The sequence below is a fragment of the Nothoprocta perdicaria genome, unplaced genomic scaffold, assembly GCF_003342845.1.
Source record: "Nothoprocta perdicaria isolate Ctin4 unplaced genomic scaffold, notPer1 scaffold_45, whole genome shotgun sequence".
Taxonomy (NCBI): Eukaryota; Metazoa; Chordata; class Aves; order Tinamiformes; family Tinamidae; genus Nothoprocta; species Nothoprocta perdicaria.
Genome location: NW_020455699.1, coordinates 3,837,163 through 3,889,397, shown reverse-complemented (window position 1 = coordinate 3,889,397; position 52,235 = coordinate 3,837,163). Strand labels below are relative to the sequence as shown.

General features: G+C 37.4%; 1 protein-coding gene across 1 annotated transcript; it reads right to left on the bottom strand.

Moving 5' to 3' along the window:
* Positions 1-12,037: 12,037 nt before the first annotated feature.
* SPTLC1 (serine palmitoyltransferase long chain base subunit 1) lies at positions 12,038-41,553 on the bottom strand. The gene is made up of 15 exons (XM_026046589.1): positions 41,488-41,553; positions 39,223-39,330; positions 31,666-31,760; positions 29,341-29,434; positions 28,826-28,898; positions 25,032-25,164; positions 23,189-23,318; positions 21,725-21,814; positions 20,868-20,975; positions 19,363-19,458; positions 19,001-19,097; positions 18,178-18,232; positions 14,268-14,385; positions 13,608-13,681; positions 12,038-13,157 (listed from the first exon to the last, which is right to left on the bottom strand). The coding sequence occupies exons 1-15, from the start codon at positions 41,551-41,553 to the stop codon at positions 13,064-13,066; spliced, it is 1,431 nt and encodes a 476-aa protein (XP_025902374.1). The 3' UTR covers positions 12,038-13,063.
* Between the last annotated feature and the right edge of the window lie 10,682 nt (positions 41,554-52,235).

Sequence of the window (52,235 nt, the reverse complement as noted above, 5' to 3'; positions counted from 1 at the left end):
AAAAAAAAAAAAAAAAAAAAAAAAAAGGAAGTATTGCTATGAATTCTGGGTCAGAGCCTATTAAAAAAGCCCTTACATGTTTAGTACTGATAATAATGCAAACAGGACTATGTTTTTTAAAGCCTCTAATAAAGCCAGCCTTCCAGTCTCCTATAGTAAACTCCATGCAGTTCATTTTATTCAGTTAGTGGTATCAGAGGTCAAGATGATTTCCAGGACTACTTGAAACCATAGCATTTTCAACTTTCATTAGCATTAGTGGGAATTACATGCACGCATCAGTGACAGAATAAACTCTAGAAGAATTCATCTTCACATCAAAAAGGAGTTTTAAAGACAGATTTCTATCAGTGTATTGTACAATGACTATGCAAGGATTTTGATTTGATCCACACTCAACAGGGGTGTCTGTTATTCAAACCATGTGGTATCTGCTTGGTATCTAGGGTCTAATACTGCTGCTGTCAGCATTTGCTTTAAAACCTGATGCAATATATTATAAAGAAGATTTGAACAATAACAACTAAAATTTGCTGRGAAGACTTGAAACAAAGGGTTGAATGAAGTTGAAAACTTATGGAAACAATAAAATCTGAAATGGTATAAAAAGAAACTTAGTATCCACATGGGAACTATTCTACAACCTTCTTGGCAAATTTTAATCAGACATGTCTAAAAAAGTAATATAACTAAATTCTATGTAAGCAAAAACATGCATACCTTCCAACAAAGGGATTAGACATTACAGCTAAATATTTTCAGGACTACCATATATAGGAATACTTGGTGAAATCTCACAGCAGTGAATTAAAAAAAATACACAGCACATTAAGAGAACAATTCCAAAACACCGCTGTTTATCAGGTCATCTTTACTATCCCTTTTCCACCAGGATGACTGTATTTACATTAACATTAATGATGTAGTTCTATCAGTTTTATTCCATCTAGCTTTACTTTATCTTGCTAAGTTTTAGTAAAGACTTTTCTGTCTGTAATATGCACAGTGATAACCTTCAAAATAGATTTATCTAAAAAATATTAATACTAATTATGTTCCTTAGTTTTGGTATTTATGTATATCTGTCAGAAGTTGTGATGAATTTCAGATAAAAGCTGTTTTCCAAAGCATTAAAATAAAGCATAATTGTAAATTATGCAGCACAGAGTCTGTAAATAAAAAATAAAGGTTTTTCTTACAACAAATACTTTATATTATGTAACTTCTCGTCTTAACTGTTTTAAGTCCAAGAGAAACAAGAATGCATTTAACCTAAGTTAAGGTAGTTGTGTTAACCATTTTTTTTAGCATGGAAGAAAATAAACTTATGGGGATGTTGACTGAAATTTCACAGAAATTCTGATAGGATTAGAAATAAAATGTGCATCTCAGATCCAAAGATAAAAACTCTTTACCATTTTGAAATTGAGATTGTGCATCTGAAGATTAGCCTTCACCTTTAAGAAAGTATTTTCTTCTCTATTTAGGAAGTAAAGTCTTCAATGAAGAATTCCAGTGCAGAATTACCCTCAGCATTGGAGAGCTTGAGAATCTGATGAAAGAATGGGAAAAGCCACACAAAATTTTGCACTTTACAGTTTCAGTTTGTGCTTTCAGTAGAGATTTCTGCCCTTAGTACTCCTAGGAAGAGTATCCCAACAGAGAATAACGGAATCACTAACAAACATCAAGGTAAACTGAGTTTATATTGGGTAAAATTCTGTGCTTGGCTCTCAAGACAGGGAAGAGGTGCAAAAAAACCTTGCATCTTTCCCTCCTTTAAGACTCAGGCCGAGTTTGAATAGTACTGTGAAGATTTATTATCTGCAGCAGCCTCCTGGATGGCAGTGCTGAGCAAACAAAAAAGCCTATTAACTAGAACATTTACCAGACACAGAAAGATCTTTAGACTGATAGAGAAGCATGAAAGTACATCTTACTCTATTCTGCTTCAGTACAGATTACAGGACCTGCTAAAATCCTTTACAAGATTTTTATTTATTTATTTTTAAACAAGAATACTGATCCTTAATACTGCTATTAATTCATAAAGAAATGTATCAATAAACTGTTCCATTTAACAGTGGAATGTTGAATTCTGCCACAGAAACATTTTTCATCAAGATGAATGAGCACTAAAATATCTAAATTTGTCTGTGAAAATTAATACGAAGTTGAGACCAAGTCGACAATTTAAAAGATGYAGACATATTTTTCTCCTGCTACAAGCTATGTCAATATCACTTTTCACAAAAAAGATTCTATCACAATCATGAAAATCAAACACTCATTTCTGAAGGAACATGTTAAGAAGGGAAGAGGGAACAGTTTCCAGCAACAGTTTGCTCATTTATTCTGGTAGCAGAAAAAAAAATCTTAATCATTTTTGTCACATTATATATCCTGCTCATTCGTATGCTTTTACTTATTTCCTCTTCCTTCTGGCTACTACATAGCTACTTTCAATTGCCCAATCTGTAGTAAAATCCAATAGATGAATCAAAACAGAAAACTGAAATATTCTCAATTTTCTCAAAAACAGATTCCAGAGAAACTTTTCAACCCCACTCTTTCCTTTCTACTTCTCTAGATCCTATATTTATGAAAAAGATGATTAAAAAGTAACAACATTATAAATAGTAAACTAAAAATAGTAAAATAAATTAATAGTAAACTAAACTATGTTTTATTCAATGCCTGTTTYTTGGTTTGAAAATCCCAGGCAAAAAAGAACACATAAGGCTGGGAGATTTTGAGAAATATTTCCTCACACTATCTAAGCCCCTTATGCACCATAATGGTAATTTATTTTGGTGTCAAACAGATAAACAGCAGGTTAATRAATAAATGTGTGGATGGCTGAATACCATATATGATACTCTTATGTATGGATCTTATTGCTTACTGAGCACAGAACCATCAGCTACTGCACCAAAAGGCATAGGTCATCTTTATCTCTAACAGTTACTTTTTGGTCTTTTTGACTACCGATCAACGTRCTACTATATGGTCTTGCAGTCCTCCAAACTCTTCTTGACTTTAAGTCAACACTTGCAAAAGCAGCCCCAAATCCAAGGATAGAGTCACAGAATCACAGAATCACAGAATATTCAAGGTTGGAAGGGACCTCTACAGATCATCTAGTCCAACCTTCCTGCTCAAGCAGGCACACCTAGAGCATGTGGCACAGGGCGGCATCCAGACAGGTTTTGAAGACCTCCAGAGWAGGAGACTCCACAGCCTCCCTGGGCAGCCTGTTCCACTGCTCTGTCATCCTAACAGTAAAGAAGTTCCTCCTCACCTGCAGACGGAACTTCTTGTGCTTCAGCTTGTGGCCATTACCCCTCGTCCTATCACTGGCCACCAGTGAGAACAGCCTGTCCCCTTCCTCCCTGCATTCTCCCTTCCTGAACTTATACACATTAATCAGATCCCCTCTCAGCCTTCTCTTCTCCAGAGAAAACAGRCCCAGCTCACTCAGCCTCTCTTCATACGAGAGATGTTCCATTCCCTTAATCATCCTGGTTGCCCTTCTCCATAACAAGTCTCCATAACAAGTCATTACTATTCTGAAACATACGCAGTCAAACACTACAAATTAAGCAAAATTATGTCAGAGAATGTTCTTAAAGTTCTTATACCTCAATGATCCATTTTGCACCACCTTTCCATTCTTTGCTTTGAAGGATCTATGCCATCATTTTTATCYTTTATATATTAGATATTTTAAAAAGCATTAAAGGTGATGCATTATATCAGAACCCTCAGTATTCTCGTATCATTTCTGATAACCACAATAAATCATCTAGACTATATGTCACATGCACAGGACAAAATTTGGGATCCAGCTTCAAAGTCTATAAGTCACTTTAGAATCATTTTGATGAGCCTGCAAAATGAACTACAATAGGAGTGATTCAGAGGGATTCAGAAGTTACTTGCAGTGGACCAGTTGAATCTTCAGTGTTACAAACCCCACTCTCCATCACTAGAACCAAACACAAAACACCAAGTATAAATGTAGAAGATTATTAACCATACATCATTTATCAATGTAACTCGCAATGTCTTAATTCCCGTTACTATTACAGATCAGGATATTCAGAAGCTGGGGGGGGTAAAAGAAGCATGGTACAAGTTTTTCTTTTGTATTTTTTGTGGGGCTTTTGTTGCTTGTGTTGAGGAATTGTCACAAGCATTGGAAAAAAAGTACAATTGAAGCTGCAATTTGAGTATAAATAATGACTCAGACAACTGTTTTTTATTTTMATTTTTGTTTTCACTGACTGAGAATGTAAATTAAACTTTAGTGCTATTGTGCTTTGTTCTCTCTCTGTGTGAAAATGTGTTCTGCATTAAAGTGCATGGATAAACTAGAACAGTCCCAAATATCACCCTTCAGCTTTTGTATAACACAAGAGCCAAGAAAAGATAGAGAATGTGCTTTTATGACCAACAGATGGTGTAAYTGGTATCATAGATGTTTTTATGTTAGGGGGTCGTAGGTTCAGCCTCCATCTGGAGCCTTCTCAGATCTGTTGTATAGCTAAATGATTAAAGAAGCTATATTGGGTCAAAAAAATAACCACCTGCCTGAGGGTAAAAGTATTGCTTTCTTGATCTGTTACACTACAGTTGCCTTCCATATTACATTTCTTAAGCAATGCTAAAAACAATACCAACAGCATTCAACAAAATATTCAACATCAGTTATTTCTTCATATCCTTCAAGATTTTTAATAACTTTTGACACATCTAAAAATTAAAACTAGTTTTGCCTCCATCTACTGAAATACTATTTCCAACCTAAGACCAAAAAATCACAGTAACAGGCCTAAATCCAGGGAAAAAGGATACAAGGATGCTAGAGGGATCTCTGAAAGCAGAGATGCAGGGCAGATGAATAGGTTATGTTGGTTCACAAGTCCCCATCAGAACTAGGTGAATTTGTAGGCTGATAGCAAAAAAAATCAACACTATTACTAAAGACAATTAGTTTTAGCTACAGTTTTGAATTAGAATCAGAATATCAACAAAATGCTTTCATAGAATCATAGAATCCTTAAGGTCGGAAGGGACCTTCATCCTACATTATTTATCATAGTAAATCATATAATCATTAGGATTACGTAGGGTATACTTGACTAAGAGGGTGTACACATAGATCAGTAATCTCTATACCACACAAGATCACTTGCTTATTTTTAAAGGTTTTAGGAGTAGTAAATTAAGTACTCTTAAGTCATGGTAATGACTGTTAAATCATGAATATAATAAGAAACAAAATTCTCACTGCTATGGCACATACACTTATTTATATCCTTATCCAAGATACCAAAGTTGCCAGAGAAAACCTAAGTAGAAACTCTCTCTATTACTAGTGATGCCAGGAAGCTTACCTGGACAACACTGGAAATTATTAAAATGTTTTTCTCTAATAAACACATAAACCAAAAATTATAGCTTTTTGAAGTCCTACTGAAATATACTGTTACTCTTTATAAAAGCTGGAGAAATGCTATATCAAATAGAAACAGTGGTCCAGGATCTGAACTTTAAAGATGATACCTGTAGGAATGAGTATTTTGGTGATGTGGTTGWTGAATGAAACATAAACAGTTTTCTTTTTTAAAAAAGTTAAAAAAGAACACATACAGTCAGGAATGACAGAACGGATGGCGTAGGAAGAGACCTCTGGAGAGACCTAGTCCAACCTCCTCGCACAAGCAGCGTCGCATTGCACATGTTGCACAGGGTCACATCCAAGCAGTAACTCCAGAGACAGAAAATCCAGAGCCTCCCTGGSCAGCCTGTTCCAGGGCTCTGTCACCCTCATAGTAAAGAACTTCTTCCTCACATAGAGATGGGACTTCCTCTGTTTCAGTTTGTGGCCGTTGCCTCTTCTTCTGTCACTGGCCTCCACTGAAAAGTATGGTCCCATAAACTATAATACTATTTTTCACAACATAAAAACTTCTCTGACAAATTCTCTGAAAACTTACACATCTGCAACTGGTTACCAAAGAAGTTTTAGCTGCTGGTAACATTTATCTGTTGTTTTTTGCTGATCCCTAAATAAAATACATAGATGTTGTAAATCAAGTTCTCAGCGAGCAGTGCTTATTAATAGTAGGTGCACCTCTGCAATGCTAAACATGTTCCTGTCGAAGTGACATCATGCCTTACATGCTTACTCATCTAAGAAAGACAAGAGATGTAACGACCAAAGCGCAATCTTTCTCTCACATAAGAAAATAAGCATTTCTATTTATTTTTTAGTTAGCATKAGCAATGATTTCTTTTAATACAAGCATAATTGGTCTATTTTAAAACTTTTTCTTTTTAAACACCAATACAACATGATGGATAACAAGCATCACACCAATGTASTATTTCAGCTAAAGCATCTCAAGTGGATGCATAAAAATGAGTAATATTAGAAGACCACGCCTGTAAGAATTGCAAGTATATTGCTTCTGGAGCAGGAAACATCACAGTTACTAAGAGCCAAAGAAAGAAGCTATTGACTTGTTAATTTAAGAGTTCTCTGTTACACCAGGTGGCTGTGTATTATTACTACTGCTCAAGAACATCCCTGAGTTATATGCAGTTCTTGGGTAAGTGGTATATTGGAAATATTTAACAGAAACACATGGGCAGAAAAGCTGCAGGTAGCACGGAAGTCATACATTCTGAGACCATTCTGAAAGGCAGCATGACACTCCCAAGCTGCCTCAGTAAGGTGGCTTGCTCTTGCAGGACATTCAAAGACTACTTCATAATGTCAAGGCAGAAGTGATATCCAGCAGATAGGGCCTACACCCACAACTTCTGAGAAAAAACAGAAAATCCAGCCTCTTCCACTTTTAGATTCTTTGGATACATGGCAGTGATCCACATGAAATTTTCCTTCGCTCTAGAACTTGTTGTACTACTGTTATCTGTAAATCAGATGTTCCAACCTTTTCCTCATCATCGATGCCTGGTACAAGCAATATTGTGATGTTTGTAAAGAGTCACTAATCAACGGCTTTTTGGACAGAGTACTAATGAATACAGACAGAGCAGGCAGGCAGACATGTAGCATCACACTCTGTCTCCTCAAATGCATCAATACTGCCTTAAGAGAGAATAAACAGACATACAGAGGTAAATGTGGGAGAGACTGTGACAGTCCCTTCAGTCATTGAACAAGAAATTCAAATGCTAAACAGATAAGGTATTTACRCAAGTTTCTTGCTGTCCATCATTGACATCAAGACAGTTTCACTCAGTACAAATACGCTAAACGTTTACAAAGATAAAACAAAAATTTTACAGCTATTAATTACACAACACAGTAACTTTACTAGCTTATTATTAATTCAATAGAAATATATKTATGTGATCTAGTAAATGCTATTTGGGGTGTAAAAAAAAATAGGCAGAGCAACAGCTCGGCCTTAAAAGGGAAAAAAGGGAAATAATCCAATGTCATTTAGTGTAACAGAGATCAGACTGCTGTACTGAGTAGTCTCCAGAATTCCAACTGCCTTCCAACTATTTATGTATCAGAAACAGCAGTTACATTACACTGAACCAGTGTTCTGGCCAGTATCATGTATACAAACACATAAAAAGAAAATAGTCTTCAGTGATTGCATTCCAAGAGGCAAAAAAATATGGGTTCCACCTAGATTCTATTATATGCTTTCTGAAGAAATTAGTTCACGTATCTTAAGCTTCCTGTCTTCCTATATTTTAAGTTCGTGCAGCTACACAWGTTCTTAGCAAATGAACAATTCACAGAATCACAGAATGGCTGACTCCCCTGCCCCAGCAGGGACAYCCAGAGCATGGGGCAGAGGGCGGCATCCAGGCGGGTTTGGGAGATCTCCAGAGAAGGAGACTCCACARCCTTCCTGGGTAGCCTGTGCCARGGCTCTGTCACCCTCACAGGGAAGAAGTTCCTCCTCACACGCAGATGGAACTGCCTTTGTTGCAACTTAYATCCATTACTCCTTGTCCTGTCACTGGCCACCACTGAGAAGAGCTTGGCCCCTTCCTCCCTACATTGATCAGATCCCCTCTCAACCTTCTCTTCTCCAGAGAAAATAGGCCCAGTTCACTCAGTCTCTCCCCATATGAGAGATGTTCCAGTCCCTTATCCATCTTTTTCGCTCCACATCCCACTTGTCCTCGGGAGCCCAGAACTGCCCCCAATACTCCAGGTGCAGCCTCCCCAGAGCTGAGCAGAGGGGCAGGATCCCCTCCCTCCACCTGCTGCCAACATCCTCCTGATGCAGCCAGGATCCCATTGGCCTTCYTGGCCACGAGGGCACTGCTGCCTCATGGGTAACTTGGTGTCAACCAGGACTCCCAGGTGCCTCTCCGTGGAGCTGCTCTCCAGCAGGTCAGCCCCTAATCTGTCCTGGCGCCTGGGGTTATTCCTGCCCAGGTGCAGGACCCTGTCCTTGTCCTTGTTGAACCTCATGAGGGTCCTCTCTGCCCAACTCTCCAGCCTGTCCAGGTGCCTCTGGATGGCAGCACAGCCCTCCGGAGTGTCAGCCACTCCACCCAGCTTGGTGTCATCTGCAAACTTGCTCAGGGTGCCCTCTGTGTCCAGGTCATTGATGAACAGGCACTGAACCCTGGGGCACACCACTGGCCACAGGCCTCCAACTGGACTCGGCCCCTTTTATCACCACCCTSTGAGCTCTGCCACTCAGCCAGTTCTCGAGCCACGTCCCTGTCTTATCTGTCCAGTCCACACTTTCGGAGCTTTCCTATTAGGATATTAAGGGAGGCTGTGTCGAAAGCCTTGATTCACTTGATAAACATCTTTACAATTCTACTTTTATTCTACTTATACTCTGACAACAGCCCTTCCTGGGTTTTGTCAGCAATGAAAAAACTGTTGAAAAACGCAGCTCAGTTATCTCAAACATATCCAAAGTCAGGTGCTAACACCTTTAATAGAAGGAATAAGTATTATCTACTTATTTACTTAGTTAAAAWTGCATTATTTTCTTCTGTAATGGTCATTTAAGCCTGGGGGTACATTTCATCTGAAATAAGGCCTTCCTGAAACACCAGAAATTCCATACTAAGTCTCAACAAAGGTACATCTGGCCCAGTGTTAGGTTTCCAACAGCAGTCTCCTGTAAGTACCTGCTACTTAACTACTGGTCATGTATAGAGCAATTCTTCCCTGAGAGATGCTTCCAGCTTCTGTCAGCCTGCAGCTTGGCTGATGTATTAGCGTACATGTCTTTTACTATGTCTATTTTGGAACAATCTAGCACTTGCAGGAAACTAATGTCTGAACAGTCCATCAACAGCAAGACAAAGTCTGTTACTTTATTAACAAGCAAACTGCCAAACAACATAAAAACACGACAAGAAATAGACACTCTCCAGACACTTCCTTTTATTGAGACGCTGAAACAGCTTAATGCACAAACGCTTTGTGTTAGTTCTAAATATTTCCTCTGTTTAAGCAGCATTTACAGCTCATGTACAGTTCTCAAGTCATCTTTAGATGCAAGATACTTTTGCAGTAGCAGCTTCATAGATCAGTGAATGCCAACACTCCACAAGCCTGTTTAAAATAATGAAGTCCATATGGAGTGACAGAAAGGAGACAGTACACCATTCTGTGCAGTGACTGGGATCGTATTTCAAAAGTGAAAAAATCAAAGTTATTCAGCCTTACCTCCACTTCATTTTTAATACTTTCCTTATGTATTTCACCTCCTACTCAAAAATAATGATTTTTATAATGAACAGAAAAGGCATCTGTACGTTTTCCTATAAAAACAATAAACCTACATAAGTAACAATCAATTACTTTTGAATGTTCAAGGAAAACATGTCCTCTATTAAAATATATACACACACACACATATATAACACAGACATATTTCTTAATGTAAAAATATCTTCCAAGTATAAATTATTTCCAGTCTATCCAACTCCTTATGTATTGCAAACAAATATGTTCATTGGAACAATTTAAACAGATAGCTATTTCACAATTAGAGTGTATTGCTTCTAAAGTACTAAATGATAATCTTTRATTTWAAAAAAAAWGTATTTTTGATCACTTTTTATCATCTGATGCTTTCACCTAGCAACTATTTTGATCCCAATTGTCAGGAGGAGCAAAATATACAGATTAGCTGAATTCAAATCAAGAATCTGTACTTTCAACTAGAAAGCTCAGGGTAAGGCCCTTATGGGTTTGATCCACTTCATTGTAAGGATGCATAGTTTTCCATTTATTTACCAAGAACCAAGCTTGCTGCTCACATCCGATGAAATGTGTGAAGAATTCTGTTTTCCTTCAAACACAACYGCAAAGGAACTAAAATAGGCTTATTCATGTTTTTATCAGCCCAGAGCACTGAGAATTTAAGCATGCTAATGGGCTTCCAATCTGACTTTCTAATGTCAAAGTTTAACCAKAATCACCTGCTGTCTCTCTAACCCTAGCCAACCTTTCCTCCCCACAGCCTTCATTCCCCTTTATCTACTTGCCTTGTCAAACTGAGACATTTCTCAGAAGAGTCAAAATGAAGAGGGCCAGACATGCTTAAACTGACATGGGGTATCTCTCTCCACCAGCTACATAACCCAAGCTTCTTAAYTTCCACCAGAGACTGAATATATAGTTCATCAGTAAAACACATACYACAAAAATATTTCAATTGCCATTAACAAGGCATTACATTTCACTGTGATTTATGTGGTGATTCTAAGCACTAGAAACAATAGCAGAGAGCAAAAGCAGTTTTAGCAATGTTTTAATGCTGGTATGAGTTTGCTAAATAATTTGGAGGATAATGTCTCTTAATGACATACTAAAAAGTTTTGTCTTTTCAGAAAAATAGTCATGGATTTGAAACTCCCACAAGTTCTACTGCTTCCTGCCAATTTAGGTGTCATCACTTCATTTAGAAAAAGCAAAATACAAAATCACACACATATCTAAAGTCTACTTCTAGCTCTCAATAATGGCATCAAAAAATTCTGCCCATTTACAGATAACTTGAAATACAATGTGAGCAGTGAATAYAGCTTTGCAATCTAATATTTCAATGTTAGTGATTTGCTAACCTTCATAGGCTTACCCCTAACATCAAAATAATTTACTATGCTGTGTTAGAATCCAAGTTGAATCCAAATGAATCTTCATTTAACTGTTCCGGACTCACRCCTTTGACAACACAATTCTGTATTACCAAAACACAAGTGTTTCACAAACTCAAAGCTGAGCAGTAAGTTTCACATGCAGCTATATCAGTTTGGGAGTCTTGAGCAAACTGATGACTCTGTACTTCTGTTTCAACCTGTAAAATGGAACTCAGCTTTCTGTCTCTTGCTTTTGCTCTTAAATTGTTGGTTTCTTAGAGACCCTGAAAGCTAAAGGCCTATAAAGGCCTTAACTGTAAGCTAAGGGAGTTAGAGACTCATAAATGCCAAAGTAACAGCAATACTCACTCCCATTAGGGTAAAAGTTTCTTTACACTGTACAGTTATTTCTGAGTCACTATTTCCAATAACAACAGGAACAAGCACAAAACTTCAGCTGGTTTACCTGAATGCACATAAGTAAGAAGCTTGGAAAAACAGTACAAATTATGAATTGAAGGAAACAGAAAGGACCATAGGTATCTGATGCAGAACACCAAACAAAATCTAACTAGATTTCATTGCAATATTCAATCATACGATACATGAAGATTTGAATTAAACATGTTAAACATTTTATTTAAACAAAATTCTTTCTCAAAAATAGTAGTCCTTATAGCAGCAACCAAAAAGGCACATAATTATAAAACAACCCAGAATACAGAAGATCAGGCAGAATATATATATATATACATAGATTCTTTTTAAACAGGCATCTTTTTTTAAAAAATCCTGAAATACATAGTTATAGTTTCTATTTTATAAAAAAAGTTACAGTTTAATGTCATCCTCTCTTATCAGGTTTCTATGATTGGTTTAATGTTTCTGTCCAKCTGTGCTTATTGAAAATCCTTACAGTATAACCTGCAAATAATTATTTTCCAATGATGTGAAGATTTAGGTATACATAYATCGTAAGTATTTGTACCACTTAAAATCTTAATATCTATCTGTGAGGGTTCYCTTCTACAGTAAAGCTGTTTAGAGATACAACTTAGCACATATTTCAGTGCTTCAACGTTGTCTGAATAAGCTTATATGCACAATGACTCTATCAGAACTTTGGTTCATTCTTCATACTGTTTATGTCTCCTCTACAAGACTGGTACAAAGGCCCCCTGATTGAATATACTATACTGAAATTGCACAATGTTCACAATTTAGAGGTTTAAGTTTAGGTATTTAAGTTAATAGCAAGGAAAACCTCACCCACAATATGTCAAACATGCATATATTTACATATGAAATGAAGTAAGCAAATAGTGTTTAATATGATTTTATCATTTCAGCAATTAATTATCTGGTCAAGGAGTCTGAAAAACTGGCTTCCAGAAATGCCTAACAAATAAATATTTAAGTTGCTGTGATTCAATAACAACAAAGAAATATAGCTGAAGTAAATCTCTTAATGTGTCATTATTTTCTTTTTGACAGTATTAGGAACAAGCTATTTTCATCTTGGGAAAAAAAAGAAGAAATTTATATTACGCTCCTACATCCTGACACTACACAAATAAAATAATGAATTTTAAATATTTCTGGGCAAAGATGAATGTTTACACATATTACTGAAAACATTCAAGGGTGTGAGGAAACAAAACTTAAGGCTTTTTTTAAAGATTAAATTTATGAAAATTTGTGTGAGATGTTTATATTTCATTTTAAGGAATGCTATTAAATGGTAAGAGTTTAAAGCTGAAATATACTCCGTCATTTACCAGTTCTTAAATTCATCATTCTTCCCCTCACTGCATTTGTACCATTTTGGAAAAATCTTGTTATTCAGYAAGGCTTCAGTGTCATCGGTGGTCAAACTTGAAGTGGAAGCCAAGACACCATAAAGTGTAAAACACGTATCTGGTAATTTGAGGAAGGTGTCCGAAATAGCAGTCTAATTCAGCAAGGACTGTGCAGCTTCCTTAATAAGTGATGCAGCTTTGTCCAGTTCTTGTTCTGTTTGTTCAACTGTTATCACTACTCGAATACTAGAAAAAGAAAGCCAGAACAGTCAGTTACACCTTTTTTTGAACTAATATCAACACACATGAAAACTGTTACCTCCAAGGAAAGGATTATGAATTTAAGTTCAATAAGAAACAAGAAAYATGGCTAAATAGAAAAGGTTGAATGGCTTCTTTTCCAAACACACAAGTAACAATTTTATCTGGCCTCTTCCTTATCTGCAGATKTGCAGCTCTCAGAAATACGTCTGATAAACAGGCAAGGCCAGTATCAAACTGAATTCTAAGATGTGATACAGTTATTTCAGCATATTGGCACAGTATAACAGTCACTGGGAATATTCTGAGAAAGCAGTGCTAACACACTAACATATCCACCTAACACACTATTCAGTCTAGGCTACTTAGCAGAATCTCTACATTGTATGAAAATAAACACATCCAATAAAAAGGAAAAATAAATTGACTACTAACCTTGGTGGAGGAAGACACTTTTCTTCTTTCTCCAGATAGCGTGCCTGAGTTAATGCAATACCATTATTCATACACTGCAGAGAAAGAAAACATAGCAGTCATCATGCTGATGGAGTCATATATCCTTGTGCACATATCTGTGCACATATTCCTGACACCAAAACCATTGGTGTCAGGAAAACAATTAACTCTTTTATTAAATCATATTTATGCATATTTCAAAGGAGAATAACCACATTCTTTCTCTAGTGTAGTCATGTTTGCCTGTCACCTAAAATATACATCATCCTCATCAACCTCCAGCTCCTTCACATGAAAGAGAACCATGTGCGTTCCAASGATGGAAAAAAGTGCTGAGTACAAAACATACCAAGATTCTTCACATGTTCATGGTCTCAGACAAGTAAAATTACAGAAAACTGCATCTTCGATTGTTCAAATATAGCAAGAGAACTTTGCTCAAAGGACAGCTTGTTATTCCTACATACATCAGCAGTTCTCTAATCAACTGTTTAAATGTGAATTTAACTACAGCTTAGAAGTACATAATAGGAAATACTAATTTTCTAAAATCCAAAGTTCAAATGCATATATTTTTTATCAAGTGTTACAACAATTACAAAGATAATAATGCATTTTGAATGCTATGGGAATACTTACATAATCTACAACTCTTTTCAGCAACTTCACATCATTTTCTCGAGATCCACGGCTCTCTTCCAATTGTAAGTGCAATGCTGGAGAAAAAGATTCGCCCACTACCTTTAAGCCAGAAATCCTAAAACAGATAAGAAACTTTTAATATATGCCTGAACAAAATGCTAAAGTTTCAGACAATAAATGCTTCCACTTTCCAGCAAAGAGTGACATTTAACAGAAGTTATTTAACAGAGAGATATTTAACAGAAACTTGTCTTTCCTAAAGCTCTTACTAAATCTAGTTATATTAAGTTTTTGTACAACAACAGCCCACTCCTCTTTTTGCAAAAGGGATCAGGGATTCAAAATAAAGGATTTTGAAAGAATCTTTTCAAAAATATAAGAGAATTGATAATGTCAGGCTTAATATTTGCTGATAAAAATATAGCTATTAACTCAAGCCTTTGGAATTGGCATTCAGAAAATCACTAAATCTTTCTGCCTTCCTATGTGATAAGAAGAAGCCAAGTCTATAGCTGGTAATACATCYGAATTTAATTATTTCTGTAGAAAATCTTTTGAACATCTTCTAACACCAAGCCAAAAGCTCTTCTAAAGCCAGGTACATTCACAAAACAACCCCCATGTCTGTATGTGCAGACAAACATGGCCTGGTTGCACTGCACACCTCGTTCATCCCATGCACCAGGACAAGCTGGGCGCCGAGCTTCTGAAAAGCAGCTCATCAGTGAAGGATCTGCAGGTCCTGAGAAGACACGAGCCATGGAGCCACATTTTCATTGCTGACCATTAGCCAGCAAAGTGCCCTTGTGGCCCAGAAAGCCGATGGGATCCTGGGTGCCATTAGGAAAAGCGTTGCCAGCAGGCTGAGGGAGGGAATCCCCTCTTCTGCTCAGCCCTGATGAGGCCACATCTACGCTTCTGTGTGCGGTTCTGGTTCCTCCAGGATAAGAGAAGCTTGGGGCTACTGGAACAAGTCCAGCAAATGTCAACTAAAATGATTAGGGGCCTGAAGTGTATCTCATATGAGGAAAGTCTGAGAGCTGCAGCACTCCACTGCCAAAAAAAACAAGGCTGAGGGCAGACAAAGAGAACAAACTGAAATAGTAAGCTCTGTATCAATCTAAGGAAAAACATCTTAACTGTGAGGGTGACTGAGCTCTGGAACAGGCTGCCCAGCATTGTGGAGATAGTTAAACATCATGTGGACAGGGTCTTATGCAGTGTGCTCTAGAAGACCCTGCTTGAGCAGGAGGCTTGGACAAGATGATGTTTAAAGGATCCTTCCTGCCTCAACCACTTTGTAGCTCATTGATACACAAGACTAAATTATTCCCTTCTACATACCATAGCAAGACCTTCGTGCCTGACACTCAGCAGATCCCATAAATGCATACATGTCCAATATAAACCCTAATCTTTATTTCCTGCCTTTGGTGAGCTTGCATCACATAGACACATACAGATTTATACTCTTACTTCAAAATAAAGTCTTCAAATTTTAAAAAAAAGTAAAAAAATAAAGTTCAGAAAACAGAACAGGAAAGTAAACAAATCCCTAACTGTAAAACTGAAGTGAGCATGAAAAAAAATGGGCACTACAAACACATGAAATCGTAGGCTTGAAAAAAATATATTCTCTAACAGGAAAAGCTTCTTGCATTATGTCTATAAGATTGTCAGTTCACAGTCCAGTCTGGAAAAACAAGTCAAATTGGCAGCCTTTTCCTTGGTGACATAACTGCAAACCTTCTGGTGTAATTTATATACATTTGCACACAAAGTGAAGGCAATTTCTTTAATGCACAAACACAAATGACACATATCCCGCTACAAGAGTGCAGGAGGGAACACAGTTTGATAGCATAAAGTACCAAAGCACAAGGAAAAAGGAGTCCAAGGTCCACTACAAAGTAGAAATTATATGGAATATACAGTAAAATGCATCAGTTATTTGTTATGTCTGAAAGATCTGTTTTTGAAGTAACAGAGGAACAAAACTGGCCTCGATCTCCAAGGCTCCTTTTAAGGAGTCTTCTACACTAGTGAATCCAGTGTGCTTTGGATGGTTCCTTGGCTCCGAGGCCGGTGGGTACAGAATGACTCACAACCGTACTTTTAAAATGACAGTCTCCAAGCAAGAGTGGCCTCATCCAAACTGTTTATTGGGAATGGCTCCTGGCTCACGCTAACTTCGGAACAGTCTCCAGGAATTGTTTCAGAGAGCGCTACTTGGCCTGGGCCAAAAGCACGCCACAGACCCTTCAAACAATGCAACACTGTAGACAATTGAGTTCCAGGGCCYAGGAATGTTTCCCGGCTTTAACTTACTAGTATAGATGTTACCTCAGGGCGCTACCCAAAAGGAAGTCAAAGTTCTCCACACCTCAGCTCTGAGGCTGAGCTGCAAAACTGAGCGAAAAGGCCAGACTATTAAGCCTTTAGGAATTCTGCAAAATTCTGAGAAACTGATTTGAAAATTCTCAGCCAAGTCTAGTCTACACAAGGAGTAGTGAACTATTTAAGGACTACTACTTACTGTAGTAAGGACTATTACTTACTGTAGGAGGGCTTGGGTAGGGGTGGGATAATCATGCCTCCACATTTACACACTAAGAAACTTTTCCTTTATTTTTAATTTGTTCCTCTCACTTGTCCATTACAAGAAAAGGGGAGGGAAGGGGGAAACAGAAGCTGTGCATTTTTTTCCACTTTCTTTTTGCACATCTTCCCTCCAATATTGCTTTACACACCTACTCAGTTTACCTTCCAACACCTTGATATTGCTAAATTCTACACGTTCTCTTCCAGTGTGTCTAAAAACAATTGCCTTTGGAACAATTGCAGAAAGAGAAAAATCCCATTTCAGGACAGACATTTTATTCAATGTTAATTTGTGACTATTCTCATCACTTAAAGAATTGAAGGTGAAAAAAAATAAATAAAAGCATTATTCACAGGATAATCACATAATCACATTACCCATACTCATTACRCAGCACTGCTTTTTGAAGATACTAATGAATAAAAAGTTAATCATTTCTCCGCAGGGTTTATTGCTGCGTTTCAAAAGTTTATATTCTTACACTAAAAATGGTAAGTGCAGAAGAATATTACAATTACTCTGTCATAAAATGCTCTTACTAGTAAAGACATGAATAACTTTTAATTGACTGTAARATATTTCAAATTTAGAAGCATCTGTATATTTCTGGGCTGAATAGTCTACATGTTTTCAAATCATCATTTAAAGAGAACATGATCAAAAGAGATCAGGATTATTTCATGGTAAAATTATACCAAAGAAACTGAATGTTTTTAAAGACTATCAGAAGAGTTCTAACACTAAAAATGCACTAAAGAGTAAATTATTTCAATAAGAATCTGCATCTTGATAGGAAATGTAATTCATACTGAATAACTGAATTATGCATTTAAATAATGTATCACTAATAATGCATTCTCAAATTAGGTTGTGTTCAGTTTTTATGCATTTTGTAAGTGTAATGTAAGTGATTACAAAGTGTTCCTCTTTCATTTGAAAGAATATCAACTAAGCTATGCCCATAACTCTCATCAAATGAGAGTTACTTAGGTATTTCTTTCACTATGATTATCAATACTTCGCACCACCAAAACTCACTGCATTCTCATAAAGACTTTAATATGCAAGAGTTTGCAACCATCACCACTAGAAATACGGTAAAATATCATTTCAATACCTGTAAATTTTTTTAGAAAAAGTTTGTCTAAAAACTCAGGTTTAAACATCAAGAGAATCAGATACACTTTGGGGAGTGTTCTTTAAAGTCCTTTCAAAGGAAAATGTATATTGACAATAATATAAAAATCAAACAAAAAACAGCAAAATATGAAAAAAATTCATCATCCTCAATAATAAACAGCTTACCCCTGTAAAGCTCTGTGAATTCGCTTGCACTTTTCCTGAAGAGTCTGAAAAACATCTAGATAAAACAAACAAACAAACCTCAGACCCTGTTTCTGCTTTACACTTCTGTCATCTAAGATTAAATAAAATGGAAACAAGAACTAATGCATTAAAGCACTTCAAAGAATTAAGTCTCTTCACTACTCTTTCTAATACTCATCACTCACACTTCTATCATTAAATGGCAGGTTTGTTAAGATCTCAAAAGARTGTTATTTCCCTTTATCTCTTTATTCCAGCTGTACTCGGTTCATGATCATGTGGAAAGAATGCTACAAATGCTTACTAAGGGGTTTGAAATGAGAAATTCAGCTTATTCATAAATATAAGTATAGCCAAGCAGACTTCTGTTCCTTGATGCTCTCAGCCACTCATTAATGACTCTTAAACAGGAAATATTGACTCCTGAATCTAGAAACCTGAATTCTTTCCTTAAACAAAGATTAATCTTTCAGCAGAGCTAATAATCCACAAGTGTACTCTACTTTTTTAAAATTTTGTTTCATTTTTGAGGACCAGGCATGATCCATCACTGTCTCTTTTATTCTCAAGTAACTCATTTTCATGCAGAAGGAGTATTTTTAAAAATAAAAGCAGGGAGAGAAAATTACAAAAAAAAAGTGCAAAACTGATCAACTAAAAAGGAAGAGAGAGAACATACAATCATACAAACATACAAGCAAAAAAAAAAAAAGGGATAAATTAAAGTAAGGGAAAAATATGGGGTGAATTCCGGATGAAGAAAAAAAAAAAATGAAGAACAGGATTTTCCTGAATTAAGTACCTGGATTATCTTCCATAATATTCAGAGCTTCAATAGCAGCAGCAGCTAACAAAGGAGGCAGGGATGCAGAAAAGCAGTAGCCCTGACCAGACAATCGCTGGGGGAGAAAAAAAGAAAGAAATAAACAAAAAGACATTTTTTTGTTTGTAACAACAAAGAAAAAATGTTTTACAAGTAGAATTGTTTAAATGTAAAAGYAGCTCTCCTATTCATCTAAAATCTTCTGTAGAATAAGGAAGTTCCTATATAGAATCAAATATTGTATAATAATTCCTATCATAATATGGCTTGTAAGTCAATAAAATACTCCAAATTCTCCATAGTAATCCTGCCATGTCATATAATAATAAGATATGGCTTACCTGGTGATCAATAACAAAAGATCTACCACAGCAAAATCCTCCAATGGAAGCCAGTGAATTTTCCATATTTGCGCTGATAAGATCTATATCATCTATCTGCCATTTAAATGAACAACAAAGTTATCAAGAAATGCCTTTGATTAAATTAAGACTACTAACATTATACATCCAAACCTGTCTTACTTCTTATTATTATAAACACCAGAATGTCCAGAATTAAACTGCATATTCAAAATGGTGCTCCAATTAAAATAATTTCTAACAGTACAACAAAGACTTTAGAAATCAATAYTTATGGATTTATATATATGTTCCACAAGCTCATAAAAAAAAAAAAAAAAAAAAAAAGGTTGTATGTATGTGGGTCACTCTTCAAAGAAGCCAACATCATGGTGTCCATTACAGAAGTAAGTAGTCCCACAACAGTCAGTTAAGGTATAACGGGACTAACACTGAGCACAAACCTAGACAAATCAGAATTCGGACCCCAGAGATGTAATTGTCTTATTTCATTCATTAGTTGCAAACAAGCTTTTCTTTCTGCCATGCTCTGTAATGTATACTGATGTCTATCACTACAAATTTCTATTTTGACTGTGTAAAGGAATTTTACATAAGAGTCAATCAGATGGTGGTTGGCAAGCCTCACTGCAATTTTCTAATGCTGTTTAGCATTCACTTGCTCTTTTCCATGCGCTTGATTGAATAGCCAAGTGAAAAGTTATTTAAAATAGAGGTAGGAATARAAAGTATTGAGAAGATGTATCAAAATTTGATACATAGCTTTTAACTAAAYTCTGACACTGCCTTTAAGAGACAGTAAAATATACTCCATACTGAGGAGACGTTGGCTGCCAAAATAGCATTTCTTCCTTCCCTAGCTCAGGTGGCTACAGTAGCAAAAAACTGTAAGAATTCCAAAACAAGAGTTCATTCCATTTCAATACTCCTCAAAAGAGAATGAAAGAAAGACWTGTCACGTTGGGAGAATATTTTTGCCGAATATATTGGATTACTGGAATACTGGAATACTTCCTTTGGAAGGACTAACTAAGCTTTCTCCTACTTCTTCCTCCCAGATTCAAAAGCAATATATCAGAGCGGGCATTGGTAAGTGGCCACTGAAAAAACATTTAGGATTTGCTCCAAACTCCCAAATATTTCTGTGCAAGCACACTGCTTTTTGGGCATATGGACCTGGAGAACATTATACTGAGCATCAAATAGAAAAAGTATTACATTAYGCACTGTAAGAATTTCTCTGCTTGATTTCCTCAATAAAAATACATACTCTAAAAAAGTTATTTCAGGTAAACAGGTGAGAGAAAACAGGACCCTGCACTTTTACTACTGATAAGTGGACAGACAGAAAAGGAACAAAAGAAAAATAAATATATCATATACTAGTAAATAATGTTAATGCCAGAAAAAAAAAAAAAATGTAGCAAAATTTGACTCTCTACAGGTCTCATTTACAACATAAAACACAGGAAAATGGCACTTACATTTACACCAAAGTGTTCAGTAATTCCTCGTCCATGTTCCCCAAGTACTCCAAAGGAAAGGCTCTCCTCCAAAAAAATTCTAACTTTGTATTTATATTTCAGTTTTATCTAATATAATGGAAATAATACAAAATACAAGACAAGCCTATCAGAAACTGGTAACAGAATGGGCGGTAGGGGGAAGCAGGATGCATGCAGACAACTACAGTGCTATGAATATTGCAAAAACATCAGCTCCAGAGATGAGTTCTGGTGTTAAGGCACAGAAAAAGCTTTCAAACAGTTATCACTATTTATGTTAAAGACTAAGTAAATTTCTTAAATGCTAATCATCATTTACAAAAAAAATAAATTTTGGTTACTTGTCTGCTAATAAGATACTACGTTTTCACAACATTTGTTTCCTTACCTACAGTCTGCATAACAAGCCAATTTATGCTGAATAACAAATGTGTTCCTTGGAGCCACTGTATGAAGATTTCTTTGAAACTAATACAATATATTTTTATACATCTATAGATATATATGATATATTGTAAGTATATTTTTAGTTTAACAATCTAGTGACACAAAATTTCTAAAATACAGTAGATTTAACAGGTTTAAAACTAAGACTTCAACTGGATATTTATCTCACCATGTAAATTATTATTATATAAATATATTATTACTTACTGATTAGGAATTTCAACAAAAAATGTCCATTTGAGAACCCCATTTCATGAACATTTGAGGAAGGATATAACTCAAAAATTACAAGCAAAACTTTTCTTTGTAGGCTTAAYTGCACACTACTACTGTTTTATAATCACGTGTGTTCACAAACAGGGTTTAAAAAGCAAACTGAAACCACTTACCAATTCTGGAAGAGGGCAGATGTCTCCTGTATTCATATACAATCCTTCCACTACAATAAACCTTCGAGTTACWCGGGCCTTGCGGGGATTCTTCAGAAACAGATATGGTTTCAGTTCATACCAATAATTACTAACAAATGAATTACTAACTCTCTGATGGTTTTGTGGGAAGGCAASTAATAGGAAGGGACAGAAGATAATGTCTTTTTTCTTTAAAGTAAGCTTTAACTTTAGTCTAAATTGAGTCTTTATCATAATAGAAGCTGAAATGTGTCATTGGACTATTTGCCTTCATTTTTCTAGCAGTTTTAAAGCTTTTAACTCTTTTTAAAGGTTTTTTGTTTTGTAACAAACCATAACCAATTCATTTGAACTTTATGCATAATACACAAACAATACAACTACAGAACAAGTACTGCAATTCTGGATCTCTATTATATTCATAACAGTTATGTTCCCTCATTAGTCAGAACATTTAGAAGACTTTTCAACAACCGGTTTGAGTGACCGCATTCTCAGTGCRGCACAATCCTCTTGGAAACAGTTGTCTTTGTAAGACATGATTCAAAAGCATTCACAACTTTCAAGTCACAATGTGGTCTCTGAACAATAAAAGCCATAAGAATGTTCTGCATTTTTTTTCTGTTTAAACTATGATTTTATGGTTTGATTTTCACTGTTCTAAAATGATATACTAATTCAAAATCTGTGAGTAATGAAAAAAAAACCCACAAGTTATTCCATGGATTATACTACTCTCAAAATTAATATTCACCACTTAATTTTTGCCCACATTACCCTATGTTCTAATTTATCATCTGATTGTGCTAAACYTTTATATAAAGTGAAACAATGTCCAAATTATTGTTTCCTTGCTACTTATTTTACTAGTARGATTTTAAGCTTCATCTTCTTTTTCAGCTCACAGGAAAAGTCTTAGAGAATATTTTTCTTTCCTGAGCACTAAGTACCAAAACTGGGTACATCAACAAATTTTAATAGGGTACCTCCATCAAAGCACCCTGCTCCAAGAAACTGGATGTGCTGCCTAAACAGGCTATCTCATTATTCTGTCWACTCAAAAATCTCATGTAGAGATTATTGGACAAGATGCACTTYCCATAAATGTATGTAGACTAGCTCCTTTAAATTTGCAATTAATTCATTACTGATTTATGTTGGTGAGCTTACAATTATCCAGCTTACTGCATGGCATTCAAATTGATAATTAACAGGTATATTTTGTCAGGTAAACATAGTTATATGAACAACTAAAGGACAAAATCCATGCAAAATCACCAAAGGAGCTCCATGCTTCAGTCATTTCATCGCAGTTATATCCCATGCCACCACAGCCTCTAAGTTTACTTCCAGTGGTGACAATGACAAAAGCAATAAAAGATCTTAATTATATAAGCAACATCAACTGTTTGGAGTACAAACATTTCATCAAAACAGCTGCACCTTTTGATCTTCAGCCTCCTGTTCTTTCAACAGCCGTTCCAGGTGAGTCATATCATTATGTTTAAACGACTTGATGTTACTACGAGATGCCTGTAAGCCCTTCTGAATAGCAAAGCAGGCAGCTTCATCTCTGTAAATAAATAAAGACCTTTAAATCTGCACTTGGTTTAGCACTCATTCAAATAAGAMAGCTGCCTTAAGATCTTTTTGTGAGCTTGATCTGTTTTGAGTCGCTATGTATACTCACAGGAAGCTAAAAATAGATCTATTAAATCATCATAGACTTTACTTACTGTTTGAAAAGTATTTCCAAAGCTTCTCAAATTCGCTTTACACTGTAATACTGCAATACTGCACTGAAAGCAAGCAAATTTTTCTTGAAATGTGCACTGGTCCTTTGGTATTCATTGGTGTGCAACACAAGTGAGCTGGGTGCTATTTCTAGTCACCATACCAGAAGTTCTTTTTCCTGAGCCTYGGTCTGGGTCTTAGCAAAAAAGCACAATAATGTGCCTATAAACACTTACAGTGCTCTTCAGAATATCCAAAACCTGATTTTTAAGATTCGTCGAGATTTATTCCCCCARAGTGTAAATAATAAGCTGCCATTTTAAGTTTTGAAAAAACAAATCCCTAGAGAGSGTTGGGGAAATGGCAGTTTCACAGCTGGATACTCCCAATAATTGCCTCAGTGGTAACTTAAATCTTCAGCACATGGCAAATGCAGTAATTTCAACCAAGTAGCTTTTTTAAGGAAAGGAAGATGATCTTTTGGCTACTGAGAATCTGAAATTATACAAGACAGCTAAATCAACTGCATCTAATTCAATCACATCTTGAATATTGTGTGCTGTTCTGGTATTCCATCTCAACAGAAAAAAACCCCACTACGATAGTGTTTGAAGATGAGCAAAAAAGATGACCAAGTTATGAATGAACTTTTGTAAGACATTTTTTGGACATTAAATCTTACACCTAAAAGAAACCAAAAATGAATTATAGTAGATGACCACAAAAGCAACAGCAGCATGCAGAAGACGAGTAAGCAGCTATTCATAGCCTCTCTTCATTAAAATCAAATCCATCAATTGAAACCAGTGTTAGATTTACTAATGTTAAGGTATTTATTCATATAATGTTCAATTGTAGCTGTGATATTACACATCACACAAATGCTCTGGATAGTCAACATTTATATTGGTTCAAAAACAATAGAAAAAAAGAAAAATCTATGAAGAGCCATTGAAGCCTAAATCCTTTGGCTCAGACATTTTTGAACGTTTTTGCATTGTGTTTCTCCTGGTATTTCACTCTTTCCTAGAGAAAATGCCAGTGTCTACTCGGGGGGAGAAGATACTGGGTTTGCTGAATCCTTGATTAGACYCAGTATAGCTGTTCTTATGTTAATTCATAGTGATCTTCATCCAACTAATCTATTGCAAAAATGCATGAGGCACTTGTCTCAAAATGGCTTGCAGGAAAGATGAAAAGCCAGAAGTAAATAAGAGAAAAGCAGATCTGACTACACATTTTATTATGAAGAAAACTAGAATAATACTTGTACAAGCCCTTCTATACACACACACACMCCTTGATTTTCAGCTGAGTGCCCACATGTGCTTTTCCTTGAAAAAGCAGTAACTGGTACGCAATAAGAGCATTTTGAAAAAAAAAAATAAAGAAAAATCAAAGGAAAATAACATGACATTTGAACTTTTGGAGCATTCTGTTATATGAAGAACATTATTTTCTAAATATCAAATTAATATGCCTTACAATAACCAAAAAATATTTAAAGGATGACTCTTAAACTCTAATTTCCTGAGGAGAAAACAGTACTTACACAAACACAATGTCTCCTCTTTTTGAATATGCAGGAATAGCACTGGCAATTGTTGCAAATCCATATGAGTATATAATAGCTTCCTCTGTCCTCATGAATTTTGCGAGTCGTTCTTCTAATTCTAAGTGCACATCTATTGYAGAGGAAAATTAAAACAAACTCAGTTTAATTGTTTTCATATCAGAAAGACTAACTATGGTTGCTTTAACAATCATCTAACGATTGTTTATTCATAGAAGCAGCATTGTAACAAATAACTTACCAAAAAGCAACTACAGTCAATCTGATCTTACTTAAAATGCCAAGTAACCCACTATTAATCAGCAGCTCTGGTAGATTTGGAAATATTTAAGTAGCACTGTGCTCATACATTGGTAATTAACATCTATTCGTTATTCGGCCACAAGCAGATGAGGCAGGCTTCCTAGTCTGTGACTAGGGAGCATAGTTACTACAGTCAGACAACAAACAGCAACATAATTTATAGCAGTTAATGATGTCCTGTTGGCAGACCATGAGTTCTTCTAAGCTGATGCTTCCACTATATCCAGCACAACTATCACTATAATTGAAAACTGCTCTTGTCAGGCTGCAAACACATTCTGTGTCCTGAATGTAATTAACGTCAACTGGAGGGGTCGCACCTCAAGCCAGGTTACTCATCCTTTAGAATCAACTGACAAAATTATGCACATATTTCCCAAATCAATTCAGTTAAAATGATCTAGGTTAGTAACAAAACACTAAATCAAAAGATTAAGGAAAGAAATGCCATGTGTTGAGTGAAGTTACTTCAGAAGCTGCCAGAAGCAGAAAGGTAACAAAGGCTTAAGGATCCTGCCTAAGCAAGAAAACCTGTATCAGCCAAACTTATTTGAATTGCTTAAATACCTTGCCACTAAGTGCTTCTGCTGGAAGATGGGACAGTCAGAGAATTACACCTTTTATCAACAGGCTTATGGGCAACACTGGGCTTATGGGCAAATAGAGTTCCATAGTGAGACTAGAAAAAAAAATCACCTCTAGCCAAATGTTATCTTTTTTTTTTTTTTTTTTGCAATTTTCCAAAGTTCATCAAAACTAAGTTCAAACGAACAAACAAAAAATGGACCATATAGATTTTTTAATATCCTCTGAGGCATCATTACTTCTGTGTTCATATTTCTAGCATTGTAAGGGTGTAGCAAAAGCTTTTTTTTAAGATTTGTAAAAAGCCATATGAAAGACAAATAGTGCAATGCTTCAAAGAAATAGCATAATCACTTGATGTATATGTTTACACAATAATAGCAAGGGGTACATCTTCAAAGGACAGCCTCTCAAATCCAGTCAAAAAACATCTATAAACTGTATGTCTTGAACTTCCTTTTCTGAATGTTTACCTGAGCATCAAAAATGGAAGAGGAGTTTGTTTACTCTCTTTTTATTGAAAGTCAAAATGTTTATTCACTCGATTCTTCTTTTAAAGTTTTCTTATCCTACCTATCACTGTGATCCAGCTGTAGTAGCTATACTAAACACACTCAGAGAAAGCTACAATAGCCCTTTTTCTCTAAAAGTCTTGAAAAGGAAGGATACTGATTATCTACTTTCCAACAGGAATGTTAAGTCTTTTGTAAGCATCCTTTTTTTCGTTTCTACATGAACTTCAGGAATCTCGGAGCTGGAACTGAATCTACAGCTAAGCTTTATATATGTACTTCGATTCAATTGCTGAACATAAAGCCCCAAAATGATCTTTTTTTTTTTTTTTTTTTTTTTTTTCCCCCTCTCCTCTTCTCTCTCTTCTTTCTCCTCCCTGACAGCAAGCACCAGAAAATGCTGACTGGCAACATGGCATGTTCGGCCAAAAATGTTCTTTTTTGAAGTCTTATCAGCTAAAAATTTCAAATTAGGGGGAACAAGGACTAAACTATTATTTTGATTACCAAGTTATTGATGCCTAAAGGGAAAAAAATGCTTTATTGGAGAGCAATACCTGCAACCTTCAACTAGTATGTTTGATTGGAAAAGATGAAGAGATCATCACCCAGTTAAAAATGAAAACTTGCATGCTTCTCATTGAGCTTTTGCTCAACAACAAGTACTGTAATGCACAGAGGCTATAGAAAATAGTGAGCTAAAGAAATATAGTGAGAAAAAAAAGCAAACAAATATAATCAGATTCTATTAAAGAGAGAAAAAAAATCTTAGAATTCTGTTAAATATTCTCATTCTTGGCAAGATTTAAGTCTTCTGAACGCAAGCACTGCAGGTAAGACTTCAATAGAGCATAAAAAGAAGCTGATACGAATGAGTACCACTCAACAGAAAGAATGCTTTGTTTAATTTAAATGAATGAAACTGGTGAATCTGAAATGCCTATGACAACATCAGTTAAAGCTGCACTATCATTCCATCACAATAAAAACAGATTACTATCTAAATCACCTATTATTCACTGAAATAATTTGCTGTATTAATTTTAGTCAGGTTACATTGCAGCTCTCCTTTCAGGTAGGCTAATCACTAACACAAATATATTTGCACAGAGGCAGATATGACCAAAACATCTTTCTGCACACTTACAAAATCTAAATATAGCTAGCAATGTCAATAATTGCCAGTTTGGAGTTTGGCATGTACTAATATCCAAGTTCAGAGTAGGACTACTGAGACCAAAGCCCCTATCTCCTTTTATAAATCTTATTTGCAAGGTCACTTTACTTCTGAGTAAGCTAGCAACAAAAATCTATAAAAGCTAAAACCTACAAAAACCTCAAACAAATAAACCCACCCTCACCTTGTCATTATGGAGAAAATCACCATAAAGACTCAGTCTTTCATGATCCTAGTCATATTTCATGGTTAGCAAGGGAATTCCCTACTGAATCGAGATCATCTGAGGGAATCTGGCTTCCCAAAACTCTCCTGTGATCAACAAGCTACTATAACCTTGATTAGAAAAGAACTCTATCTTCAGACTAGTATCTTCAAGACAGATGGTCAAATACTTGATTTTGTTCTGATATATGGTATTTCTAAAAACAAAATAGATGTAGCAACTATGTCACCAGTTAATCTGATTAACTAAAAAAGTCAAAGTTAGTCTTATGCTGAATTCTGGTCAAGCCTACCTCTATGAAATCATCTCAGCATAAATACACTGCAAATTCCATTACCTCTGGAAAGCATCTGTAAGGCTCAAAAGAAACAAATTTGTATTTTTAGCCTACAACTGGGTGGCATTCATWTTACTCTTCGGTTTCCAGTAAGTATTTTACCAACATCTATGAAAAATCACTTCAAGTGGCTGATATTAAGCAGCTTATTTGTTCTTAGTAAGAGCGAAAAAATTGTCAGTAACACCCTCTTTCATTCTCTCCACAGAATWAGAAAAATCTAACTAAGCTTTAGCACAGAATCCCAAGGTCAGGCTGCCCTCTTCTGGCCTTCTTAGGAACATATTGCTAACTGAGACTCATAAATTCATTATACTTGATTACATGCTAATAAGTTTATTTTCTCCACTGTGGCAGTCAATGCTAGAGTGGACTATATTTAATTTTGTAACCTTTGTCCAAGAAAGGGCAGAGTTTTTTGTCTGAAAGGACAGAGAAAAAAACGCATAAAAACTGAAAAACAATGTTATAAATGCTTCTAATCCTTACTAYTACAGTAAGAAAAATGTTAGAGAGTAATTGTTCTTCAGACTGAAAGAAATAACTTGCTACCAATATGTAGGACTACTTTGTCCAGCTGACTATTGAAGTCTAAATATCTTTAAAGGTAAATCAGAATTAAAAGTTACTAACCAAAAGTGCCATAGAATCCTCTAGGTCCACAAGTGCCAACACCATACTTCTTYAGAGATGCCTGCGCTGCATTCTTTAATAGAAAAAAATATTACATGAAACATTTATTCCCAAAATAGATTACCAGTTCTTCTATACAACTCATACAACGTCATGCCACTGTATATTTACTAATTCTTGCTCCACAGAAAGAATAACTGCATAACAAATTCTGTGAATTTATTCCACACTACAACTATTTTAGACTAGTGTTTAAGCATCATTCATTGTATTTTACAGAAAACTTACAACAGACACTAATCTAATATGCAACATCAACAACTCCAAACAAATGCATCAAAGTTTTACAGAAAAAAATGTGAACAGCATAAGGCTTATGATCTTCCTCGCCATTTMGAAGTGGTGCCATGTTCCTTGACAAAGTTTGAATTTTCTGAAGCCATTCCTAATTTTAAATTAACATACAGACTCAAAGAAAAATCATGTAATACAGAAAAAACACAGGAAACACATACCTTAACGTTTTCATTATCCAGAAGTCCAAGGAAATTAAATGATGCAAAGTTTATACATTCCTTGCCATTAACAGTGATTTTATGAGTGGGAGGACTAAAAAGATTAGAAAGAACTATTATTAYAAATGAAAAGTTGTTGTTTTCATAAACAGTCAAATTGCAGCTGAGCTTTTTTTTCATTTTATTTTTCCTCTAACAGCAAAAGGCAAAAGCACTTTCAATATRCTCTTTTCCCACTTCTCTCCCTTTAACCACCAATTGACAGCAAAGTTCAGTGTCGAGGCACGAAAAACAAGGAAAAGTCAAATTCCTGTAGCTTAATAAAAAAATCCTTAATAGTTCGGGAAGAAATTTAAGAAAAAATTTAGAGTTTGTTTTATTGAAAACCTATTTCATACAAAGCTGACTAATGTTCACTAACAACTTGTGACGGAGAAAGCTGAAGCTCTCATCAAAACACAGACTTAATTTGCTAACAGATTCTTTCCCAGTCTTCTAAAGGACCATTACTTTTTAAGTACCCCAAAATAGGCATGTTAGCAATACCATATGGAGTGCTTTGCAACCTCAAAAATACCATAAACAATTAGTCTTTGCAAGAGGAAAAAAAAAAAAAGTTCTTTATAGTTTGCCTCATCTCACTTGTTCTAGTAAAATACATTTCTTAAGGTATCACTGTATCATCATGGATTTGCTTACCATCTAGCAACATAAATCACTGGGATTTTGTTTAACAAAAAAAACAAAAAGGAAAGGAAAAAAATGTTGACCATAAAAAACATGTTAACACATACAAAATGAACGACAAACTGTTTTACATACTAAGGAAGGGTGAAGTCTGTCCCCTCAAGACTGTGAGTCAAAAAAAAAMTTTACCACTTTACTGAAATATTTAATACTTTTTAGAATAGCTATGAGCCTATACAAAACCAATCCACATATTACATCTAATATGCAGTATTTAATTACCACAAACAAATATAATCGAGACATACCTAGGTCGACATTCATAGGAGACATTARCACATCATAATCACTAGCATCAGTATAGTTCCTCCTAAAATGCTAAMTGAAAATGCTCGACAGAAATTCTCTTCACTTGCAATTAGGAGAAAGAAACTTTAATTTTTTGTATTACCTCTGAAACTCTGCCTAGGCTGATAGGCCAGGTTTCAAGCTTATTGCTGTTCTGCGTGTAAGGGTAAAGTGATTGCCTAGCAGACTAAACCTTAGCACACAGATACAAAGTTGTCCCCATAACATCTGTTAAGTTCAACAGCAATAACATATTAATTCTACTTCTTTTCTACTTCTACTGCAGTAGGTTGCCTGCACTGGAAGGTCCTAAATAATTAAGCATTTCCTGAAACAAGCTAAAAGGTTTCTTTGTTCCAATCTTAAAAAAAAGAGAAAACCAAAAGAAACTCCTTCAACCTCCTTTTGCTCTAAAGCTACTGCTTTGTTTCAAAGTCCTGAATAAAACAGGGTGAAAAACAGACACTCTTCATATAATAGAAGTCAATTAAAACAGGTATCCTTTTCCACAGCAATCATTTCTTCCCTGTATTGGTCAGGCCTTCAAAATGCAGCAACTTCTGAGAACAAAATATATGTCATAACTTCATTTGAAAGTATTAATGTCACTGTCAGAATATTAAGAATGTTTACATTTTATATGTTATCAACATAAGTAAACAAAGTCGATGCTTTCTTAAGCAATTTCTGAAATACTGTGATTCCTGGCTGAAACACTACAGATGTTTTTATAAATCTCAAAACATCCACCTAACAGTGTAAAGCTGACCTATAATTCCCTGAAAAAATATGCAATTTCTTCACACAACAACTTTACCATCAAGCATATTCATATTTATTGTCCAAATTTATTATCCTTAAAAGGCACTATGCTTCACAACATACCAAAATGCCAGTCCTCAAATCAAACTCATGTGAAATGTTTTGTGTCCCCTTAACTCCACAGCCACAAGAGTCTGCAATCACTTCTAGACCTCTAGGTCTACTCTAATATTAAAACACTTCAAGATTACCAAACACTATATACCTAAATAAATGCTAGGACAAAACCACAAATCAATATTTTAAAAACTGCTGAATTAAATCATTTAAATTAAGAAACTCTATCTTAAGATTGTCTTTATAAGAAGACCTTTCTAGTGGTAAATCCAGTCCTGTTAGCTACAATGGCAGTTCACTCATGAAAGTTTTGAGGGCTACTGAAATCCTTGCATAGCAACCCACTTAGAAATACAGACATCAACAACTGTTTAGGCTGAAATAAAAACAGTTTACTTTAGTCATATTTACCCTGAAACAATGTTATAGTTGAGAGCTGGGTGGTCTTTTGACACAGGAGGAACAAGCGGCTCCGGCTGCCATTCTTCAATCAATTCTTCTTTTTCCTGAAAAGAAGAAAGCATACTGCTTAAAAAAAGGATTTTCATTAGGAAAAAAAATTGATACAATAGTGGGAGTAACAGGTGAGCAAAATAACACATATGCATTTTCCATACAGTGGAGAATACAGACTTCAGAATATTTGAAATGAGGAGGACAACTACTAAATCACTTATCCTTGCCTAACCATGGAGGAATAGCAAAAGCATATTCATTTTTAAGTGCTTTACAAATTTATTCCAAAACTTAAATTTCATGAAGGACATGCACAGAACCAATATCCCAGATAAATTTATGTGGGACCAGACTAATGTATTTTACTAAGAAATTATACAAAAGATAAAAGACATCAGCAATTATTAAGACAAATCATCTACCTGTTTCCTCTTGCCATGAAAGAAGAACTTTTTCAGATGATTATTTATCACATGTGCATTGTTACACTGGTAACATAGTTGTTAAAATGCTAACTTTGAATTTTATGATTATGGTGTTGTTAAATTTCTCTATTACTTCTCAAAGTAGCACAGTCTTTAAGACTGCGTATTTCAATACCTAAGTATTAATACTATCATTGATTTTTAAAAATCTCCCAGCTTAACCTTTTCCCATTTTTATTTTTCTTATTAAAAAATCTTTCAAAAACTTCAAGATAAATAAAAAACTAAGATATTGGAAATCAGAAGGAAACTATAGTTAATGACATCTTCAACTCTCCTTCATTTGCATTGCTTTCCTTTTTCTAAACTAATGAATAACTATTTTAAGTATTGCTGAAATATTAATTAATATCCCAAGAACTTGGTAAAGGTCTATTTCAAAACTCAAATGGAAATCTAAATACTCATGTATTTCAAAAGAGATATTTTTATGGGAGCACAGTCACTTGTTTTTTTTTAATACTTTGCAGATGTACTTTAAATACCATTTATTCTCCTTTCTCATGTTGGATTTCTTACTAGATTACGCAGGAGGCATATATTTAAAGGGAAGTAAGTGCCATTAGTATGTACAACTGAATTAAATTTAAACATGTTCAGTATTTTGAAGTAGCTAGAATTACGTTAGAATTACAGAATCACAAAATCCTTAAAGTTGCAAGGGACCTTTAGAGGTCACCTAGTCCAACTCCCCTGCACACACAGAGTCACCTACAGCAAGAGATGCTTAGTTTCTTTACCCACTGCAGACAAGCCCCTGAGCCCTGCAYACAGCTGCAGCACATGGATTGGAATGATATTTCTTCAGGGTTAAGCACTAAAGCTACACATCTGCTCTGTACCAATGCCATCCACATGCATGGCAAATAGCAGACTGGAATACTTAATTAAGAAAACGAAAACAAATAACTAATAGAGAACTGATCAAAGTTAAACTGAGCTATTAATTGAAAAACAAAAGAGGATGTCACTATACATGCTTACACAGCCTTCAATCTGCTCCTCTATACTTAGTATCCACACATTTCAAGTCCCTATAGCTTCTATCAGTAGTTWAATGCCCAGTTTAGAGCATCAAAAATAATTTCAAAAAGCCTTAGGAAATGGCATAAATCAGGTAGAAAACAATGCAGCCTGTCAGTTACAGAAGGACAAATAAAAAAACCCAAATACTTAAAGACTTTAACATAAAGAARGTTTAAATGTTTATTATTACAAAATAGTTCAGAGGCAGAGTAGGCAATATTACACACCTCTTCTTCAAAAGGGCAATATTAAAGCTAAGCAAACAAGTACTTTGCTTTTTCTTTCTTTCTTAAATTTCGAACTCTGGGTACCAAGTATCATTGAACAGTTTAAATACTTAAGCGTAGAAATTCGGTTAAAAACTCTSCAACATGGAATTCAGCAGAAAGAAAAGTGACATTTACAAAAAGGCATTATAACTAAAATAAGCCATCATAATAAAATTGTAACTGACATGTGTGAATATGCAGTTCCTAATTAGTACTTCTCTTCCTTCCACTCATACCAACTTGTGAGAAGCTTTGATTCATTCKTCAAAATGAGTAAAGCACACAAAAACTAACAGCATAGGTGACAAGATGTGTCAATAACCTGACTTCCCCCCCCACCAATACAAAATGCAATATACAGAAGAGTAAACCCCATTCTCAAAAGCAAAACCTCACTAGTTCCAGCGCATATTAACAGCCACCTGCTACCTTACTCCATTTTAAAGAACACAAAGACATAAAGGACAAACATTTCTACCTTCTTCTCTCTTATCTTCTCCTTCCACATATTTTCCTGTATGCACTGCACAGGCAGCAGTGTACCAAATATTTCGATAGCAGAAGTTTCTTTACTACTGTGGAAGACTAGGGACATTGAGGACATTGTAGTCTGTACCAAACCCACCCTATCAAGAGACTAAACTGGATCAGCCAACTGGCCTCTCCTGTTGACCTTTTGGACTAAATGCTTATGAGTATCTCTCGACCTTATGAGAAGTTCATTAATATAAGATGCAGTAAAAGCAGGTTTCCATGGAGTGACTGCCTTGGAAAGCTTTTACTCCAATATCCTCACATTTAACAGCACTTCTGTCTTGCACCTTCCACAGATTACAACACTTTAGACCAGTATAAAGAATTAAAATGATAATTTTCAAGTGTACAGAAAAACAGTTTTTGACTTGCAGCTGTGGAATCTTTAATATATGGTTGATTCACTTGGTTCTTCTCATTTCACGCTATGGCAATTCCCTTTTGATAAAAAAAACCCACAAAATACCAATTTCTCTCACTCTGGCTGTAACATAAGTGAATTCATCTCTCATCTACTCCTTCCCTTTTATAATTTTTATACACACACACACATATTTATACTGCTGGAGAGTGAATAACTTTTATTTTTAAAGACCAAATAGTAACACTAAGTAACAGAAACACTTCAGCTGCACACACATCTAAGGCATATTATTTAACAAGTTGCTTTGCTGACCCTGTTTTTCAAACTGGGTAATAATTACGTTCATGTAGATGGTTGTTTGGTAACGCAAGTATTTTGAAGCAGTGTAATACACACATCTGTGTCAATATGCACAGATTAATTCATTTTTATTTGCAATCATTACATTCCTCAAATCGTAGCTCTCTAATTTGGTATTTACAGAATCATGATATATCAGCATACCATAAATTGCCACAAACCATGATTCACACTAGCTGGAAGTTTCTCTCTGTCAAGCCATATTAATATTTAGAAGAATTTTTATAYATGTAGGAAGTCTTCCCTGAAAACAACTGAAAACCTTTAACAGGAACAATCCACCTCTGTTCTTCTCTGCAGAACTGCCCATGTCAGAATAACATGTGTGCAAAGTGCTTCGTTCCCATTGCCTACAAAATTTCTAATCCATTTATTAGACATTTTTTCTCTGACAGGAACTCACTAATACCCTAATATCTCTATAGTTTAACTTTTCTCACACTATGGCTGTAACAGAAGTACTGAAATCAAAAAACATTTCTGTGTAAGAGGAATTTTTAAGAGGTTTCTTGCAACAACCTCAAAGATAATGCAAGAAGCTCATTATCATGTATTTTAGAGTTGAAGTCTTTTCTGGCAGGCTTCTTGCTCTCATACCAATGCTACGTGGTTGGAGAGCATGCATTGCATCATTCTGCAACAAGCCACCTCTTGTAACCTACTACACTCTTTACTAGCACTGTTACTTTTCTATATAAGTAGCATACTGCCTGGCCATAGATTCATTAGTACCTCCTGCAATCCTAAGCTATCAAGCACTGACAGTCACAGAGAAGTACTCCCATCCTTCTAGCTAATGACTTGGGAAACTGTGTTATTAAAAGATGCTAGACAATCAGACTGAAAAGTTGATTACTGCTTGAAATTAGTATGGAAGTACTCTTGCTACACTTTTGACTAAATGGAGAACCTACCTTTAAGGTGGATTTCTTCACTATTTCAGAAGTGAGACTGCCCAGTTCACTTAGTTGCACAAGATGCCACCTACCTCTGACTCCCCAGAACAGGCTAGTCCTGAAAGATGGTGTTACATGGCTACGCAATAGTGCTATTATATGGTAATTTGATCCAGCTCTGCTCTGGCAGCATCCCCCACAATAACTTCAAGAAATTCCACATATGGTTACCRGGTTGTTCAACATGAAGGCAGTCAGTACTCCACTGTGAAGTCTACAGCACCTGTACCCATACAACCTACTCATTCCTTCTGGTGTGGCAGAGATTGGGCACTGCAGTGYGAATCAAACCAAAACAAGACAGATGACAAATCAGTGCTCTCCTTGCTGAGCAGCTGACATGTTCCAACATGCAGCTCAACAAGCACACAGATGCCTCTGTCTGGGATGCCATATTGCATAAAACAGACCAGTATCAACTGTCTGAGGATATTTCATGAAAGTTAAGTAGTTTCTGCATCCAAGATTGAAAAGTTATTTTTGCAATTCTCACTTGAATTACAAGAATAGGACTCAATCACTCTAAACTTCTATTATATTAGTCTCCTTACTTCTTCATCTGTAGTAGGCCTATACAAGCACTGCTGTACTTACGCCTACTTTCAAAAAACTGTGGCGGCAGACTAGACATTTTCCTATAAATATTGTTCTTCCTACTGAAAACATTACCACTTCACAGCTCTGAAGGGGGAAGCAAAGACAACTAGATCAGCTTAAACCTGCCATCATCAGTTGTCAACTAGCTTATGCTATCAGATTAGGGATCATTCACTCGCTATACTTCTTGCTACCAAGATATAGACAACAAAAAGAAAGAGCTGATAAAACTTTCAGCATCCTAAGTCAAGGCATTTGCTCTAAGACATCTCTTTGCAAATTGCGTATTTTTACTTCTGTGCCTTGCATCTTTGAGTTAATACATCCAGCATCTATACAATTAAATCTTTATCACTTTGGTTTCTTGCTAGCAGAAACAAAAGGTTGTGTACAACCTTTTCTGGCCTAGAAAKGTTGTACCTCATCAGATGAGGACAGCAGTAATATTATTGCCTCTGTTCATCAGAAATCCTGCTATCACCGTCATGACAATGAACTTGATTCTTACATCCTGCCGAAACAGGACCTTTACCAAGTTTGAGCCATTTCCATATGTTCTTTTTTTCCTTCAATTCAGAGTCCCTGTTCTCATCCAGCTTCAGCAGACAATCTGCCTTTGCAAACTCCCAAATGCTCACTGCCCAAAGCTAAAAAGATGCAGAACAAAACTCCCACACACACTATTCCAGATTTATCTGAGTGCTTTTGTGAACAACTTTAGGTCAGGTCCGTCAGTGAATGAAGGAAATGATACGCAACCAGATGATACAATTCAACACACACACACACAGAAATACTTGTGTGATCATCAGTGCTGTCAGGAAGAGACAGGGTTCAGCTTTGTTCAGGTCGACAATTACCAAATCCAGTTTGATGCAAGAGTAGCAGAGCATTTCTTACCACCATCTACGACCAAGAGGTTGAATTAAAAAAAAAAAATTGAAATTGTTCTCCTGATTCGCTAAAACATCAGAGATTAAAACTATCGCAGGAGAGGAACAGTGAATTCTCTATTGAATACTTAACTATACTAGTAGTATGTGAGCAGTACTATATATACATATATATATATATATATATATATATTAGTATGTAACAGGTCAAGGGAGGTGATCCTGCCCCTCTCCTCAGCTCTGGTGAGATCGCACCTACAGTACTGTGTGCAGTTCTGGGTTCCCCAGAACAAGAGGGATGTGGAGCTTCTGGAGAGGGTCCAGTGGAGAGTGACAAAGATGATTAAGGGACCGGAACATCGCTCATGAGGAGAGACTGAGTGAGCTGGGCCTGTTTAGCTTGGAGAAGAAAAGGTTGAGAGAGGATSTGAATAACGCATATATGTACATGAAGGGAGAATGTAGGGAGGAAAGGATCAAGCTCTTCTCATTGGTGGCCAATGGGGACCTACTGACCACAGGACAAGGGGAAATGGGTGAAAGTTGAAACATAGGAGGTTCCATCTCCATGTGAGGAGGAACTTCTTTCCTGTGAGGGTGACAGAGCAGTGGAACAGGCTGCCCAGGGAGGYTGTGSAGTCTCCCTCTACGRAGGCCTTCAAAACCTGCCTGGATGCCACCCTGTGCCACATGCTCCAGGTGTCCCTGCTTGAGCAGGAAGGTTGAACTAGATGATCTCTAGAGGTCCTTTCGAACTCTGAATATTCTGTGATTCTATGAGCGGACTTCTCCCTAATGGACTTAACCACGGGCTACCTAAAAAGCTGCTGCATTATTTTCTTAGMTGATCTGAACATTCAGTGCTTTGGCAGTCTAGAGTCCTCCTTGCATTCACTTCTTTGCATTTTTAATACAAAAGATAAACATCCAGAACCCAACAATCACTTCAAAAGCCTCATCAAATCTTAACCACCCTTTCCTGATTTCTGCTCAGTTCATCTCTCACCTGTTGATGTTTAATTAGAACAAACACACACACACATCCCAGTGCTAGGACACTTTAGACTGTTTACTCTCTTTCCAAAGGGAATGCTTCCTGTAGATGTGCTCACCTCTATAGCTCTATGTCTCCAGACCTTGCATCCCATTCAATGATCCTGAAATACACTTTACTGTAAAGCCCGTATGCTTTACATGTATCCCTACTGTAAGCAATATGAAAGCATGCTGGTGTGTGATACAGTCAGAATGACAAGGTATAAAAAAAATCTGCTGTAAAATACCTGCAAATCTGTTTCACAAACAAGGGTCTCTGCATCACAAAGAAATTCCAGTCTTTTATGCTATTGGTAAAGCAATTGGTGAATTACTTTAAGTTCTGGTAAACAAATTCTGGCAAAGCCTATTATCTACTTGGGATTTCAGATCAACACCTCATAGAAAGAACACAAATATCACATAGCATTATATTTCTATAGCAAATCTGTCACTGATAAAATTAATGCATTCTTGCCAATCTCAGTATTTTCACATTAAAAGAGTATGTCCAATCACCCTTCCTATATACCCATTTATCCCCCGTTATTATGAGAGACTGTGCCTCAGACAAACTAATCCTGGGAAACCTCCAGGACAAATTCTGCTCATTCCTGATAGTTTCTAGATAGAGGCCATGGGAAAATTTCAGTCTTCACACACTAGTTCATCGTTTGTTGCTGTTTGTAATAAGTTTACATTTTAAAAGAAAGCCATATCTAAATCAGAACTGGTGCCAGGTATTTATGGCTCAGCAATTCTTCTATGGTCACATCATTTCTTGAACAGTGATATGTAGTACAGTGTTTACTTTAAGAGCAACACCTCAAGTGTGTAAGTAATAAGTGGTTTCTTATCCCAATGTAAGAAATCTCCACTAAAAAGAAAAACTCTAGCTTTATATGCAATGTGACAGTGACTCAATTCATTGATCTTCAAATACATGAACAGTTATAAATTGTTGCTATAAAAATGAGAAATTTCCCAACATACCTTGGGTGTTAGATCAGATCGTTCTTGAAGCTTATAAGTCTTGGAAAAAAGGAGTCTGATTATCCATAATATTAGAATTCCCTCCAAAATGAGATGGTAAGCTGGTGCCTGGAAATAAAACAAAAAATGAGAGAGCTGAAGCACTGCAGATAAGGCTTAGAAGCTGCAACAGTGACTGGGAAAGGAAAAAGTTTTCACAAGAGCAGCTGAGAGCTTAAAAGTCTCACGGCCCTCCAGAACTGGGAACTGTTATTGTCCACTAGCAGACCACAGACAGCACATGCTACTGTTGTTAACAAGGAGACCTCATCCTGCCCACAGAGCCCATTTCTGCATTCCAGCACTCAGTTTCACAGGTGCTTTGAGCTGGTACCATCCAATAGGGCCACCAAAAGCAGTTTTGCCCCCATGCAGCTTACTCTCTTGTGTGCACACAAGAGGATTTACGAATGCATACAGCAGACTAGAACATAGAAATGATGCAAGTTAAAGATAGTCTCTTCATATGATTAGCAGCAGAACCAGTTTAAAGCATGCATGGAACTATACTATCACTACTTGACATCTAGTTTTAAATGACTGGTTCAGTTACTCCTTCCCAGCAAGGTTCCAGTCTACACTGCCGAAGTCAACCCCTGCTAAAGTGCACACATATTAATCCATGTTCAACTCAGTCGAAAAGCTCTCAGGTGTATAGTTTCTGGTGGGATCTGACATGCAAACAAGGGACACAGAATGCACCACACATCCAGGAACAAAAGGAAACTGAATACTAAGTTTTAAAACCAGTAAAGAGTTTTAAGGCATTACCAGATTACAAGCAACGCAATTATCATTTGCAGAGCAGTATTTAGTTTTTAGTTTGATTTAGCTTCATTTAGTTCAGCAGAGCGATCAGGAACATGCTGGGATAATGCAAGCAGCCCTTGCAGAGAAGCCACAGCGCTCCTTGCAGACAACTTTCCTGTGTTTCTCCACACCTACTGCTATCCTGAATTCAATGCACTACATTGATCCACCAGCAYTGGTAGCAAAGCACTTCCATACATATACTGCAAAACCTGTAATAAATATCTTTAAAAGTTACTAATCACATAATCACAGAATGGTTAAGCTTGGAAGGGATCTCTAGAGATCAATCATTGCCTGAGGAGTATCAGGTGGTATTTTTCTCCCATTTTACAACACAAATAGGACAATACAACACTAAGAAGGCAATCTCAGTAAGAATAACAGATATTGTCGGCACCACACTCTTGAGAAAAAGTATTTCTCAAAGGGCCCAGTCCAGGGGTTTTCTCTGAGGAAGTGTGAGGCACTCAGCTTAGGAACTCCACATTTACACCTGGCATTACCAAATCAGACATACATAATATCCAACCAGACCTTGAATCCTGAGGAGCCTGTTCACACTTAACACAGAGAAAAACTGAGCTTCAAACTTCTGTGAATAAACTATTCCAGGAATCSTCCAGTATTATTCTGGAGCTCTTCAGTTTCCTTTCCACCTGCCTCATCTTGCAGAGAAAGGAAATCAGAGAGATTAACTCAGTAGAAAGACCCCTGCTAAGCTCCTGTGGATGGGGAAATGCAAGGACACRCTACCTGGCAGCACCATGGAGGAAAGGCACAGAGATGACAGTCTCTGACTAGTCAYTTATTAAAATGCTCACCTTTATTCACCCAAACACACAAACTACACCCTTAGCAGCCTCACAGCTATACCACAGACTGCATTTTTTTCCTAGGGTCTGTTATTTTAAAATACCTGCCATATTTAATCTCTGCTGGTTTCAAATGCCGATCCTGCGTTCCCAACACCCAGCTAATTCGGGAGGAAGAGAAGGAGCCAGACTGCTGACACAACAGCACTGCCCATCACTAGGACACACTTTTCATACCCCGAAACAAAGTCCAGACACCATCGTGCCATTCCGATTTCCCCCGCGGGGACTCCGGCACAGACACAGGTTTCCCTTCTTGTGCAAACACGGCTCATAAACGACCAAGCCTGACTTTACACTGGAGGCACGCCGCCCGTGAGAGCAAGCTTATCCGGCTCCAGCGGCGAGGCGCAAGCCTCGCACGCAAGGTTACCCGCCAGGACAGGGKCAGAGCGGCGTGGTGACCCGCACACGCGTGCCGGGAGGGCTCCGGCCGCGCAGGCCCCTCTCCGGCGGCGGCGGGCCCACGCGCGGCCCTGCTCGGCCTCCCGCCCGCGGTCCCGCGCCCGCCGCGCAGCAGCAGCCGCCGCCGGCGCCGCACCTCGTAGAAGGCCTGCACCATCTCCACCAGCACCCACTGCTGCCCCATGGCCACCGCCGCCGCCATCGCCGCTTGGGCCTCTGCTCCGCGCTGCTCTGCGCTGCGCGGCGCCGCCGAGGGCGGGGACGGGGCCGGGCCGGGCCGCGCGTGGGGGCGGGAACGGGGCCGGCGCCGGGCGAGCGCCCCCTGCCGCCCGGCGGAGCCCTTAACGGCCCCCGCGCCGCGCCGCGGCGGGGCGGGGCAGCCGTTAACGGCCACGACGCCTCTTCGTCACAAATGCGCGTGTGTTTGTGTGCGAGTGTATTATGTGCCATTAAATAAAGAGGTGGTGGCAAGTCTGCCGGCCCCACCATCGTCAGGAATAAAGGTTTTTCAGTGCTTTGAGAAAAACTCGTGTCTCAATGGCCAGACTAGTTAAGCAACAGCCGCCCGCCTCGGCCCCCAGCTGCATGTGAAACCTCAAGGGGAACCAGATCTGAAGTTATGTAATGGTATTTCTTTTTTTTTTCTGATAATGCAGCTGTAATTCTGAGCTCAGGAACTAATAATCCCCCATTTGTTTATTCTCATTGTCATCACAAATCTTTTGTTCGTGGTTTTCTTTTTTTTTTAATTTTCTTTTGACATGGAGACCTTGACACGGAGTAGTGGGGTTAGACTAAAAGATATATATGCTTTCAGTATTAATTAAACCAATTATCATCTGAACTTACATAAGGAGATAAGCTTGGATGTATTTGCACAGGTTTCAGCATTTCTATTTCAAAAGCGGTGTTAAACAACTCAGTGTAATCCAGGTTAACTTTCCCAATACCTGTAGGCTTTCTTTTGCCTCTTCTGTACCAGAATGAAATGGGTTGAGAGAGGGAATCTKCACTTTGATTCTTGATTAACACACATTACTGTTCTTCATGGCTATATATATATATACATATATGTATAATCAGTGACTTTCTTCTTGCTGAAAACAAACAAACAAACAATTTCTTTAATAAATATAATGCTGTTTGTAGCAGCGTGGGAGTTGGTGACTTTCTGAAAGAGCCTGGAGAGAAGCAGGGTGGGAAATGAGTGCCCTTAGCAAGTGAGATAGTGCTCAGTGAAAACGGGAACAAAGGACCCTGCTGTTTCAGGAGACCTTTGGGTGATAGTTCTCTGAAGGTGAACGGCAGTCCAGGGCYTCTCTCAATTTCTTTGGGAGTTCTGCATGGACTGCTCTTCTAGGGACTGCCTTGTCTAGTTGTCAGGAYGGGTAAAGAAACTCCTAAGGCAGCAGCTCATGGGAGCACAGATGACAGTGAAAAGCTTTAGCGCTRTGGCCATCTACCAGCAGTTTCACTCTTACAGTAGGTAGTTTTTTAAATTAGTTAACCTCATTTTGACCTTTGAAATCTGTAATAGCTGTTCTTCCCCCAAACTCTGAACTTGATGCTTGCTTTCTCAAATCCTGGGCTTTGCACAGTAAAGAGGAAAAAAGATGCCATTTGAGCCTGTCTCAAGAGTCAATACAGAGATAATAAATATCCCAATTTCAGCTGCATGAGGGTTATTCTGGCCACTGCTAAATATTTTTGTGAGTCTCCAGCATCCTGCTGCAGAGGAGTACTGGGCTCTGGGGAGATGGCTGCGGCTGCGTCCTGTGCTCTAGGGGATGTGTTTGGAAGCACCAGGTCCCATGTTGCCCCAGCTGTCGTCACCGTATCAGTTGTCTTAGCAGGCTGTTGAGTGAGTTGTAACCCTCGCTCTGACTTTTGGTGTTTGCAGTGTGTATGTGTGTGATTGGCAGATCAAGAAAGACGTTTTGGGAGACCCTGAGCAAGTTGTTTCCAGATGGAACTGCGGTGAGGCTAGTAACGTACTTACCAGTAATTCTGGCAGTGAAATCTGCATGCCTGGTCTGGATTATTTTAGAACTGTGTCTCTTAAAATCAGGAGCCAGATCCTATTGTTCAGTACTTTCATTGTTCCAACACAAGGCAACTGCTACTAATCACTTAAGGCTGCTATACTCTTGACAGCAAAAAAAGAGGGGGAGGTGGAGAGAGGAGCCCTTTGCAATGACAGTTTGTGGCCAGGAAGCAAGGGGAGAGAAAAAAGAAAAGTCTTGAGTCTAGATCTGAACTTAAAGCTCTAACAAAAACTGTAGAAATAGTGCCCTATAGAAATGTCTGTTCCTGAAGTGTCATATACTGCATCTTATTCCAAATCCTCCAGTTTCTCCAGCAGCATTCCTAAATTGTTCTTATTCTAGACCTTCCTCACCAACCCACTTGATTCCAACACTGTGGTTTAAGTTTCCATCTGAGCCCCACGAAGTCATCACTTATGTGGTGGTTACCCGAAATTATTCACTGATCACTCCATAGGCACTAAAAATGGGCCGTAATAGGAACTTTGTTTTTTCTTAACATCACAGATGGCAGCAGTTGCTGGTTATCTTGCTCCCTCTTTTGTGTTAGTTATTTCTCTGGTTTAGGCTTTCTTACTCTGTTAAGTCTGAGAGAGTAGGAACTGGGATGGAAGTGAGGGAATACTTAATTGTGTAGGGAATGACAATGTTTTCTGGCATTCCTGCTTGCATATGGAGGAGAGAGTGGGGAGGGAAATGTGGGAACAGGTTCGGGGAGTCATGCAACTCTCTCCCCGCCCTCCCCCAAGGAAGAGGGATGATGACAAAGGAGATAGGAACACAAAGGTGTGTCAGTCACCATTCTCACAGAGGCTGGGCGGCAAAGCTTAGCTTATAGTGTTTGTAGTGTGTCTGGTTGACTTGTCTGGTTTGTTGACTGTGTGGCTACCCACAAAAAACAATCAAAGAAAGAGACTTGTCTTAAAGCATTGGGAAAGCAACTCTGTACCATCAAGGAGAATAGAGAGTAATATTTACTTTTTTGGGTTGCTTGTTTCTCTACTCTGTGTGTGTGTGTGTGTGTGTGTGTGTGTGTGTGTGTGTGTGTGTGCATGTGTGTAAACCTGATACTCAACCAAGATGAGTCCTGCAGCAGGCGTAGAAAATGTCCCACATCAGTTGCAAAAGGCCTTAAGCCCAGAAAACATGTCTCAACCCAACTTCTAGTGAGAAGCAGAAAGATGTTGTGAAAGAGTATTTTGCAAGTGCCGAGCAAAGAAGACTTGAATATCAGGTTCCATAATTTACCTGACACCTGGAGGAGTAATTGTTCATGAGGCAAGTGGAGTGGAGGATAAATTTCGTACTATCTGAAGCCATGTGCTACTGCATCTTGGAAATGTGCATAATACAATTTGGTGGTGAAGTAGCTCTGATTTAACTTAGCAGAACCCTATCTTAGATCTGCCTAGGAAACATCTGGAAATTAGAGCTTCTTTACACTAGGATTTATTTATGAGGAAGGCACCATTCGGAGCAGTGGTCCATGCTAGCTATCCCAAACTCTCATGGCATCATGAACAAATGTGACATAAAGTGGTGCAAAGTGAAAATGAGACCAAGCCTTTCTGTATAACCAGAGAAGCTAGTTCTGCTCTTAAACATGTGTCAAAAGAGCACTCCCTTTACTCAGTTACTGTTTTGTACAAAATTCATGAATAGCTTTGAGTGCAGGGAATGGGAGTTTTATAATAGTTGTCTTTGTATTTGTATGTTTAGAAGGGTAGCTTTCTAACAGTAACTCTATCTTTTATATTAAACACTTGTCTTAGTCTTCTGTTAATTTGAACTCACCTTTACCTTACCTAATCTCTGTAGAAATATTGTAATAGGTGGCTACAGGCTTGCAGGAAGATATCAGCTATAACTAATCTCTTTTTCTCTTTTATATTTACAAAACAATGAAAAAACTGTCCCAATATTGTACAASTGTTCACAAATATAAAAATAGCTAACAAAATGGAGTATTTCAAATAGAAGAGGTAAACTTTTTATTTAAGTTATTTAAATTGTATTAAAAATGCACTATATTTTAATGCTAAAGTATGCACTTGCAATCCTTAAAGCCACTGATACAAAAGAAAAAAAATGGTGCTATTGTTTTATGATAACAAAAACATACAGAAAAAAATAAGACTTGAAGCTGCTTGCAAGAAAGAACATAGTATACTCTTTAAAGTTTCCTTTCTCAGCCCACTCTTCTATGGGAGTTGTGCCTATCTTGGCAAGAGCTGGGAGCATTAAGCCAACTGAAAAATCAGGCCTGTGGGTAAGAGGGAGTGTTTCTCTAGCACATTCTAGTTCCTGGGCTTTAATCATGGTATCAAAAAGTCTAAAACACTTAGACAAGGTTTAACATGGTAGGTATTACTGGTGATTATTTTTGCCAGCCTAGATATCTACAATATTGGGTACACAGTCAGTAAAACAGGAATATGATACAACTGGATCCCCAGGTACAGTGACTGCAAGCCCAAAAAGTACCGTTTTTTCTTAAATTAAAAAAAAAAAAAAAAAGAAGAAGAAGAAAGAAATTTGAGAATATGAGCACCCTTTTGGAGCATAGTTACAGGGTTTTAAAGAAAAGTAACACAAAGAAACCATGAAAAGTTCCTACTTTGTAGATTTCTAGAACCAACCTTAACGGATTGACAATAATCAACCAAGCATGGCAAATTCAGTTCCAAGTCTTAGATCTGAATTCATGTTAAATCCTTTGACCCAGTAGATCATATTCAAGGAGTTGCCAACACTCCGGAGGGCTGTGCTGCCATCCAGAGGGACCTGGACAAGCTGGAAAGGTGGGCAGACAGGAACCTCATGAGGTTCAACAAGGACAAGGGCAGGGTCCTGCACCTGGGCAGGAATAACCCCAGGCACCAGGACAGATTAGGGGTTGACCTGCTGGAAAGCAGCTCCACGGAGAGGGACATGGGAATCCTGGTGGACACCAAGTTASCCATGAGGCAGCAGTGCCCTCGTGGCCAAGAAGGCCAATGGGATCCTGGCTGCATGAGGAGGATGTTGGCAGCAGGTGGAGGGAGGTGATTCTGCCCCTCTGCTCAGCTCTGGGGAGGCCGCACCTGGAGTATTGGGGGCAGTTCTGGGCTCCCCAGGACAAGAGGGACGTGGAGCTTCTCGAGAGGGTCCCGCAGAGACTGACAAAAATGATTAAGGGAATGGAGCATCTCTCATATGAGGAGAGACTAAGCGATCTGGCCCTGTTTAGCCTCGAGAAAACTGAGAGATGATGTAATTAATATGTATAAGTACCTGAAGGGTGAATGTAGGAAGGGGCCAAGGTCTTCTCATTGGTGACCAGTGAAAGGACAAGGAGTAATGAGTACAAGTTGAAACACAGGCAGTTCCCTCTCCATGTGAGGAAGAACTTCTTCGCTGTGAGGGTGACAGAGCCCTGGCACAGGCTGCCCAGGGAGGCTGTGGAGTCTCCTGCTCTGGAGATCTTCCAAATCCGCCTGGATGTCTCCCTGTGCCCCGTGCTCTGGGTGTCCCTGCTGGAGCAGGGGGGTTGGACTAGATGATCTCTAGAGGCCCCTTCCAACCTTAACCAGTCTGTGATTCTGTGATATTCTAAGATTAACAACATATTTTTCCCCTTGTACTTCTGTTGGTAAATGGCATTTTCTTTTTTTCTGATGAAAAGTAGAAAAATACTATTAACCTTTGCAGGTATTGCAGTTTAAAAATATTGTCTGTAGTCTTGCAGAACACATCAAAACTGGGTTGGAGTTGTGGTCTATGCAATTGGTGTTTTTCTTGATTTGGTGAAAAATTGAATGACAGACAATATTTGTTGATTTCAGTAAAAGCAAGCACAACTCCTGATCATGAGGCACAGGGTTCAGTTTCTGGTAGCTTCTTACATCCATGTAGCATTATGGAGCATTACATATTTAAATAGCAAGCACTGTCTTGACCTTATCAGATTGCCAGAGCTGAAAGCTTAGTTCATGTTTTAAGTAAGCCAGAAACCTTTAACCATCTCCAGGAGCAGTGAGAGCAGGTTTGAGCTGCTATTAGAGCATAACCTTATTTTTCCTCCTTGCTGGCTGGGTTTCCTCACTGACATTTGCATAATGTGCAATGCTCTCAATGGTAATTCCTAGGGTTGGTTCCAGCATGTCTTCATTAGTGAAGCATCGCCTGACTTCGTGACACCTTGGACAGATGTTTTAAGAGTTTGTTTTGTTTTATGTTTTTTTTTTCCCATCAATTCCGCTCTTTTGCTGTCTAGATGATTTTGCATTTTAATGGTAGGAATTTGGTCTCCAGCATAAGACTATAAAAATCYGAAAGCACCCCTGAGTTTAAAAACAAGAGACTTCGGATGGAGCCATCAGAATGGAGGGAAGTTTGAAAAGTCATGCTGACTTCAGCATCTTAAAACTTCCACCAAGAAGGATGCACTTGAAGATATACTTTAAAAACAGCGTATAAAAGAAACAAGAAAATTTAAGCCGGAAAAAAAAAAGAAAAAAAAAAAAAGAAAGCCTCCCAACTTATGATCTTGCCACTGTACTGAAGTTCAGAAAGGCACTGCAGTGTTTGCAGATCCACATAACACGTATCAGAACACAAACTGAATTTCTTTGTGGTTATAGGTAAAATGTGTGTGACTGTTGGCAGAGCTAGTCAAGCCTGACAGGCAACGCAGAGAGTTGCAATATACCTGCTATGAATTCAGAACAGATGTGGCTAAAAATATTTTTGAATTGATAAACTCAAAATYTCAATTCAATTTTGAACTGAAAAATTACTATTTTAAGCTTTGAAATTCTTACCTGCATTTTATTGCAGATGAATTTTCCTGAGTATGGCCTGAGTAAAAACATAGTTACCCCCTTTAGTTGCTGCTTCTTAGCCAATTAATGCAATGCAAACCAGAAGTTCTTGTTATAAAGCACAAGCAGTTGTCTCAGATCCTTTGTTAGTGCAAAACTAATTGTAAGTTGACATTAAAAAGAGTGTGCTGGCAGCAGGTGGAGGGAGGGGATCCTGCCCCTCTGCTCAGCTCTGGGGAGGCCGCMCCTGGAGTAYTGKGWGCAGTTCTGGGCTCCCCAGGACAAGAGGGACGTGSAGCTTCTGGAGAGGGTCCAGCACAAAGCTGCAGGGATGATCAGTGGACTGGAACATCTGTCCTATGAGGAAAGACTGGGAGAGATGGGCCTTTTTAGCCTGGAGAGGAGAAGGCTGAGAGAGGATTTTATCAGTATGTAGAAATACCTTAAGGGAGAGTGCTAAGAGGATGGGACCGGTGTCTTCCGTGGTGGCCAGAGACAGGACAAGGGGCAATAGGCACAAACACAGGACTTACTACTTGAACACAAGGAAAAGCTTCTTCACTGTCCGGGTGACAAAGCACAGGTTGCCCAGAGAGGTTGTTTTCTTCTCTGGAGATGCTCAGAGCCATCTGGACACAGTCCTGGGCAATGTTCTACATGGCCCTGCGAGGGAAATTTGGACCASACAGTCTCCAGAGGCACCTTCCAACCTCAGCTAGTCTGTGGTTCCGTGAAACGACTGCAATTTTGTGGCCAAAGTRGTAGGATATTTTAACTCTAATTTCTTACATATACCATTGTTTTATTTTAGAATTCACATTAAAAACAGGACATCTGATGTCTAGTTTCAATTGCTATTTCTTCTTCTCCTTCCCTTGGGTTACATTCTGACTGACTATTTAAATATGTGATACTGGTCTTAATTAACATTTAAGAGGATAAATTATCTTAAAATAAGCTCATTGCTTAAATATAGTAAAACTAAGCTCGTTGCTTAGATGTAGCAGCCAGATGGAACAGCTCTCCCAGGCGCCCTATCATCCTTTTGCAGAAGAGAGAAGTGATGATATGGTAACTATCATGGTTAATATTAACATGGTATTGAAAACTTATCATGGTTAATGTTAACATGGTATTGAAAACTTATTTACTCCTACTCATCAGTAGGAGTATCAGTTATAGAGACCACTGATTGAAGAAAAAGAGAATAATTGATTTGTGGGGGAGAGAGTGTCAATGATTACAGCTAGAGAAATGCCTGACAAATGTTTCATGCTTTAAAAAAAACGTTTTACTAAATTACAGTACCAAAAATCTGATCAATTTTATCAACTCTGATAGTCTAAACTAGGAGATAAATTGATCTGGTCACATTCTTTTGTGATAAATTAATTGTGTTTTTTCATTGTCACACATCTGCTTTTCTTTGAAGAGAGGAAACACATGAACAACATACTGAGATACAACAAATTTTTGTTCTTGCTGAGTTAAAATGGCTTGGTGCAATTCTTTGGATCATGCCTATATTTATGTAGGAAAGGGAAGCACAGGTAGATTCAGGTAGATTCTGCTCCATTTTTTCCATTAGCAGTTTCTCAAATTCCTTTATTTTGTCCTCTATTGCTGTGACATTACTTGTGTTTCCTCCTGCTCCAAGTGCATTTTGGGAAATAGGAATCATATACTATTAAACTACCTGAACATTTTATCTTGAATCCAGTGGCTTGTACAACAGTAACCTACACATTCAGTTCATATTTTAGGGGTTTTTTATATGGGTTGTATCAGGAAATGAGTGAGACAGTAAGAATTTGGAATTGTGGTACCAGCATTCCCAGACGCATTTCTATATTCCATATGGAGTAACAAATGTGTAAAGAATGTTTGCAAAATTATAATACATTCTCCAAATCTATTTATTTCTCCCAAATATTTTAACCAAAAATGGACATCTGTGGCTAGCTACAGAAATAAGGCTTTTCTTTTATCCCTTAACCATACTTATGTCCTCTTATAGGGAATATTGTGCAAAACWTCTGCATTGGGTTTTTGTCCTCACAGATTTGCAGAAGTTTGAAAAAAATATCATTTGGGGGCTGAATCCTGAGTCCCCCCAATAAGGCAAAGGTAGCTCTCCCAAGCTCCTCTAAGCAAGCTCTGACAGCAGTGGCTATTTCCTTTAAGTGACTTAAAAGCTCCTGCTCTCATTAAATTAGAACAATGGTAAAATTCTAGTATCCAAACTAAAGTTGTACACACTTAAAATAGTGCACATTCAGAAATGTATTCTTCTCCTCCAGAAAAATTCAGAACAAAAAAAAACATTGAATTTAAAGTTTTGCYGTTATTCTACCTACTTTCTCAGATATACAACTTCCCAAAACCAGTCACAGAGAATAGTGATACTTAGGTGCTCAATTATGAAAATCAAGTTCCATGGTAGAGAGGAAACTGCAGTTAAGAAAGAATGTCTTTTATAGACTGGCATACAATTTTTATGGGAAATAGGCAAAGTTAACTAAAAATCATCATAGTAATTTAACTTGTTTGAAAGCGTAAAATGAAAATAAATGCCTCTCAATCCTCTGTCCCGAATTTTAGAGAATATTGAAGAAATATAKTCTGAATTTTCTTGTATCTTTGCAGAAATAAACAAAGCCAAAATTGTGTAGATGCGCAGATCAAAACTGTTCTCATAGTTTTGCAACTATAAACCTTTCTTACAATGTGGTGGGCACAAGGGGACATCTACTGCCAGAGAGCAGTACTGCACTGAAGCCACAGGATTTCGAGCAGTGTTACGGGAAAGCTAAAGCAACAGAGGTCATTATGCTTAACATACACATTTTATGCTGTGTTCCTRGAAAAGTCTGTGGAATTTGTTTTTTTCTTTTTTCTTAGTTTTTTTTTCTTCCCACACGAAGAAGGAGAAGCAAGAATGCAGGAGAGGGAAGCTGGAAAACCTGCTCTTATTTCTTGATTCATTGACCTCAGAGCTATAAGAAAGGTTTCCTTACCCACAGGCTTCATCAACTAGTTCAAGTGGTTCTTACTTTCTTTAGCATCTTTTTACAGTCCCCAAAAATCTTAGAAACCCCCTCATTGGGCCAAATAAGATTCATTTCTAATACTAGAAGGTTCCTCCRCTGAAAATCTCTCCCTGTGATTTAACAGGAGGATCAGAAGATTAGTCCCGAGTCCAACCTAGAGGTGGTCCTGTCAGAGCTAAATTACCTTTAAAGTATATGTGACTTTCACAGGTTTGGATWGCAGTCTTGATCCATTTCCTATCAAACATATCAATATACAAAAAGCACCAATATTAACAAACTTAATATTCTGTATTCGGTGTGGAAAGAAAGAAGTTGTCAGAGTGGTTTCAGATGACAGTTATACTAGTTTTCATATAAAAAATCTCTTCCTGTATATCTAACATTAGACAACTGCTTAAGCCTCTTTCAGAAATACATTTTCTTTACAGTATTCATTCTTTGTTGGGGATGACAAAGCACATTTTCTRTTAGTAAGGGCATTCCTATTATTAAGGACAATTAGCACAGCAAACCTGAAAGTCAGCTTGAAATTACAGGATACTGTAAAGAGAAAAAGAAGACATTAAAAACATTGGCTTGTTCAGGCCTACTCTAGGGTTTCTTTCAAACATCTCCCAAMTTATCATCCAAATACTTCCAATGTGTTCACTATTACATTGAAATGCATATTGCCATACATAACATTATGTATGCTTTACTGATTCAAATATCTTGGCAGCTAGGTACTGGTTAAGTTTAACTAGGTAAAGCAATTTTATGGAAGGCTGAGTAAATAACTGCACAGGCAAGGGATCAAAAATCTGTGGAAATGATAGCAGTGCTCCAGACTGTATGTGGCTACTTTTGGTTTAAGCAAAAATCCATTGTAGAGTCATATTTCTTGTTAGATTTTGAACTTGCTAGATGGCAGCTATGATTAAGTATATTTCCTGTCTTAAGTATAATGAGTCATGAAAAGCACGGAAGTCATATAATATAGGCCAC